At 40.9% G+C, this 72,089-nt stretch overlaps 1 protein-coding gene, 1 non-coding gene and 1 pseudogene across 4 annotated transcripts; 1 reads left to right on the top strand and 2 right to left on the bottom strand.

Annotated features, from left to right (window-relative positions):
* Window positions 1-33,623: 33,623 nt before the first annotated feature.
* Window positions 33,624-33,731, bottom strand: LOC149028735 (small nucleolar RNA R71). Its single transcript, XR_016171312.1, has one exon. It is a non-coding gene; the product is annotated as a small nucleolar RNA R71 (small nucleolar RNA).
* Window positions 33,732-61,007: 27,276 nt separating this feature from the next.
* On the bottom strand, window positions 61,008-62,577 carry LOC149028734 (DNA damage-repair/toleration protein DRT102 pseudogene; annotated as a pseudogene).
* A 1,865-nt stretch (window positions 62,578-64,442) lies between these two features.
* Window positions 64,443-70,818, top strand: LOC149028733 (GDT1-like protein 4). Of its 3 annotated transcripts, none has more exons than XM_089138818.1 (10): window positions 64,443-64,773; window positions 65,008-65,118; window positions 65,242-65,316; window positions 65,471-65,596; window positions 66,058-66,156; window positions 66,361-66,433; window positions 66,622-66,707; window positions 69,904-69,990; window positions 70,159-70,218; window positions 70,427-70,818. In XM_089138818.1, the coding sequence occupies exons 2-10, from the start codon at window positions 65,020-65,022 to the stop codon at window positions 70,613-70,615; spliced, it is 894 nt and encodes a 297-aa protein (XP_088994944.1). In that variant the 5' UTR covers window positions 64,443-64,773; window positions 65,008-65,019; the 3' UTR covers window positions 70,616-70,818. The 3 variants fall into 3 exon arrangements, with proteins under 3 accessions (XP_088994944.1, XP_088994939.1, XP_088994934.1); XM_089138813.1 differs by having other exon boundaries at window positions 65,004-65,118; XM_089138808.1 differs by having other exon boundaries at window positions 64,444-64,904; window positions 65,004-65,118.
* Window positions 70,819-72,089: the final 1,271 nt, after the last annotated feature.

The raw sequence follows: 72,089 nt of genomic DNA, 5'->3' as shown, positions 1-72,089 counted from the left end.
GCTTGCTTGCGGTAGAAGCAAACGGGATTGCTTTGGATCCAACGGGGGTGGCTGCAACGAGAGGGCTTCGAACAAAAGGCCTTGCACTTGCACTTGCACTTGCACTTGCTGGTGGTCGGTTTCCGCCATCTTGTCTAAAGCGGCCGGGCTCCTGAAAACCCGTGATCGACCTACACTCTTAGCACTGAAAGGTAGGAGTGGGGTAGGGTGTAGGTCTCACAAAACGACGGTCATTACGATCCACCAAACCAGAATTCCTTGATTGCCAAGGCTTTTGCACACGAGCACTTTCCTTCTCTGTTTCTTCCAACTTCTTCGAGTTACGCACCACTTGAGCATAGCTCACTATAGGCTGGATTGTGAGGTAAGCTTTAATGGCGGGACGCGATCCTTTGAAGAACTTCTTTTCTTTGGCGAGGTCTTCCTTCAAAGAATGCGGAGCAAAGAAATGAAGCTCCTCGAACTTCTGTTGGTACTCCAACACGGACGAGTTCCTTGAGTCGGGAATCATAAACTCGGCTTCCTTCGCATCCTTCACCGCCTCGGGAAAGTAGTTCATACAAAAAGCCTCTTTGAATAACTCCCAAGTTACAACTCCTGCATGCAAACCTTCCAAAACGGGACGAGTGGAGATCCACCATGCATCGGCTTCTTGTTGCAACTTCGTTCAGCAAACAAAATCTTACGAGCTTCCGAGCATTGCAGATGTCGGAAAGCCTTCTCCAACTCACGAAGCCACTTGTTAGGAAACAAGGGGTCCTTGGTAACTCCGGTGAAAGTGGGTACTTGCATCTTGAGAAAACTCTCCATCGAGGCGAGTATGAGGAGTTCCAGCTAAACCTCCCGCATTCGGGACTGCGGCATGAGGATTCGCATTAGCACCCGCCCGGGTCTCATTATGCGAGTCATGAAACCCACCAACATCTGGTTGAACCGAGCTGCTTGCTGCTTGCATCATATTGCCCATAATATTGGCAATATCTCCGAAACTTCCAACATTCGGGGCACCGGGGATCTCATGAGTACCCGATCAACATTTGGTATCTCACCACCTCCATGAGGTACTTCACCACCTCCCTGAGGTACTTCACCACCTCCATGACCACTTTGGATTCACCACGCCCACTTCTCGGAGTAACCATTCTCGCAAAACCGAGAACATCAAAATACCGAATTTCGAAGATTCAACATAAACCACAAGTCCAAATGATTTGAAAACTTAAATCATGCTCAAATATATCCATATAGTCATCAAACAATATTCCATAAGGCAAAAATCACATTTTCCAAAAATTCAACAGCAAATGAGGTCACTGTGACCATTGGTCGAGTGACCCAGTCGACCAATGAGTCGACCAATGCAGACAGAATGCGAAAATTCGCATTATAAGCCTCATTTTCACATTCCAACCTTATTCTAACTTCTTCCAAAGGTGAGAGAGCTCTAGGGAAAATCTCCAAGAGTTCCCACAAGTGTTCTTGAGGTGATTTAGTGCTTCAACAACAACACCACAACACACCATCTTCACAAACAAGGTAAACCTCTTAATCTTCCTTCCATTTTCATCTTCTCATGCTTGCATTTCAATAAAACCATGTTTTACTTGTATCCAATGCTAGAAATCATGCTTAGGAATGCTTAGAAACATATTCCTTAGGTTTTAAACACAATGCCATGCATAGACAACAAGTTTTAACACATTGGTGCTCATGTCGCAAAGTTTTATACCGAAATCGATATCTTTAGAAAAATTTCGTTTTCTCTCAAACCGCTTGGAATTTTCACACGAGATCAAATGCTACATGCTCAAGATGACATTGTAGATAGGTCCATACAATTTGATTTAACCAATTTCAACTTTTCAAAAAATCCAATTTTGACCTAAATTGCAAAATCCCAAATTTCCTTCTTGCTGAATTTTTCGCTTTAATCCAAGTTTTCGATCGATTTTCATCAAACAAACTTCATAGACATGAAATTCCAAGTATTGCGCACATGCTAGTATGTTCAAATCAAATTTCCCCCAAATTTGAAATTTTCCGAAAAATTACGAAAATACCCCTTTTGGCTCAAATCTTAAAATAGCACTAATTGGAATTGTCTCTTGTCTCTTTCACAGATACACTATGCAAAGGGGAGGGCGAGGACAAGGTAGAGGTCGTGGTCGCATCATAGGTGCTCTTAGGGGCAGAGGTCAGGTTCCTTTCGAGCCTAGACAGGAGGTTAGGAGACCAGACATGTTTGACACACCTCAGGCCGAGTTCCTGTATGAGACCTACTTCAGCTCTTTGCAATATCGAGATGGGACGTCTACTTCACTTACGCCAGCTCGGAGCCTTTAGGATTCGGCAGAGGTTCGACACTTTGCAGTGGACTCATCTCTTCACCGAGGATCTACCGGTATACCGGAACTAGTGAGGTTGTTTTTCAGCAACCTAACTTACACGAGAGGAGGCTCGAGGCCAAGGACATCCACTTAGACTTGTCCTCGGGGAGCGGGGTCTTCCGGACTCGGATTCGCTTCTCTACCCGGACACCGGCTGAGATCTTGCGGGTTCCTTACTATCCACGGCGGTGTGTGTGGATACTGCAGGAGCGGATCCGGACAGACCATCCGATGCCGTACGAGCTTCGCGAGATATGCTCTACGCTATGGGATAGCCGTCGATGCTTCACACCGTGGACTAGCGGACGGATGACGGGTTCTGCACGGATTATCGGTCGCATAGTCGGCCGAAACATCATGCCGAAAGCCGGACATCACCATCGGGTCACGGTGATGGAGGCCTTAGTCATCTACCGCATCTACATGGGCTTCGAGATCGATCTCTCCTACATCATTCAGCAGGTCATGCTTTGGACTTAGTTCTGCGGCCTAGCATGCGGAACCTTTGCTATGGGAGGCTACCGACTTTGATCTTCGGGCATTTCGGGGTGAGTTTCGAGGATACACCGGTGGACACTAGATCACGGGGATACCCCATTGGGACTCGGACCATTCGTCGGATGAGACTACAGCGGTCGAGAGAGATCTCCTGGTCCGGAGGGTGAGGATGATGATGAATCGGAGGATGAGGATCGGGGATCGAGAGGATGGAGGAGAGGATATCGGTCCCGATAATGATGATCAGGCCGGAGATGATGCGAGATATGCGCGAGGCTGAGCATGTGCATCACGAGTTTCCTTCATCACACTTCGAGGTGGGTGGCCCTTCACATGCGGTTCCGGAGACTTCGGATCTTGGAGCACGAGATGAGATCGATGACTTCCATGCTAGAGAGGATGGAGGTCGGACAGGGAGCAGATGTACGAGAGGATGGAGTCACGACGGGATAGGATAGAGCATCGGGTGACTCGGCTAGCGGAGGAGTTCGGAGCATACGAGAGATCGGAGCGGATCACCTAGATAGACTGTACCTTAGGATTTCCATTTATGCATTTCAGATGTAATCGTTGTAAAAACCTTTGAAATTAATGTAGTTCATTTTGTTCCTCTTTAATTATTGTATGTTATGCAACTTTCTTTTCCTTGCATTAGTGACATTTGTTCAAGTATAATTATGGTATGTTATTCGAAATGTTCTGTTATACCTCAAAGGTCAAGTTTCTAACTCGGTGTTCTATTATTCACTTCTAAGAGTAGAAGAGTCATTTCGGATCAATGACTCGGGAATGTTCAGTTGTTGTCTTTTGTAGTTAGGATCTCCTCGAACCTTGGGCTCCGATACCAATCATCACGCCCTCCCATCCGGTACCCTATCTGGCATACCCGAGAGTGTGATCCACAGCCCGAAGATCAGGTATCGAGTGATCAACCTCCCACATAAACAATAACATAATCATGAACAATCAAAACAAGAGTGCGGAAGATAAATCATAGATCCAATAAAGAAAGAATGAATCATAAATGAATCGGAATAATAGATATAATCGAGTATCAAACGAGATAAGTAAAGTGAGGCAAAAATCCCACTTTACAACCAGCGGAAAAGTAGCTCTAAAGAATAAACTAGACAAAATCTAATCCCGGTAGCAAGTACATTGGGTAACTAAATTGTTCCCCACTTTATAGACAACATCCTTGTAAGTGTAAATCTCATAAATGGCACAAGGACGCTTCCACTCAATGGTCGGACTAAGCATCGTACGGAGCATAACCACTCGTGGGATCTTCGAGTAATTGTGGTAACCGCAATCACCTTCCTGGAGATATGCTTCTTCGCCTTGCGCTTCTTCATAGGGACCGTCATAGTACTCGGTACACTGCAGGATAGTCTAACAACATTGTACAATAAAGGAATGAGTTTCAAAGAAACTCGGTAAAGCGATTAAAAATCCATAATAACATAAATGGCGGGATTCCGAACAAACATAAATGCAATATGATATGAGACAAACAATGAATGAATGAATCTAACTCTATGTATGCTGGTCTCTATTGGCGGACATGCTTTAAGTCATAGCACCGTACTTCTTTAGGAAAGTCCACTCACATCCTCAACCATTTAAGATATCTTGGATTCTCTCACGGATCATTTCACCGGTCTTGAGCAGCCGATTGGTAATGGGTCCTTCATCCCTCGGGACAAACCTTGGCAGGGGGTTAAGTCAACACACTCTCTCACAACCATTTGGTATAAGTCTTGGCGCATGTCGGGGTAAAACCTAGCCAAATGCAAGTCTTCTACTTAGTTACATCAAGTCGGATTCAGATACGTCCATTCCTCGTCCCCGACGATCCTTTCCGGTATCCTTCACACTAGAGTCGGCGTATCCTATGGCACCGACCAACTCGGACTACGGACTCATCAACCCTATTGGTTATCCACATATGGTAAACGGGAAGCTCTCACGTCCTCTCACGGGTTGGTTACCGGTCTTAAGCGCCCGTGAGCCCAAGTCTAACCATATGCAACCCTACCAATAAATGGCCCCCACAATGTGATTCCTGTCCTCTCACGGGTTGGTTACCGGTCTTGAGCGCCCATGAATCCCCATTGCTACCACGGGTCGTTCGGTCTCAATACCCCTCCGATTAGGGTCTGACATAACAGGACATCCTAGCCAAACTCTACTAGACAAATCCTAGATATGTCATCCAACAGTTTAGGAAGGTGTCCAGAGGGCATCTCCGGAAACATCCCATAATATTCCCGTAGTAGTCCAAGGACAGAAGTGTCAAAAGGACACCTCTCCTTTCCAAACCATACTTAAGCATACACATGCATCAATTCATATCATCACATATATGGTAACTTCATATGTGGAAAGAAATCAATAATTACAATCACTTGTATAACATTGGTAAGTAAATCATACATGAATCAATTTAATATGAATAAGTAATGCTACTGTAATCAAAGTTATGCAACAGTAGTATATCATTGTAAGAATCTAATTTAGGAATCATATCTATGATATTCAAATATAGAAACTAGATTCATGCTATCTATGTAATTAAGGAAATAACCATCCTTACCTTTTATAACTCGCAAAGGAATCCTAAGAAATCAAGTAAGATCTTGGCAAACTTGAGAAGAAGGTCCTAAACAAGTATATACAACATATTAGGAAAGATCCCTAACAGAAAAGATACCAAAACATCCAACATAGACCAATTCTGGAGTTGCTGTACTCATTGGTCGAGTGGATTGGTCGAGTGGTCCAGTCGACCAATCAGTCGACCAATGCAGACGATAACCCTAAAAAAAACAGAGTTTTAAGATATGAAATCCGAATTTGGTGGTTCAAAAGGGTACTAATCAAGGGGTAGACTACATCAGTAGTATTCTAACATATAGGGGACCTCAAAACACTAATCCAATCAAGATATCAAGATCCAAATTAGGAAACAAAAAGTTACCATAATTAAATCAATCATGGATCTTGATGAATTTGAAATAGAAAACAAAGACAAGAACAATAGGAGGATGGATCATTGCTTTCGGTAATGGTATCATGAAAACATACATAGATCTTCATGGAATAAGGCTTAGAAGCATAAATCTAAATAAGGAAATAAAACCTACCATATATGTAACTACCATGCATCATAAAGAACACATAGTATGGTAGAAGAGAACAACTAGAAATCTATAGATTATGGATCATGGAAAGAAAACACAGTAATTAACTACTAACATGATCAACAAAGAAGATCCAAAGAGATCAGAATTCAGATTAGAAGTTTAATCAAAGATTAGATCATGGTTTGATCATGATTCCTTCAAAAGCTTGCAATGATCATGGTTAAGATCATTGTTCTAGCCTCAAATCCTTAGGATGATCATGAGAACATGTTCGAGAGATGTTTGCAACAGAGAATGCAGCATCTCTTCTACTGTCTCAACTCAAAAAGGAAAGAAAAACAAAGATGGAGGAGAAGAAGAGAGAGTAGACATACCTTTTGATGCAAAAAGAAGAGTTTCGACGAAGATCCGTCAAGAAAACACCAAGGATGCAAGAGAGATGACTTGCGAGAGGTCTTTGGTTCTGTTCCGGAGGGTTTGGAGGCAGCAAATACGAAGTGGACTCGAGATTGGACTTAAATAGAGCAAGAACAACCTAATTGCCAAAGACAGCACTCATTGGTCGAGTGGATTGGTCGATCGGCCCGATCGACCAATCGATCGACCAATGCTTCGACAAAGAAGACCAAAACAGGGAATTGAAGGTCCAGATCAAATCCAATCCTAAAGGGGTTTTGCACACAAGTCAAGTGACTTACCTAATAGGTAGAAATGCCTTCAAACCAAGATAGAGAGCACTCCAAGTCCATCAACTAATCAGATCTTCATCAGGATTCAGTTTCCATAAATAGAACCTCATCATCAACTTTCATGGATTCAAAGCCAGACACCAAGTCCTCTACTGGGATGGTCCAAAGCTGACTTCTTACTTTACTTCGGGTCATCGGACCTACAAATAACAAGGTTTCCGGGTCAAGGTTAGGGCTGGGTTTTACACCTTTGCCGTAGAAAGATGAAGAATTCTTCAAGTCTTTGAAAGAGATCACCAAAGAATGCAAGGGAATGGGTTAGATTAGGGTTCTAACTCGTTCCAGAGGCTTAGGAGGCAGATGAGGTGGAGTATTCCCGAGATTAGACTTAAATAGAAGTGACAGGATTCGAATTTCAAAAACATAATCAATTGGTCGATTGATTGGTCGATTGGTCCAATAGACCAATGAGTCGACCAATCAAGACAGCAACTTCAAAACAGGGAATTGAAGGCTCAGATCAAGTCCAAACATCAAGGGGTTTTGCACACCTCTAGAGTGACATACCTAGGAGTTAGAAATGCCTTTGAATCAATACAGAGACCACTCCAAGACCATAAACTAATCCAATCTTCATCCGGGTGCAGTTTCCACCATTGGAACACTAGCATCAACACTCATGGATTCCAATCCAGCCATCAAGTCTTCAACAGAAATGGCCCAAAGATGACTTCTTGCCTTACTTCGGGTCACTGGACCTACAATAAACAGAGTTTCCGGATTAGGGTCAGGGCTGGGTTTCACAATGAGGATCTGGTTATACCCCGAATATGCATCCATGAAACTTAACGTTTCGTATCTAGCGGTGGCATCTATTAAAAGATCTATCCGGGGCAACGGATAACAATCTTTTGGGTAAGCCTTGCTGAGATCTGTGTAATATGTGCACATTCTCCATTTTCCGTTCGCCTTCTTGACCATTACCACATTGGCCAACCAGATTGGGCATTCGATGGGTTCAATGAACCCTGAATTTTTCAACTTTTCGACTTCGCCCCTGATGGCCTCATGCTTTTCTATCGAGAAATTTCTCCTCTTCTGAATAACTGGTTTTACCTTTGGATCTATCCATAGTTTGTGCTTTGCTACCAGCCGATCGATTCCTAGCATATCCTCCGCAGACCATGCGAACACATCACTATTTTCCCGAAGGAATAACTTCAGTTCTGCTTTGAATTCCTTCAACTGCTTGGATCCGATATGTTTAGTTCTTCTTTCATTGTCAGGATCTAGCTGGATTCATTCCAACCTTTCCACTGGCTCGGGTCTTTGCATTTTTGTCTCATCCCGATTGTCTCGTATCTCTATTGGCAACGCCGTGGCCTTCCTCGGGCCTTCCTTATCTTTCAGATATGCCACGTAGCACTGTCGGGATAGTCTTTGGTCGGAGGAAACCTGACCGATTCCCATATTAGTTGGGAATTTTATCTTCAAGTGCTATGTCGAAACTACAACACCTAACTTTGATAAAGATGGCCTGCCGAGAATGACTTTGTAAGCCGGAAGTTCCCGAACCACCAGGAAGTTTACCCAAATTGTAGCTTCTTTGGGGAAGCTTCCAACTAATAAATCTAGTTGTACCGATCCTTTGACTATAGCTGACGCGACAAAGCCGTAAAGATGCGTAGATGACGGCTCCATTAGATCTTCCTCGACTTTGATCTTTTGATAAGCCTCATAAGATAAAAGGTCTGCAGCAAACCCTGTGTCAACCAAAACTCTATGCACCTCTCAGCGTGCAATTTCTACCTTGATAATTATGGCGTCATCATGAGGTATACTTACGTCTCTCTCATCTTCTTCACCGAAGGTGATCCAACCCTCACCATTCGATCTTTTCCGCTTCTGCATTTCTCCAGTTCCAATAAATTTGGATTTGGCTTTCAACTTTTGGGGTGACTCAGGTTCGGGTCCTCCGAATATTGTCAAAAGGGGTGATCAGGTAGCATCGATCACTTCTTTGCCCTTCTTAGACTTAGGACCTTCGGTTGGACACTCCCGACTTACCGAACGCTCCCTTTTGTCACCAGTTCCTCGTGGTTCTGTCCGTCTCCCCTAAACGAAGCCGGATAGGTGACCTTGTGATATCAATCTCTCGATATCGGCCTTTAAATGCCTGTAGTCATTGGTATAGTGTCCGTAATCCTTATGGAAATGACAGTACTTCTCCATATTTCTCTCCCCAGGCTTTGTTGGAAGCTTCGGTGGCCATTTTAGGATATTTTGCCCCTTGATGATATTTAAGATGTCTGCCCGAGGAGTATTCAAGGGTGTATACTTGCTTTGATCGGAAGACCTCTGTCGCCACGCCGCCCGGGGCCTTCCAACTCGATCCCGAACATGCTGCTTGGGCTTTTGCTTTTTCTAGGGAGCCTTTTGTTCTTTTGCAGGGGCCTTCGTGTCTCCTTGACACGCGTCCAAGATCTCTGTTACTTCTGCCTGCTTCTGACACCTTTGCACCAGTTCAGCATAGGTGGTAGGCATATCCTGAAGTAACAACTCCAAGAGTCTGCGATTGGTGAGTCCAATGAACAAAGCAGTTTTAGCTATCTGTTCATCCAGATTCTCAATCTCTATCGTGACCCTGTTGAATCTTTTCAGGTATTCTTGAATCGATTCGCTTTTCCCTTATCTAACAGTAAACAAGGTTTCCTCGGTCTTCTTGATCTGAATTCCGCTTTGGAATCTACTGATGAATTTACGTGCTAGCTCCTCAAAGTCCACAATCCTTCTCGAAGGAAGGTTTGAGAACCACTTCTGCGCTGCTCCGGTCAGAGATTAACTGAATACCCTGCAAAGAATTTCATCTGAATTACCAGCCACTGCCATAGTCTGCTGGTAATAACTGATATGAGCGATAGGATCTCCCGAACCGTCGAACGAAGAAAAGTTGGTAATCGAAAATTGTGAGGAAATTGATATACGGCTATAGCTTCGGCGAACGGGGTTTTTCTGATGACCGAATATATATCGTCATTTATTCTTCCTCTAGTCAATTGTACGAGCCTCTGATTAATATTGGCTAGTTCTGGCCAATATGCATTGAACGGTCACCGGTGACGCGGGCGTTGTCCCCAACCGCACGCCTGGGGGTTGGTGAGTGAGTTCGCACTCCCGCTTCCAACCTTGTCGTGGAATGCGTTGTGCTTCCTTGCGGTCGTTCGAATCGCTTGTCTCTTCTAGGGAGTTCCCCAGTTCTTCTTGGTTCTCTGCCTTGTCTCCGGGCATCTTCTTGGAAATTATGACCAACATTCTGGTCCTCTAGAAGCCTTCTTTCCCTTCGTGGGGAATGCCCTTGTGAAAGAGAGGTAAATACCTCCTTGCCTTCTCTTACACGCCTTCCCGCTTCGCGCTGATTAGGAGCCTGCGGCACCACCACTTGCTTGACCAACTTCCGAAGCGTTTGATTCATCTCTAGAAATTGGAGCTTTAATTGATCTAATTGCTGTTGGAGTAGATCAGGAGGATGCAATTGGTCATTGCCTCCTAGTCCACCATCTTCTCGTACTTCACGAGGTCGACTTCCTTCAAGAATATCATTTGGATTGTTCCCTCCTGGAAGTTGAGTGTCAACATCTCGCTGAGCCGCCGCAGCCACTGCTGCTGCTGCCGATGATCTGGTAACCATGACTTTCTGAAGCGCTTCCCACAGACGACACCAAATGATGCGTCCAAAATCTGCTCAGCCCTTAGATCACAGCTGAATGACCTGCAAAAACAATTGTCAGATGTGACCCGACCGCGGGGGTCAGGAGTCCACCTTCGAAGGATAAGTCAGTTGATGAACTAATCATAAAAGGCTTTTCTTGAGTACAGAGCAAAAGTATGAATACGAATATAAGGAATATGATTCAGATACCTCTCTTGTACGTAGGTCATGTCTTATATAGGGTTTGCCTTTGAATCTACTTCGTTGGATTCACTTGAACCTTCTTCAGGTGGCTGTCCGATCTTAACGATTAGATCCGTTGATTATAGATCCGTTTGTTGGTGGGATAATGAATAACTGCACGATCATAGCGTGGCAGTTATATGAGTAAGCACGATTGTTTGCTCCCGTAAGTGCCGTTAACCGTCTACTTGACGATTCGTCCACTTCGATTATTACGGAATCAGGCATGCTTGTTGACTGAGTCAGGTTTCTTCCTCAGCAAGCTATCTTTAAACCCGGCCCGCTCAGATGCTAGTCGGTCCATTTCTTCCCAACCGGAGTCATGGGTCGAACCAAGGGCGGACCCGGTTCGATAATTATTTGTCCCGTATCAGATGGAAATAACAGTTTCGTTTCCTTACGGCCCTCATAGGTACATAGTCCTTCCAATCGTCATTCTCTATCCTCTTGGTAATATACTCAACGCTTCCATTTTGGGTTCGTGGCATGCATAGAACACAACATTTTTCCTTGAATGCACATGATGAACAATGGGCACTGATAAATTTCTATATAACGGATGAACGGCAAGTAAAATATAAGAAACAATACATAAGAAATAATGAATCAGTGAAGACTGAAGAAGAAGAAGTGAACCTGTGAATCAAAATCTTCAAGAATCCCATCATTGTTGTGCTTTATGTAGAGCTGTATCTCTGGCGATCCATTCAAGAAACCCTCATCTCTGGTGGTGTATGGGTAGGGAATAAAAGAGATTTTTTTAAGCAAAAGCAAAGGAAAGGAATGACATCTGAATAAAAATCATGCCTCAACAATAAATTCTTAATAAAAAAGAAAAAGATCATATTTTACCATTTTTTTTACTAAAATTGTATAGCCTTTTCAAAAAGTGTATGATATTATAATATTTCTTTTTCCAAATTTCTTTTTTAATTTATGATTAAAAAACAAAATTCTATTTTTTTTCTTTATAAAGACGAATTATCACAAAAAAAAAAAATTAAAAATAATGTTTGGAATGATTTTCGTCATCTATTTTTCTAAGTTGTGATTTATAATATTTTTGATATCCATTGGAAATTTCCTTTTCTGATTCGAAAAAACTTTTAAAATGGGAAAGTTCATAATGATTTTATTCAACTTCTTTTCCTAAGTTGTGATTTATAATTTCTATAACACCCGTTGGTTTCCTTTTCAAATTGAATTTTAAAAATTTTATAAAATCAAAATATCATTTATGATGTTTACAAAGAGGAAAGCTTAGACGGACTTTCTTTTTTTGCTTTCCTAATTCTTAATTTATGATTTGTAGTGTATTTGAAATTCATTGGAAAAATTCTCTTTTTTAGAAGAAAAAAATTCTCTTCTGATTCGAAAAAACTTTTAAAATGGAAAAGTTTTGAATAATTTTATTCAATTTCTTTTCCTAAGTTGTGATTTATAATTTCTATAAAATTCGTTGGTTTCCTTTTCAGATTGGATTTTACAAAGTTTATAAAATCAAAATATCATTTATGATATTTACAAAGAGGAAAGTTTAGACGGACTTTTTTTTTTGGCTTTCCTAATTCCTAATTTATGATTTCTAGTTTATATGAGATTCATTGAAAAAATTCTCTTTTTTAGAAGAAAAAAAAATTCCATTTTGATTCGAAAAAACTTTTAAAATGGGAAAATTTGGAATGATTTTATTCAACTTATTTTCCTAAGTTGTGATATATAATTTCTATAAAATTCTTTGGTTTCATTTACAAATTTTATAAAATTAAAATATCATTTATGATGTTTACAAAGAGGAAAGCTTAGACGGACTTTCTTTTTTTTTTTGTTTTCCTAATTCCTAATTTATGATTTGTAGTTTATTTGAAATTCATTGGAAAAATTCTCTTTTTTAGAAAATTTTTTCTTTTTTTATTCGAAAAAACTTTTAAAATGGAAAAGTTTGGAATGATTTTATTCAACTTCTTTTCCTATGTTATGATTTATAATTTCTATAAAAGTCGTTGGTTTCCATTTTAGATTGGATTTTAAAAATTTTATAAAATCAAAATATCATTTATGATGTTTACAAAGAGGAAAGCTTAGACAGACTTTCTTTCTTTTTTTCTTCCTAATTCCTAATTTATGATTTGTAGTTTATTTGAAATTCATTGAAAAAATGCATATTTTTAGAAATTTTTTTTTTTTTATGATTCAAAAAAACTTTTTTTTTTTATGATTCATCTAGCATCTGGAGTTTCAGTTGATCCAGTTGATGCTGGAGTGAATCTAGAGGATTATTACCTCCTTGACCGCCATCTACTTCGAGCGGTCGACTTCCCTAAGGAATTTCTGGATTGTTTACTCCAGGAATTTGGACGCTAGCATCTTGCTGTGCAGCAACTGCTGCGGCTGCCGCTGATCTAGTCACCATAGCTTTCTAAAACGTTTCCCACAAACGGCGCCAAATGATGCGTCCAAAATCTGCTCAGCCCTTAGATCTCCTGAGAATGACCTGCAAAACAAAGCGTCAGATGTGGCCCGACCGCTGGGGTCGGGAGTCCACCTCCGAAGGCTAAGTCAGTTGATGAACTTAATCACAAATGACTCTGCTAGAACACAGAGCTAAGGAATGAATAACTGGAATACGATTCAGATAGTAAGCATCTGAGTGTTCACGTTCAAGTGTGTGTATCTAGATCCCCTTCCCTTGTGGGGAGGCGATGTTTATATAGAATGTACCTTCGAATCTCCTTTGTTGGATGTATATGAGCCTTCTTCGGATAGCCGTTGGATGTCAACAGATAGATCCGTTGAGTGATAGACTTCTACTAGTTTGGACTAGTAGAGGACTCCTAGGATAATCCGATCGTTATCTGATGATTATCCTTCTGAAAGTGATAAGTGACAGCCGCCCATTTTGAATGCCGTCATTAAGTTAATTAACCTCCTCCATAAGTATTGGATTAGGGTGTGCCTATAGCTGATTTAGTGTTCTTCCTCAACAAGCTACCTCCTGAACCCAGCTCGTTTGGAAACGAGTCGATTCCCTTCGTCTCAACTGGAGTCGAAGGTCGAACCATGAATGAACCAAGTTCGATCATATTTTCTCCGTATCACGAGCCCCCCAGACCAAGCGTTCAGTCGATCCCGAGGGCTTGGTTTTTAACTGGGTTTGTCGTCAAGCAATAGTCTTGCATAATCCTTTAAACGTCATTTCGCATTTAATGCGGTAGTGTCGCTTTTTCCTCGAGCTTTGTGAGGGTGCCACTATACATCCTCCTACCGCAGAAAACTATCGTGGCTCACGCAATCAAAACGACGGTTTAACACCTGTTTTGGATTCGTGAGTTCAAATTTTCGAACCGTCTTCAAATCTCGATCATTGATGCCGAATGAACCTCGATCGTTCATGTCCTCGAACATCCGTGCAGGTGCTTAAAAGCTGTTCGTTGTCTTCTTAGGTTTCATTATTCTTGTCTGGAATTTTGAAACCTCGTCGTCTTCTTCGCACCTTTACGATTCTTTCGTTCTCGAGCTCTCTGCCTCAGTGAATCAGTAAGTTTACTGATCTTTTTGCAAAGTTTACTTTCTGTCTCCAGGTTTCTTTTTCTCTAGAAACTGTCGTTAGACCCTTTAGTAATGGAAGATAATAGGGTTTCCCCTGCGCCAAGCACTGGTAAAAGTGATAATGGCAATGAGGCCTTTGTTTCTCTCCCCTTTGAGCAGTCGGATAGTGACAACAAAACCCTAACTGCTCTTTGGCGTGACTTCGCAGATGTTAGCCAACAAAGAGTAGAAGAAAGAACCGAGACTTCTTCTGTGCATCCTAAGTCTAGACATTCCATGACTCCTAGGGCAACTGCCGAGTCTTCTGGGCGGTCAAAAGAATCCACCAAATTCACCGGTGGACCTGATTCTGTAGCTTCCTCCTATAATGAGGAAAATCTTCCTTTAGTTGTCCAGGGTTTTGGCTTTCCTTCTTCGTATCATCTTAGGGATCCCAAACCAGATGAGAGAGTTGATTCGACCCTTCTGGGTGAATTTTCCCTGTATATAGATGCACTGGAAAGCAGGGTTCGCTTTCCTTTCTTCAATCCCTTATTTGTAGCTGTTCTAAATCATTGGGACATCTGTCCTAGAATGTTTCTTCCCAATAGCTGGCATCTCATCGTCGGCTTCTTGGGATTATGTTTTGAACTTGGCATCACGCCTTCTCTTCCTCTTTTCGTACATTTTCACATTCTTTCTATCTCCCATCCTCCTGGTTGGGTTGTGCTTTCCAAGCGCAACAGAGTGGAAATTGACTGGAGGGGCAGCATTCTTGCCAAAGGAACTTGCCCTTCTAATCACAAAGGGTGGCGCAAGCGATATTTCTTCTGTCAAGCGCCTCAATCTGACCTTAACTTCCCGATCGTCTGGAAGCAGTATACTTCATACTCTGAGGGTAACCGGGTCCTTCCTTTATCCCAAGGAGACAGAGTGGCTGTCGAGAAGATCAAGTCAATTCCATGGTATCAAGAGATACATGGATATGATATGGAATACAACTCCATCCTTCAATATTGTGGGTTGGATCGAATTGAGCTCTCTATCCGCCATGCTTCATTTCCTTGAAAATATTGAGAATTCTTTTAACTCTGAATCTTGTCTTTCTTTGTAGTGCCTCCAAGAATGGATCCTGAGAATCTTCGGGTAAAAGCTGCCAAGGCTGTTGTGACTGCTGAACGGCAGTCCCCTCGAGCCTTGACTGCAGAACAAGTATCTTCTGCACCACCACCCCCAGTGTAAAACCCAGCCCTAACCTTGACCCTGAAACCTTGTTATTTGTAGGTCCGATGACCCGAAGTAAAGTAAGAAGTCAGCTTTGGGCCATCCCAGTAGAGGACTTGGTGTCTGGCTTTGAATCCATGAAAGTTGATGATGAGGTTCTATTTATGGAAACTGAATCCTGATGAAGATCTAATTAGTTGATGGACTTGGAGTGCTCTCTATCTTGGTTTGAAGGCATTTCTACCTATTAGGTAAGTCACTTGACTTGTGTGCAAAACCCCTTTAGGATTGGATTTGATCTGGACCTTCAATTCCCTGTTTTGGTCTTCTTTGTCAACATTGGTCGATGATTGGTCGATGGACCAATCGACCAATCCACTCGACCAATGAGTGCTGTCTTTGGCAATTAGGTTGTTCTTGCTCTATTTAAGTCCAATCTCGAGTCCACTTCGTATTTGCTGCCTCCAAACCCTCTGGAACGAACCAAAGACCTCTGCAAGTCATCTCTCTTGCATCCTTGGTGTTTTCTTGACGGATCTTCGTCGAAACTCTTCTTTTTGCATCAAAAGGTATGTCTACTCTCTCTTCTTCTCCTCCATCTTTGTTTTTCTTTCCTTTTTGAGTTGAGACAGTAGAAGAGATGCTGCATTCTCTGTTGCAAACATCTCTGAACATGTTCTCATGATCATCCTAAGGATTTGAGGCTAGAACAATGATCTTAACCATGATCATTGCAAGCTTTTGAAGGAATCATGATCAAACCATGATTTAATCTCTGTTAAACTTCTAATCTGAATTCTGATCTCTTTGGATCTTCTATGTTGATCATGTTAGTAGTTAATTACTGTGTTTTCTTTCCATGATCCATAATCTATAGATTTCTAGTTGTTCTCTTCTACCATACTATGTGTTCTTCATGATGCATGATAGTTACATATATGGTAGGTTTTATTTCCTTATTTAGATTTATGCTTCTAAGCCTTATTCCATGAAGACCTATCTATGTTTTCATGTTTTCATTACCGAAAGCAATGATCCATCCTCCTATTGTTCTTATCTTTGTTTTCTATTTCAAATTCATCAAGATCCATGGTTGAGTTAATTATGGTAACTTTTTGTTTCCTAATTTGGATCTTGATATCTTGATTTGATTGGTGTTTTGAGGTCCCCTATTTGTTAGAATACTACTGATGTAGTCTACCCCTTGATTAGTACCCTTTTGAACCACCAAATTCGGATTTCATATTTTAAAACTCTGATTTTATAGGCTATCGTCTGCATTGGTCGATTGATTGGTCGTTGGACCACTCGACCAATCCACTCGACCAATGAGTACAGCAACTCCAGATTTGGTCTGTTTCGGATGTTTTGATATCTTTTCAGTTAGGGATCTTTCCTAATATGTTGCATATACTTGTTTAGGACCTTCTTCTCAAGGTTGCCAAGATCTTACTTGATTTCTTAGGATTTCTTGCGAGTTATAAAAGGTAAGGATGGTTATTTCCTTAATTACATAGATAGCATGAATCTAGTTTCTATATTTGAATATCATTGAGTTGTTTCCTAAATTAGATTCTTACAATGATATACTACTGTTGCATAACTTTAATTACAGTAGCATTACTTATTCATATTGAATTGACTCATGTATGATTTACTTATCAATTATATACAAGTGATTGTAATTATTGATTTCTTTCCATATATGAAGTTACCATATATGTGATGATATGAATTGATGCATGTGTATGCTTAAGTATGGTTTGGAAAGGAGAGGTGTCCTTTTGACACTTCTGTCCTTGGACTACTACGGGAATATTATGGGATGTTTCCGGAGATGCCCTCTGGACACCTTCCTAAACTGTTGGATGACATATCTAGGATTGTCTAGTAGTGTTTGGCTAGGATGTCCTGTTATGTCAGACCCTAATCGGAGGGGTATTGAGACCGAATGACCCATGGTAGCAATGGGGATTCATGGGCGCTCAAGACCGGTAACCAACCCGTGAGAGGACAGGAATCACATTGTGGGGGCCATTTATTGGTAGGGTTGCATATGGTTAGACTTGGGCTCACGGGCGCTTAAGACCGGTAACCAACCCGTGAGAGGACGTGAGAGCTTCCCGTTTACCATATGTGGATGATCAATAGGGTTGATGAGTCCGTAGTCCGAGTTGGTCGGTGCCATAGGATACGCTCGACTCTAGTGTGAAGGATACCGGAAAGGATCGTCGGGGACGAGGAATGGAAGTATCTCGGATCTCGACTTGATGTAACCAAGTAGAAGACTTGCATTTGGCTAGGTTTTACCCCGACATGCGCCAGTACTTATACCAAATGGTTGTGAGAGAGTGTGTTGACTTACCCCCTGCCATGGTTTATCCTGAGGGATGAAGGACCCATTACCAAACGGCTGCTCAAGACCGGTGAAATGATCCGTGAGAGAATCCAAGATATCTTAAATGGTTGAGGATGTGAGTGGACTTTCCTAAAGAAGTACGGTGCTATGACTTAAAGCATGTCCGCCAATAGAGACCAGCATACATAGAGTTAGATTCATTCATTCATTGTTTGTCTCATATCATATTGCATTTATGAGTGTTCGGAATCCTGCCATTTATGTTATTATGGATTTTAATCGCTTTACCGAGTTTCTTTGAAACTCATTCCTTTATTGTACAATGTTGTTAGACTATCCCTGCCAGTGCGAGTGTTATGACGGTCCCTATGAAGAAGCGCAAGGCGAAGAGGCATATCTCCAGGAAGGTGATTGCGGTTACCACAATTACTCTGAAGATCCCGCGAGTGGTTATGCTCCGTACGATGCTTAGTCCGACCATTGAGTGGAAGCGTCCTTGTGCCATTTATGAGATTTACACTTACAAGGATGTTGTCTATAAAGTGGAGAACAATTTAGTTACCCAATGTACTTGTTACTGGGATTAGGTTTTGTCTAGTTTATTCTTTTAGAGCTACTTTTCCGCTGGTTGTAAAGTGGGATTTTTGCCTCGCTTTACTTATCTGTTTGATACTCTGATTATATCTATTATTCTGATTCATTTATGATTCATTCTTCTTTATTGGATCTATGATTTATCTTCCGCACTCTTGTTATGATTGTTCATGATTATGTTATTGTTTATGTGGGAGGTTGATCACTCGATACCTGATCTTCGGGCTGTGGATCACACTCTCGGGTATGCCAGATAGGGTACCGGCTGGGAGGGCGTGACACCCAGACCCTTCATAAAAAGGTATCAGGAATCTGAAGCCAGTAGCTGACGTTTCGGGGAAAGGGAAAAAACCAATTGTGGAAGAGATAGAACTCCCCTCTCCCACTCGATCCAAAAGGAAGCATGACTCAGCCGATGCTTCCGTCTCAAAGAAATCCAAAAAGAATAAGGACTCTGAGGAGATCTTCATGCCTCAATGGACACTGACACAAACAGATTGGGCAACTTAGGACCCCGAGAAAGCTGTTGAATGGAGCTCTCTTGGTCTTTTGCCTGCCGATCGTCAGGCCTTTGAAGCTCTAGAGGATGATGCTCTTGTTAGTCACTCCACAAGGTATTAATTTTCTTGATCCTTTTCCAATCACCCTGTAATCTTCTCTGATATTTTCTGATAATCTCCCTGTCTTCTTAGGAATGCGGTGTTGAGCTTTTATCAACACATGGAGGCCTTGAGCAGAGTTGGTCGTAACGGCTCCTTGCTGCAGACCTGCGAAGAGAATTTGGCAAAGGCCAATTCCGAAGTCAATCGGCTGAAGAAGGCAGCCGAAGAGCTGAAGGAGAAGCACAAGGAGGAGCTGAATTCCCTAAGGAAGGAACTTGACTCGTCCAAAGTTTGTGCCCGTGACGCTGAACGTGAGGCCAAGAAGCATAAACAGGAGGCTATTGCCTTTGGCGAGAGCCTTGAGCTTAAGTCCTTAGACAATGAGCGCCTATCGAAAATGGCAGTTCCCAACGAACCCGAACATATCAAGCCATATCTTCGGAAGAAATGCATCCGGAAGTATCTGAACAGTGTCCCCTTCACCAAATTAATGGGCCGCTTCAACCTTCAAGCTTATCAAGCGGGGCAAAATGATGTCTGGGAAAAAATCCTTGGATCCAAACCTTCTTTCGATACAACTCCCTTTCGAGAGGTGTGCCACAAAGAGATCTTCGGGAAGCTTAATTTGGCCTTCCCGGATTGGGCTTTGGAAGAGGAGGATCCAATTCCAGCGGACCCAAATATTGAGGATTATCTTGCTGATTCACCGCCTCTTCCCGAAGAACCTTCACAGCCTGCCTCGAAAAAAGATCCTGATAGAGACTCCTCGGTTGATAATGCCGTTGATAATGCAGAAGCAACATAGGAAAACAAATCTCTTATGTATATATTTATATCTTTTGTAAGGGTTGGCCCCCCACATTATTGATGAAATAGAAATCAATCTTTTTTCTCGAACTCTTCCAATGATTGTCTTAATGCTTCTTTGTCTCATATACCAAAATACCGTCTTTAGTTCAAGATGTAAATGATATAAGTTAATCTTGCAGAGTAACTTGTACTTTAACTGGAGATACCGTTCGGGATGTCACAGAGACGCGCTCGGGAGAAAAGTGTTCATTTTCTCTGAACATTTATTCCCAACCGTTCCTCCACTCATTGCGAAGTTCAAACGTTTTCCTGTATTCGTATGCCAATCACTTCTCCCAAGGAGTTTAATACTTCATGTGGTGCGACGGTTGATAGTATGCTCGTATCATGTGAATATTGTTCCACGTGGAAACTTTGATCAGCCTTCGAATTTTGAATTTGAAGCGCCGTTATCCCCTGACCGTTGATCCTTCGTTTTGAGGAGTTTGAAGTGTCTCTTCAATCCTGTCCTTGATTACCTTGGGGTTTCAACCATCGCATTGCACCTTGAGGCTATTTAAGCCTCTCAAAGGTACTTCACCCTCATCTTGCCATCTGCAAATATTTCTGTCTGATAGATTTGCAAAACAACATTTTATCTTCCTTATACTTTTGTCCTTACACCATCTTCGATCAGAAGTTGAAAAAGTAAGTCTTTTGTCACGAATCTTCATCTCTTCTTCTCCCTGAGTAAACCCCACAATAATCATACTTTGGGTTTACTTATTAAGGAAGTTCTGAACAGTTCATGCTTAACAGAGACCTAGGGTTTCCCCTTTTTCTGTATGTTGTAGGATCTTCGTACTGACACTACTTTTTTGTATTTGCAGTGCCTCCCAGAATTGATTTGAGCTTTATTAGGGCAAATTCCTGTAAGAAAACTGTCCCAGTACCGACGAAGGTTGCTTCCTGTGAGGCGATTGCATCTGGTGAATCTTCTAAACGTAAGGAGATTGCTATTGGTGAATCATCAGATCAGATTCCCACAGTTTCTGCTGATGTTTCTCCCTCGCTCCCTTTGCCTGAAGAAACCGTTTAGTCTTCCAAGGAGGATGTGGCTCCCTCCGTCGGTGGTTGTACTGTTGATGCCCCTGCTGGAGAAATTGCTCGGGATTCCCTGATGAAGACCCTTCCGACATCTGAGGCAACTATGTTGGCATCTGATGAAGGTGCGGTCCCAGCAGGCGTTACTTCTATTTCCAACTCTAATGCTTGTTTGGCATCCTCCTCCTCTACTTTTCTAGAGCCGGAGGATTTTGCCACTAGGAAGCGCCCTAGGTTGGCAGATGATGTAGCTCATCCTTCTTTTTCTTCGAGGCAATCTGTCTTGGTGCCAAGCGAGTTTGACAAGGCACTTGGTGCACTGCTGTTCAAATGCCTGCCAAGAGCATAGCCCTTTCCACCATTCCAGATAGTGACTTTATGAAGTCTCTGGTGATGTAAGTTTTTCTTCATTTCCTTTTTGTTTTGAAGATTTTTCTTTTGCTCATGACTAACTCGGAAGTTGTTGTAGGAGTCTTACTGGTAACTTCCACAACCAAGTGGAAGCAACCTCTAGACTCAGTAGACTGGGTGATGAGGTTTCCAGGCTTTGGGAGGACTCCAAAGCCAAAGACACAGAAATTGCTCGTCTTGGAAACTTAGCTTGGGAGGTTGCAAAGGAGAAGAATTCTATGACCGACCGTCTCCATTTGGATTTGGATCATGCCAGGGAGAAGATCCGGAGGCTGGAACGAGGAGCAGGGAAGTCAGGGGCGAAAGGATCTGAAGCGTTACCCTAAAGGCAAGCTGCTATTCCCTTGCCCGAATCCCTTCCAACTGATGTTCGCAGAGCTTGCATCTTCAAGTATTTGCACAGTAAGCCTTTTTTTGACATGCTGAACGGTTATAACTTGCAGGCCTACCGGGATGGCGAAAACGAAGTATGGGAATCAATATTAAGGAGAGATCCTTATTTCAACACGACTCCCTACAACGCCAGTTGTCATCCTGAAGTGTTTGCAAAGCTGGGTCTTCCCCTTCCTGACTGGTCCAAGGATACGAACGACCATCTACCTCCAGATCCGGATATCATGCATTATCTCGATGATTCCCCTCCTTATGCTCCTCTCCAAGGATTCAGTTATGAAGAGCTTGCTGTGAATACAGGTTTGATCAACGATCAGGCCTCTTCTGGTCAAGTTGGATAAAGGGTATGGAATTGCAGAGGATTTTGACAACATGCTTTTTCCCGACTCTGTTCTTCTTCTTCTTGAATCTGTGTTGCTTCCTGACTCTGTATTACTTCTGGAAAAGCTCTTTCGATCTTGTTTAATTTCTTGATGATGTCTTTCTCTTTTGACCGAGTGAAGATTGTACCCCTACACTTGTTTATATATATGCTGGTTGTAAAGGTTGGCCTCTTCTGGTCGTTTACAGAAATAAAGAATTGAACTTCATCTTTGAACTTTGCTAGTCACTTGAGTCATTGTTGCAGTAGGTCTTATAATGCCTTTACTTAGAGATTTCTGGAGAAATTCAATAATTCTGAGAAGGAAGTCACTCGGGTTTTAAACCGATGCCTTGTAGAAGGACCCACACGGTTTTTAAACCGATGCCTTTACTTAAAGATTTCCGGAGAAATTCAATAAGTCTGAGAAGGAACTCACTCGGGTTTTAAATCGATGCCTTGTAGAAGGACCCACCCGGTTTTTAAACCGATGCCTTTACTTAAAGATTTCCGGAGAAATTCAATAAGTCTGAGAAAGAACTCACTCGGGTTTTAAACCGATGCCTTGTAGAAGGACCCACACGGTTTTTAAATCGATGCCTTTTGATTTATCGCTAGATCTGCTCCTCGAATGTGTTGTATGATGCCCCCAATCAAAAGACAGTATGTTGAAAAACTGAAAATTGTATTGATTGAGTTTAAAATTTGTTACATCGTGAACGAAAATGATAATCTTCAGGGATAATATTTCTTCAGATGCTTGGCATTCCACGAACGATCCAACTCTTTCTGGGTTGTCAAGTTCTTCAGCTTGTAAGCTCCCGAACTGACTGGTTTGATAATCATATATGGTCCTTCCCATGAAGGGTCCAATTTCTTCTGATGGCGTGGATTTGAAGCTAAGGTATTTCTCAATACCATCTCTCCTACTGAGTACCAACGGTTTTTACTCGGGAATTATAATGTGACGCCATTCTCCTTTGATAATGTTGAGTTCATGCTATTGCTTTTGTACGAACCTCATCCAACAAATCAAGGCTATCAAGTAATCCTTGTTCATTTGCTTTTTCTTCGAATTCTCTGTCCTGTAATGTTCTAGCCATTACTTCCACAGGTGCTAAAGCCTCAGATCCGTATGCCAGCTTAAAAGGAGATTCTCTTGTAGGTGTCCGAACCTTAGTTCGGTAGGCCCACAGGACATTCTGCAATTCTTCGACCCACAAGGCTTTATCAGATTCGAGTCTTCTCTTTATTCCCTCAAGTAGTGTCCGGTTCGTAACCTCTACCTGACCATTGCTTTGGGGATATGCCACTGATGACATACGATGCTCGATCAAATAAGATGCACAAAATTGTTCAAACTAAGGACAGTCGAATTGGGTGCCATGATCGGTCATGATTATTTTTGGCATCCCGAACCGATATATAATCGACTCGAGTACGAACTTCTCCACCTTTTTTGAAGTAATGGTTGCCAGGGCGCTAGCCTCAACCCACTTGGTGAAGTAGTCTATTGCTACTATGAGATATTCTCTTCCACCCGACGCCTTGGTGAATTTGCCCATAATATCAATTCCCCACATCGCAAAAGGGATGGGATCTAGAATCGAAATCGAAGTCATGGTTTCAGCTGGGCGTTTAGAAACCGTGGCATGGATTTGACAATTGCTACATCGGCGAACGTACTCCATAGAACCCAATTGGAGTTTAGGCCAGTATAAACCAAGCCTCAAAATTTTGTGTGCCAAGGCTCGACCACCCATGTGAGCACCACAAATTCCTTCATGTACTTCAGCCAAGGCTGACTCTGATCCTTCAGGACCCAAACATCTCAGGAGGGGTCCAGAGTAAGATCTTCTGTACAGCCTCCTATTTTGCATAATAAATCGTGCCGATCGTAGTTTGATTAATCTCGCCTCTTTCGGATCCTCTGGTAATTTATCATCTCTTAGATATTCAATTATGGGATCCATCTAGCAACGCTCCGCTTCAAGATAGGAAATTTCTTTTTCGTGATAAGTTGGGAATGTTATCTCTTCGATGTAGACCGAAGGGTCTAAATTCTTTTCTTTGGCATTGGCTAATCGGGATAGCTCATCTGCCATTGTATTTTCTTTTCTCGGGATCTGACAAACTTTCAGATTCCTAAACTCTTTCTACAATACTTGCACAATTTCTTGATATTTCTGTAACCGGGGCTCCTTAACACCATATTCCCCCTGTACTTGGTTGACAATAAGCTGAGAGTCACTATAAATACTTACGTCTGCTATTGCCAAAGCTTTTGACAATCTAAGTCCAGCTATTAGGGCTTCGTACTCTGCTTCATTATTACTTGCTTCGAATGCAAATCTTAGTGCATACCGAATAATTAATTCTGCTGGGCTTTTCAGGAGAATTTCAGCTCCTGTCCCATCTTTGTTACTTGATCCATCCACATATACCTCCCAGACAGTCGGGATAGTGGGCTCGATAACTTCTTCTATGGGTGCAGTAGTCTCTACTACAAAGTCGGCTAGTGCTTGAGCTTTGATTGCCGTTCGAGGCTTAAAGCTTACTTGGAACTCATTGAGTTCAACCGACCATGCCACCATTCATCCGGATAAATCAGGTTTACGAAGAACTTTACTAAGAGGAAAAGTAGTAAATACCTCGATGGAATGAGCTTGAAAATATGGCCGTAGTTTTCTAGCTGCTATCATAAGAGCTAGAGCCTGCTTCTCAATCTGAGAATATCGAGTTTCCGCGTCCAGTAATACGTGACTGACATAATATATTGGCCATTGCTTCTTATCCTTTTCCCGAACAAGAACTGCACTTACTGTTGAAGGTGATGCTGCTAAATATATCTGCAAAATTCCCCCTTCTCGGGTCGAGATAATAGTGGTGGTCTTCCTAGTGTCTCCTTCGAGTTCCTCGAAAGCTTTCGACACTCTTCAGTCCATTTTGCCTCCTTGCTTCCCCTTAAGTCTTTGAGAGCTTTGAAAAAAGGTAGACACTTTTTCTCCGATTGTGAGATGAAACGGTTCAAAGCGGCTACTCTCCCTGTTAAGCATTGTACATCTCGAACAGTTTTGGGGGCCTCCATGTCAATTAAGGCCTGTATTTTGGCTAGATTAGCCTCAATACCCCTTTGTGATACCATGAAGCCCAAAAATTTGCCTGACGAGACTCCGAAGGCACACTTCTCCGGATTCAGCTTCATTTGGTATTTTCGTAGTACTGAAAATACCTCTGTTAAATCTTTAATATGTCTCGCTCTTGCAATGCTTTTTACCAGCATATCGTCAACATAAGCTTTGACATTTTTCCCGATCAAATCCTTGAATATTTTGTTGATAGCTCTTTGGTAAGTAGCCCCTGCATTCTTCAGGCCAAAAGGCATGACTTTATAATAAAAACTTTCACGATCAGTCATGAAAGCCGTAAACTTTTCGTCCTCCTTATTCATGAGGATTTGATTATACCCTGAGTAATCATCCATGAAACTCAAGGTTTCATATCCTGTAGTTGCATCTATCAGCAGATCAATCCTAGGCAACGGATAACAATCTTTAGGGCAAGCCTTGTTGAGGTCTGTGTAATCTGTACACATTCTCCACTTCCCGTTTGCCTTTTTGACCATCACGACGTTGGCCAGCCAAACGGGGCATTCAATTGGTTCGATGAAACCAGAACTCTTCAGCTTCTCTACCTCGCCTCGAACGGCTTCATATTTTTCCACGGAGAAATTTCTCCTTCGTTGGATAACTGGTTTCACCTTGGGATATAGCCAAAGTTTGTGTTCTGCAACTTGCCTATCGATTCCCGGCATATCATCTGCAGACCATGCGAACACGTCACTATTTTGCTGAAGTAAAGACTTCAACTCCCCTTTGAATTCTTCCAGCTGCTCAGATCCAATATAAGTAACTCTTTTTTCATCACCGGGATACAACTGGATTCGCTCCAATTTTTCTACTGGCTCGAGCCTTTGCATTTCTGCTTCATCCCAATCATCTCGTACTTCAATCGGCAAAGCCGTTGTCTTTCTCGGCCCTTCCTTATCTTTTAGATATGCAACATAACATTGCCGAGAAATTCTCTGGTCAGATGAAACTTGACCGACTCCTATATCAGTCGGGAATTTTACTTTAAGGTGCTTCATTGAAACGATAGCTCCTAACTTCGACAACGACGGTCTCCCAAGAATCACATTGTAAGCAGGGAGATCCCGGACTACCAAGAAATTTACCCGAATAGTAGATTCCTTTGGGAAGCTTCTAATTGATAGGTCCAACTGGATCGACCCCTTTTCAACTGCAGATGATCCTGCAAAGCCATATAGATGTGTGGATGATGGCTCCATCAAGTCTTCACCCACCTTAAGTTTTTGATAAGCTACATAAGATAAAAGATCTGCAGCAGATCCGGTGTCAACTAACACCCTGTGTACTTTGCGGCGTGCGATCTCTACCTTGAAGACTATGGCATCATCATTAGGTAGACAAACGCCTCTCTCATCTTCTTCTCCAAAGGTCATCGAACCCTCACCATTTGGTCTTTTACGCTTCTGCGTCTCTCCGGTTTCAACAAATTTTGACTTTGCTTTCAGCCTCCAGAGTGATTCAGGCTCGGGACCACCGAAGATTGTAAGGATCGGTGATTGAGTAGCATCAATTACCTCCTTACCCTTCTTAGATTTAGGAGCCTCCTTCGGTTGGTTTGGGCTAACCGAACGGTCCCTTTTTACCGCTGAATCGCGTGGTTCCTCTCGCCTTCTACTGACGAAGCTGGACAAATGTCCTTGGGCTATCAATCTCTCGATATCTGCCTTTAAATGTCTACAATCATTGGTATAATGACCGTAATCTTTATGAAAACGGCAATATTTTTTCTCAATCCTGCTCCCCTGGTTTTGAAGGAATCTTCGGAGGCCACTTCAAGATATTCCGCCTCTTGATAATGTTCAGAATATCGACCCGAGGAGTATTTAATGGAGTATACTCACTTTTGTCGGGAGATCTCTGCCGCCATGCCTAATAAGGCTTTCCAACTTGATCATGAATGTTCTGCTTGGGCTTCTGCTTGTTCTCAGGAGCCTTTTGTTATTTTGCAGAGACTTTATTGTCTCCCTGGCGTGCTTCCAAGATTTCCGTGACTTCCGCTTGCTTTTGGCATCTCTGTACCAACTCAGCATAAGTTGTGGGCATGTCTTGAAGTAATAACTCCAAGTGTCTTTGATTAGTGAGTCCAGTGAACAAGGCAGTTTTAGCTACTTGCTCATCTAGATTCTCTATCTCCATTGTAACTCTGTTGAACCTTTTCAGATATTCCCGAATTGATTCATTCTTCCCTTGTCTAATAGTAAACAAGGTTTCTTCAGTCTTCTTGATCTGAATTCCACTCTGGAAACGCCCTATGAATTTGCGTGCCAACTCATCGAAATTCACGATCCTCCCTGATGGAAGGTTCGAAAACCATTTCTGTGCCGCTCCAATTAAAGATGAACCAAAGACCCTGCAGAGAATTTCATCAGAATTACCTGCAACTGCCATGGTTTGTTGATAATAACCGATGTGGGCCGTAGGATCTCTGGAGCCGTCGAATGTAGAAAAAGTTGGCAGACAGAAGTTGTGAGAAAACTGGTATTCGGCAATGGGCTCGGCAAACAGAGTTTTTCGAATAACTTAATAGTTATCATCAGTTATCCTACCTTTCACCAATTGCCCAAGCTTCTGATTGATATTAGCCAGTTCCTGACCAATGTGTGTTGATCGATCTTCAACAACACGATCACGACCCCGAACAACGTAATCATTATCTCGAACAGCGCGATCATCTCGAACAGCTCGATCACATGAATAGCTCGATCATCACGAACAGCTCGATCATCCCGAACAGCATGATCATCACGAACAACTCGATCATCACGAACAGCTCGTCTCATAGTTGGTGAGTGAGTTCTCACTCCGGTAACCAACCTTGTATTTGAATCTGTAGTACTCCCTTGTGGTTCGTCGAACCGATCATCATGTCTAGGGAGATTTTCAGTTCTCCTAAGTATTCGGTCTTCTTCACGGAAGTTTTGACCAACATTTTGTTCGTCGATTATTCTCCGCTGCGATGCACGCCTTCCCGTATCACGACGATCAGGCTCTGGTGGTATCACCACCTGTCTGGTCAGTGCATGGAGTTCCTGACTTACGTCCAACATCTGGAGTTTTAGTTGATCCAGTTGATACTAGAGTGTCTCTAGAGGATTATTACCTCCTTGACCGCCATCTACCTCGAGTGGCCGACTACTTCCCTGGGGAATATATGGATTGTTTACTCCAGGAATTTGGATATCAGCATCCCGTTGTGCAGCAGTGGCTGCTGCTGCTGCCGCTAATCTAGTCACCATAGCTTTCTGAAATGATTCCCACAGACGGCGCCGAATGATGCGTCCAAAATCTGCTTAGCCCTTAGATCTCCTGAGAATGACCTGCAAAACAAAGCGTCAGATGTGGCCCGACCGCTGGGGTCGGGAGTCCACCTCCGAAGGCTAAGTCAGTTGATGAACTTAATCACAAACGGCTCTGCTAGAACACAGAGCTAAGGAATGAATAACTGGAATACGATTTAGATAGTAAGCATCTGAGTGTTCACGTTCAAGTGTGTGTATCTAGATCCCCTTCCCTTGTGGGGAGGCGATGTTTATATAGAATGTACCTTCGAATCTCCTTCGTTGGATGTATATGAGCCTTCTTCGGATAGCCGTTGGATGTCAACAGATAGATCCATTGAGTGATAGACTTCTACTAGTTTGGACTAGTAGAGGACTCCTAGGATAATCCGATCGTTATCTGATGATTATCCTTCTGAAAGTGAAAAGTGACAACTGCCCAATTCTCACTGCCGTCATTAGGTTAATTAACCTCCTCCATAAGTATTGGATTAGGGTGTGCCTGTAGCTGATTTAGTGTTCTTCCTCAGCAAGCTACTTCCTGAACCCGGCTCGTTCGGAAACGAGTCGATTCCCTTCGTCTCGATTGGAGTCGAAGGTCGAACTATGAATGAACCAAGTTCGATCATATTTTCTCCGTATCACATCTTTATTTTTCTTATGAACTTTGTGATAATGAGTAGCTAGTTCCTTTTCTTTGGGATGTAGATGAACCATGCTTATTTCATTAATTTGATTGTTCTATCTCTTCTAGTTGATTGTGTTTGAGTTTGGCCAAAGATGTTCTATAGCTCAGCGAACTAAGCATGCCAAGCTTCCGCGAAGGACGATAGTGTCACATCCTCCAAGCCGGTACCCAATCTGGCATACCCGAGAGTGTGATCCACAGCCCGAAGATCAAGTATCGAGTAATCAACCTCCCACATAAACAATAACATAATCATGAACAATAATAATCGATGTGCGAAAGATAAACCATAGATCCAAATAAGGAAAGAATGAATCATATATAAATCAGAGTACTAAATATAATCAGTGTCTAAATCAGATAAGTAAAGTGAGGCGAAATCCCACTCTACAACCAGCGGAAATGTAGTTCTAAAAGAGAAGAAACAGGATAGAATCTAATCCCAATAGCAGGTACAAAAGGTAACTAAATTGTTCTCAATCTTATAGACAATATCCCTATAAGTATAAATCTCATAAATGGCACAAGGGCGCTTCCACTCTATGGTCGGACTAAGCATCGTACGGAGCATAACCACTCGCGGGATCTTCAGTGTAATTGTCGTAACCGCAATCACTTTCCTGGAGATATGCCTCTTCTCCTTGCGCTTCTTCATACGAGCAGTCATGATACTCAGAACCTGTAGAATAGTCTAACAAACATTGTACAAAAAGGAATGAGTTTCAAAGAAACTCAGTAAGGCAGTTAAATCCATAATAACATAAATGGCAGGATTACAAAACAAACATATATGCAATGTGGTATGAGACAAACAATGAATGTATGAATCTAACTCTATGTATGCTGGTCTCTAATGGCAGACATGCTTTAAGTCATAGAACCGTACTTCTTTAGGAAAGTCTCATTCACTCATCATCAGTTGGTAATGGGTCCTTCATCCCTCAGGATATTCCATGGCTGGGGTATAGGTCACCACTCTCTCACATCACCATTGGTCTAAGTACCGGCGCATGTCAGGGTTAAGCCTAGCCAAATGCAAGTCTTCTACTTAGTTACATCAAGTCAGATCCAGATATGTCCATTCCTCGCCCCTGGCGATCCTTTCCGGTATCCTTCACACTAGAGTCCTCATAGTCCCTGACTACGGACTTATCAACCCTATTAGTCATCCACATATGGTAAACGGGAAGCTCTCACGTCCTCTCACGGGTTGGTTACCGGTCTTGAGCGCCCGTGAGCCCAAGTCTATCCATATGCAACCCTACCGATAAATGGCCCCCACAATGTGATTCCTGTCCTCTCACAGGTTGGTTACCGGTCTTGAGCGCCCATAATCCCCATTGCTACCACGGGTCATTCGGTCTCAATACCCCTCCGATTAGGGTCTGACATAATGGGACATCCTAGCCAAACACTACTAGACAGTCCTAAATATGTCATCCAACAGTTTAGGAAGGTGTCCAGAGGGCATCTCCGGAAACATCCCATAATATTCCCGTAGTAGTCCTAGGACAGAAGTGTCAAAAGGACACCTCTCCTTTCCAAACCATACTTAAGCATACACAAGCATCAGTTCATAACATCACATATATGGTAACTTCATATATGGAAAGAAATCAATAATTACAATCAACTTGTATATAACTGGTAAGTAAATCATACATGAGTCAATTTAATATAAACAAGTAATGCTACTGATATCAAGACAGTACCACAGTAGTATAACATTATAAGAATCTAATTAAAGAAATTAATTAACAAGATTCAAATATAGAAACTAAGATATGCAATTTATGTTGTTAAAGAAGTAACCATCCTTACCTTTTATAACTTGCAAAGAAATCCTAAGATATCAAGTAAGATCTTGACAAACTTGAGAAGAAGGTCCTAAACAAGTGTATACAACATATTAGGAAAGATCCCTATGAGAAAAGATATCAAAACATCCAAAAACAGACCAAATCTGGAGTTGTTTGTACTCATTGGTCGATTGGATTGGTCTACTGTCCCAGTCGACCAATCAGTAGACCAATGGAGACCGTGGCCTACAAAATCAGAGTTTTAAGAATAAAGAACCGAATTTGGTGGTTCAAAAGGGTACTAAACAAGGGGTAAACTACATTGGTAGTATCCTAACATATAGAGGACCTCAAAACACTAATCGAATCAAGTTTTCAAGTTACAAATTAGGAAACAAAAAGTTACCATAATTAGATCAATCATGGTTCTAGAAGAATTCAAGATAGAAATCATAGACAAGAACAATAGGAGAATGAATCATTGATTCTGATAAAGATATCATGGAAGGCATACTTAGATCTTCAAGAAAATAGACCTAAGAGCATAAATCTAAATAAGGAAACAAAATCTACCATAGATGTAACTGTCATGATTCTTGAAGAAAGCATGGTATGGTAGAAGAGAAACAACTAGAGATTGATAGATCATGGATCATGTAAAGAAAACACAGCGATTGACTACTAACATGATCAATATAGTAGATCTAAGAAGATCAAAATTTAAATCAAAAGATGAACAAAGACAAGATCATGATTTGATCATGATTCCTTCAAAAGCTTGCAATGATCATGGTTAAGATCATCGCATTAGCCATTAATCCTTAGGAAGATCATGAGAGACAAGTTCAGAGATGTTTGCAACAGAGAATGCAGCATCTCCTCTACTGTCTCAACTCAAAAAAGGAAAGAAAACAAGGATAAAGAAGAAGAAGAGAGTGTAAACATACCTTTTTGTGTAAGAACAAGAGTTTTGACGAAGATCCGTCAAGATAAACACCAAGGACGCAAGGGAGATGACTTGCAGAGGTCTTTGGTTCGTTCCAAAGAGTTTGGAGGCAGAAAATACGAAGTAAACTCGAGATTGGACTTAAATAGAGCAAGCAAGACCTAATTACCAAAGACAGAACCCATTGGTCGAGTGGATTGGTCGACTGGTCCAGTCGACCAATCAGTTCAGCAACTTCTAAACAGGGAATTGAAGGCCCAGATCAAATCCAACCCTAAAGGGGTTTTGCACACATACCAAGTGACTTACCTAATAGGTAGAAATGCCTTCAAACCATGATAGAGAGCACACCAAGTCCATCAACTAATCCGATCTTCATCAAGATTCAGTTTCCATAAATAGAACCTCATCATCAACACTCATGGATTCAAAGCCAGACACCAAGTCCTCCACTAGGATGGCCCAAAGCTGACTTCTTACTTTACTTCGGGTCACTGGACCTACAAATAACAAAGTTTCCGGGTCAAGGTTAGGGCTGGGTTTCACAGATAGTCTTGCGAAGATAGGGCATATCTAGGAAGACCATCCCTAATTTACTTTGAAGTGTAGAGTTACATCGGTTAGGGAAAAGCATTGGGGATTCGAAATCCCAAAGATCTTCACATATTCATAGTTTAAGTTTTTGCATTAATTAATAGATTTAGTTTAAATTTAGTTGTGTTAAATTCAATCTTAGTAACTTAGCCTTTTAGTTCCCCATAGTTTGACCCCATACTTTCTGCTTGCTAGATTAGTATAGGATTTTTTTTTATTGGTTTGCGATACGATCAAATATTGGCGCCGTTGCCGGGGAACCGAAGCACGGTTGCTAGGATTGATTTTTTTCGATTAGGCATAAATTTTAGAGTAATTTTAGAGTTTTTAATTTCTATTTTTTTTATTATTTAACTAATCTCTTTTTCTTTTGTTTTGTAGGTAACTGCAAGAATAGCGATTCGATAATTAGTTTATGTTGTTATCTTATATTTCTTAGATATAATTGTATTTAGGACCTTTCAATTGTAATATTTGCATTAGATTGGGTTGTTTAGGTTAATTTTAAAAAAATCTCCATCCCTCAGATCTCACATGTGTAACTTTTGTTCGAAAGACCACATGGATTGCGCTTCAAGTACGTCCTAAACTCTCCCTTTTGCTATAGTTATTTTCTTTTAATTTTACTTATTTAGCTTATTCTTTTTTTCTTCTTCTGTGTGTATGCATGGTCGTCAATCCCTAAACCCTGAGTTGACTCCACTTGACTTAGAGTTAGAAGAGACTTTGGCCAACCTTAGTAGGCAAAGAACCATGGCAAACTATGAGCCTCCAATGAGGCCCTTGAGTGAGCATTTCATTCCTACGATATATACTCCGGTTTCTTGTATTAAGTTGCCTGACATAGAGGCGGCTCAATATGAGATCAAATCTGGTGTGATTCAAATGCTACCATCTTTTTATGGACTTGCCAATGAAGAGCCTTATAAGCACTTAGATGAGTTTTCAGAGGTGTCCTCCACGGTAAAATTCAAAACCTCTCAGTTGATGCTTTAAGGTTACTTCTTTTCCCATTCTCCCTTAAAGATAAAGCTTAGCATTGGCTTTATTTTTTGGACAATGTTAAAATTTCCACTTGGGTAGAAATGCAACAGGAGTTCCTTAAAAGGTTCTTCCCCATTGGCCGTCCAATAGAATTAGGAGAGCGATAACGAGTTTCTCCCAACAAGAAGGAGAACAATTTCATGAGGCTTGGGAAAGACTAAAAGAATTTACTTAGAAAGTGCCCCCACCATGCTATTCCTAAATGGCAATTGGTTCAATGCTTTTATGATGGCCTTAGAGACCGACATAGGCAAATGGTGATTCTTCTTGTGGTGGGACTTTCATGTACAAGATTGAGAATGAGGCATGGGAACTTTTTGAGACCCTTAGTGAAAACTCCCAACACCATGCTTCAGCAGCTAGGACTGAGATTCCATCCATTGGGCAACCAAAGAGGAGCGGTCTCTATGAGATCAATCCTACCATTAAGACGAGCACTAAGGTTGACTTGCTATCAAAGAAATTAGACCATCTCTTGTCATTAGGACAACAAACCCCATCTCCACTTCCTACAAGTTTCTCTCCACCTAATCAGATTGAAGTATGTGTTTTATGTTCTAGCCTATCCCATCATGTCACTGATTATTGTTTGGCTACACAATACCCTGAGTTTGTTAAGGAGCATGCACATTTGGCCCAAGGAGTCTCTAAATTGGGCAATGATCCATATTCCAATACCTAAAACCCAGGATGGCAAAACCACCCCAATTTTTCATGGCGAAACTCAATGCCCAATCCCTCTAATCAAATACCTTATAGGCCACCTCCATTTAATATGCACCAAAATGCCTATAGGAATGAGCAACCATCATATCCACAACCCTCACATAATTCATCATTTGAGGATAAGGTATTAAAAGCACTTAGTGGATTAGAGCAAAACACTCAATTGTTGCATTCCCATTCTCAGTCCATTAACAAATTGGAAACCCAACTTGGTCAACTAGCTGATGCCATAAGTAGGAGGGGGTTGATCAGTTACCTAGTCAACCAATAGGTAACCCTAATCATCAAATTGGGTCTAGGAAAGAACAAGTCCAAGCAGTCTCTATTGTGACACGTAGTGGGAAGGAATATTATGCACTTTTGCCTACTCCCAAGCCATTGCCCATTGATCTTGAGAGTCGAGAGGAGGTTGATTTGACCCATGAGACTGGCGATGATGCACACAAGCCTAGTAAAGAAACACCACCTGTGAGTATTCCCCATCAATTTCCTTGTAAGGGGTTGCACATTCCGATTGTAGAGGGTCCTACTCCTAAATCTTACACTCCCAAAGCCCCCTTCCCTAAAGCTCTTGAGTCCTCAATTCCATATTCTAGAAAGAATGTTAAGATGCAAGAGATGATTGATTTATTCCAACAAGTTCGTATTAATCTCCCACGATTAGATGCTATCAAGCAAGTCCCAGCTTATGCTAAGTTTCTAAAAGATTTGTGCACCCAAAGGCGTAAGTTGAAGACTCAAACACCTAAAACTGTGCGCCTAACTGAACAAGTCAGCTTGGTAATTTCCAACCAACTGCCCCCTAAACTTAAAGATCCAGGTACACCCTTAATTTCATGTGTCATTGGAGATTTATCCATAAGTAAAGCATTGCTTGATTTGGGAGCCAGTGTTAATATTTTACCCGGTTCAGTTTATGATAGGTTTGGTCTAGGAGATTTGAAATCCACTGATGTGATTCTACTATTGGTAGACCGCTCAATCAAGCGACCCCATGGGCTACTTGAAAATGTTTTGGTAAAGATTGAGGATATATATTTTCCTACTGATTTTTTGATCCTAGATATGGAAAATACAACTACCAATAAGTTACCACCAGTCATTCTTGGACAGCCCTTTTTAGTCACTGCGAATGCTTGCATCAATTGTAGATCGGGTGTCATGGACATATCATTTGGCAATAAGAAACTTAGAGTCAACATCTTCAATGCATCCTTAAGCTCAAATATGGATGAAGAGTGCTTTGCGATTAACTTTATTGATGAGGTAGTGGCTGATTATACTCCAAACATGTTTATTGATGATCCCCTGCAATATTACTTGCCATTTGGTGATCTAACCTAAATATTGAGGAATTCAACACATTGTTGGACTCTTCCACTTCTTTGGAGCAGTCACCATTCACATTTAGATTTGAGCCTCCACCTCCATTGGCTGCATCTCACTGAGTCTAGCTGAAGATTCTAAACTTAGCGCTTTATGGGAGGCAACCCATTTGTTTAGATGTTATTTCTTGTTCTTTTTCTTCTCTTTTCTTGTTTGTTGTTAGGTTTTACTGTTGCATGCTCTATCATGATTTCAAACATCGGGTACACTCTTTCCTCTATTTGCTTCTATCATGTTTTTTTTATATATCTTGCATGCACTGAGGTCATTGCATAATTTAAGTGTGGGGGGTGTCAACTCAAGTAAGACTTGTTGATAGTTGGTAGAGCATTGTCACAAAGATAAAAAGTGCCCAATTTTTTCTGGCTTTGGTAAGATAAATGTATTAATTCCTTGCTTAGATACAAAATGAGAGTTTAAGTGTTTTAGAAATCCCATCTAATGTAATGAACACCATCTTGAGAGAATATTAATGGGTTTTACATTTTGAGACTGAGGTTGAATCGGAAAATAGGAACTCCAGGTAGTCCAAAAGGTTTCACCATCTAGTTATCTTGTATTGCCTTGTACTTATGGTGACAAGTTGAGACCGATTTTAGACTATTTAAATGTGAAGTGAATTGAAGTAAAATGTGGGGAAAAAAATTCTGAAGTTTAAAGGTTAGACCTCCTTCTTAGTAACCGGGTCTCGGTGTCACCAACATCATGCCTCGTGTCAAACAGTTGGGGTGTCTTTGGTCCAGTCTTGGCCTATAGCCTAGTTGGCTTGAGTAAGTAAGTTCGAGGTGTATTCTACACCTAGTCCCTTAAGGCCATCTGGCTTGAGAGCGGCTGACCCAACACTCGTTACATAGGCCATGTAGAAAGCTTAAAAGGCAAGACATTGCACGGACTAGAACTGTGAGCATTAAAGAAAGAAGTGAAGTAATGTGCTTATAAAGGTGAAATGTCTAAGAAGGTCAATATTGCTTAGATCTTGAGTTCTTGGTATTATTTGGTACCTAGTTTAGCCTTATCTGAGGGTGAACTGGTAGACTGAAGATAAGAGGAGACTTCTCGATTTAATTGTTTGCCTAGAGCTAGACTCAAGAGAGGGTGTAAAGAGCTTATGTGTGGGGGTGCCTATATTGCCTTTAATCTTTAGTGGAGTGTCTTTATCTTGGAATCTATCTTTCTACTCTTACAACTGCCAGAATAATTAGAAGAGCACTTAAGAATTTTGTGTGTATATTCTCTGCAAACACTCACGAGACACAACTCGTCCAATAGGGTAACCTAGGAGGCTTGTTGCACATGCTAAGTGCAACCGTGATTCCTACGAAAGTGAGTTAGGTTTTTCTTTCTTTATTTTATGCATTACTTTTATTTTTTTTGTTTTGCTCGAGGACTAGCAAACACTCAAGTGTGGGGGTATTTGATAAGCATGCATTTACCATTATTTATTTGATTTAATTCCCCATACTTATTTAATTAAAGAGAGCTAATTGAGTATTTTTGTGTATTTTTCAGGAATAAGGTGATTTTGGATATTAGAGATAATATGGAGTAAAGTTGGCAAATATATTAGATATTTGTGGATTTTAAATCATGGCATTCAATCTTGCTGCCCAAGAAATCATGAAAAGTGAGATCTTAGCCAAATTGGAAACAGGTGGAGGTCTAAGGAACAAAATTGGTAATAAATTTGAAAATCAGGTAAACAGACCTACCTTCAGTATTTTGGGCATATCTCTCTCGTATGAGCTTAGATTGTGGTGATTCAAGATGGTATGGAACTATATGAAAATATCTACAACTTTCGAGTTTTGAGGTTTTCCAAAATCCGAAAAAATAAAGGTCAAATCGACGGGTAAAGAGAGGGGATTCATTGTGTGCAGGAGACACAAAAGAGAAGCCAGCCACAGAGAAGAAAGGAAGACGGCAAATGCGGCTCTCATCTCTTTCATTGCTGAAGAAGAAGACCACATCTCTCTCTCTCTCTCCCTATGTTTCATCTTTATTTTTCTTATGAACTTTGTGATAATGAGTAGCTAGTTCCTTTTCTTTGGGATGTAGATGAACCATGCTTATTTCATTAATTTGATTGTTCTATCTCTTCTAGTTGGTTGTGTTTGAGTTTGGCCAAAGATGTTCTATAGCTCAGCAAACTAAGCGTGCCAAGCTTCCGCGAAGGACGATAGTCTTGCGAAGATAGGGCATATCTAGGAAGACCATCCCTAATTTACTTTGAAGTGTAGAGTTATATCGATTAGGGAAAAGCATTGGAGATTTGAAATCCCAAAGATCTTCACATATTCATAGTTTAAGTTTTTGCGTTAATTAATAGATTTAGTTTAAATTTAGTTGTATTAAATTCAATCTTAGTAACTTAGCCTTTTAGTTCCCCATAGTTCGACCCCGTACTTTCTGCATTCCACATATTGGACTCCATTCCATAACCCTATGGTCATCCACATATTGTTGGGGCGGAAAGTTCTCATGACTCCTCGAGACCCGGTCCATTCCTTGGACGTCCATGAGCTTGACATATGCAACCCTACCATTTATATGACCAACAGTGGACCATCGTCACATCACTGTCATCACGAGTCATTTGGCTTCAGTTCCCCTACCGAAAGGGTAGTAGCATGTGGGGTACCTAGCCATGCAACTGTGGACTCTACCTAGGTATGTCATCCAGTAGTTATGATAGAGCTAAAGACATCATCAAGCATGTGTCCCATACCACAACCCTCTGATATCCTAAGCTAGGATATCCCAATGGAACATCCCTTCCATCAGAACCACAAACCATCAACCATTATCATATCATATTCATAATCAACAAAGTATAAGTAAAGATAGTACAAACAGCAAGCATATAATAAGATCAGCATGCTAAACAAGGTCACAGCAGCATATGAAATGAAAGAACAGTAATAATTGTAACAACCCCCATATTTCTAACCCGAGATCCGTATTTCAGGTCCGAGAACCCGAAGGTCTAGTCGGATGAATTTGTGGAGTGTCCAGATTGAAGTCCATGATCCATACCCTGAACCCATGGATCTAGATCCTTTATCTGAAGAGCCTGCCCTGCTTGGTATTTGGAATTCTGGAAGTCAAGTGTTGTTCGGAGATGTCCGGAATGAAGGTAAGATCTCCCCCATCTCTTCTTTAGGACTAGGTTGGCCTTGGGTATCAACCCCCTAGCAAAAGCACCCTTGTATGGAAAATTACATGGGGGCGGTTGCTAGTGGTGGTCGATTAAACCAAGCAACCGCCTGGAGCGACCGCCCAATCTGTTTTCGGGAATTTTACCCTATTTTGCCCCCTGACTTCTATAAAAGGCAACCCTCGTCTAAGTAACGAATATTTTATTCGTGGTTGCTAAATTTGGAGGTTAGACGGCTGCGGGGAAGTTCCAAAAGAGACTCTGGAGTGCTGGCAGTGACTTGGAGATCAGTCCTTTCCTTCTCTGACTCTCTGGCGTGAGGTAATGAATTAATCCTTTGTTCTTTACTCTCTTTGTCCGTTAAATTAGTGTTAACCCACCCCCTCGTCTTTGTGGTTACCCCCTTGGATCATTTTGACTCTCTTTTCTATCTACTTAAGATGAATTAACCGTAAACGAAACCCTGATTTCGTGAGAAGGTTAATCCAGTCAAGGGGAGAGTTCCGGGTAATCTATTGATGGTAATGGTTAGTTTTCCCTCACCCTTTTGGCTTAGGGAGTATTAGATTCGAGACTTAGGTCAAGGTTACTCGAAATCCGGATTGAAAACGAGTAATCAGAGGCCTGAGTTTCGGATTGAAACTCACTGTTTTGGGGCGGTCACTAGTGGCGGTCGCTCAACCTAAGCGACCAGCCCAAGCGACCGGCTGGTAAACAAAGACCAAATGCTTTTTGGTTCTAATTCAAATTGATTCATTTAACTTATATGTTACTGTAACCCTGTGTATAGGTAATCATTGTTTGAAAGAAAAGTCATATAATAATTATCGGATTTCATTTTATGGACAATCTTATTTATATGCAGGTAAGGACAATTCATCATATCTCTTGAATAGACTTATAATATGTTAATTTAGTGTATATTTGAAATCATATTTCTTTATATATGCTGTTGTTTATATGTCTTATATAGAAATCATATTACTTTACTGCTGTTTGGCTTACTTATATACATATTGTGTTGATTATGAATGTTATGTATTGATGGTAGTTGGTATATGGTTCTGATGGATGAGGTATCTATTTTGGGATATCTTAGCTAGGGATATCAGAAGGCTGTGGAATGGGACACATGCCTGCTGATGTCTCCAGCACTGTCTTTACTATTTGATGGCATTATTTAGGTAGAGTCTAGATTTGCATGGTTAGGTACCCCACATGCTACTACCCTTTCGGTAGGGGGATTGAAACCAAGTGACCCATGATGATAGTGATGTGACATTGTGGTCCACTGTTAGTCATATAAATGGTAGGGTTGCATATGTTAGGGTAGGGCTCATGGATGTCCAAGGATCGGACCGTGTGTCGTGAGGAATCATGAGAGCATCCACCCCAATAATATGTGGATGACCATAGGGTTAAGGAGTGGAGTCCAACAGCGGTAGCCAGTCCGTGAGGATTCTCTCTCCTAGGTTGCGAAGGATACTGAACCGAGTTGGTTGGTGCCATAGGGGATGTATCTGGACTTCATGTAGACATGTAACCAGTATGACCTTGCATTGGATTAGAAACCCAGACATGCGCCAGTACTCATTACCAATGGTCGTGGTAAGAGAGTGTTGACTTAACCCCCAGCCATGGAATTGAGAGCCAGGTGTGGACTTTCCCTTTTTCCCAGGATCCCTACAGAGGTAGCCAGTCCTTGCCGGATCAGAGTGATGAGACTTACCCAGAGGAGGGCTGGTGTATAACTTAAAGCATGTCAACTATTAGAGACCTGCATAGTTAGAAATCATAGTATCATTCATATTTTGCATTCATTCATATTATTTATGTATCTTGGCATTGTTGGATAATTGATGGGATTGTGATTGTTTCTTACTGAGTTCTCTAGAACTCACGTCTTTATTTTGTATCGTTTATTAGCCTGCACAGAAGAAGGAATTATACAGGAGGATGGACTGGTTTTGTCACGCCCTCCCAGCCGGTACCCTATCTGGCATACCCGAGAGTGTGATCCACAGCCCGAAGATCAGGTATCGAGTGATCAACCTCCCACATAAACAATAACATAATCATGAACAATCATAATAAAAGTGCGGAAGATAAACCATAGATCCAATAAAGAAAGAATGAATCATAAATGAATCAGAATAATAGATATAATCAGAGGGTCAAACAGATAAGTAAAGTGAGGCAAATATCCCACTCTACAACCAGCGGAAAAGTAGCTCTAAAAGAATAAACTAGACAAAATCTAATCCCAATAGCAAGTACAATGGGTAACTAAATTGTTCTCCACTTTATAGACACACATCCTTATAAGTGTAAATCTCATAAATGGCACAAGGACGCTTCCACTCAATGGTCAGACTAAGCATCGTACGGAGCATAACCACTCGCGGGATCTTCAGAGTAATTGTGGTAACCGCAATCACCTTCCTGGAGATATGCCTCTTCGCCTTGCGCTTCTTTATAGGGACAGTCATAGTACTCAGTACCTGCAGGATAGTCTAACAAACATTGTACAATAAAGGAATGAGTTTCAAAGAAACTCAGTAAGGCAGTTAAAATCCATAATAACATAAATGGCAGGATTCCAGAACAATCATAAATGCAATATGATATGAGACAAGCAATGAATGAATGAATCTAACTCTATGAATGCTGGTCTCTATTGGCAGACATGCTTTAAGTCATAGCACCGTACTTCTTTAGGAAAGTCCACTCACATCCTCAACCATTTAAGATATCTTGGATTCTCTCACGGATCATTTCATCGGTCTTGAGCAGCCGATTGGTAATGGGTCCTTCATCCCTCAGGACAAACCTTGGCAGGGGGTTAAGTCAACACACTCTCTCACAACCATTTGGTATAAGTACTGGCGCATGTGAGGGTAAAACCTAGCCAAATGCAAGTCTTCTACTTAGTTACATCAAGTCAGATCCAGATACTTCCATTCCTCGTCCCTGACGATCCTTTCCGGTATCCTTCACACTAGAGTCCTCATAGTCCCTGACTACGGACTCATCAACCCTATTGGTTATCCACATATGGTAAACGGGAAGCTCTCACGTCCTCTCACGGGTTGGTTACCGGTCTTAAGCGTCCGTGAGCCCAAGTCTAACCATATGCAACCCTACCAATAAATGGCCCCCACAATGTGATTCCTGTCCTCTCACGGGTTGGTTACCGGTCTTGAGCGCCCATGAATCCCCATTGCTACCACGGGTCGTTCGGTCTCAATACCCCCTCCGATTAGGGTCCGACATAACAGGACATCCTAGCCAAACACTACTAGACAATCCTAGATATGTCATCCAACAGTTTAGGAAGGTGTCCAGAGGGCATCTCCGGAAACATCCCATAATATTCCCGTAGTAGTCCAAGGACAGAAGTGTCAAAAGGACACCTCTCCTTTCCAAACCATACTTAAGCATACACATGCATCAATTCATATCATCACATATATGGTAACTTCATATATGGAAAGAAATCAATAATTACAATCACTTGTATAACATTGGTAAGTAAATCATACATGAATCAATTTAATATGAATAAGTAATGCTACTGTAATCAAAGTTATGCAACAGTAGTATATCATTGTAAGAATCTAATTTAGGAATCATATCAATGATATTCAAATATAGAAACTAGATTCATGCTATCTATGTAATTAAGGAAATAACCATCCTTACCTTTTATAACTCGCAAAGGAATCCTAAGAAATCAAGTAAGGTCTTGGCAAACTTGAGAAGAAGGTCCTAAACAAGTATATACAACATATTAGGAAAGATCCCTAACAGAAAAGATACCAAAACATCCAACACGGACCAATTCGGGAGTTGCTTTGTACTCATTGGTCGAGTGGATTGGTCGACTGGTCTAGTCGACCAATGCAGACAGTAGCCTAAAAAAACAGAGTTTTAAGATATGAAATCCGAATTTGGTGGTTCAAAAGGGTACTAATCAAGGGGTAAACTACATCAGTAGTATTCTAACATATAGGGGACCTCAAAACACCAATCAAATCAAGATATCAAGATCCAAATTAGGAAACAAAAAGTTACCATAATTAGATCAACCATGGATCTTGATGAATTCGAAATAGAAATCAAAGACAAGAACAATAGGAGGATGGATCATTGCTTCAGGTAAAGGTTTCATGAAAACATACTTCGATCTTTAAGGAAAAAGGCTTAGAAGCATAAATCTAAATAAGGAAATAAAACCTACCATATATGTAACTACCATGCTTCATGAAGAACACATAGTATGGTAGAAGAGAACAACTAGAAATTGATAGATTATGGATCATGGAAAGAAAACACAGTAATTAACTACTAACATGATCAATATCGAAGATCCAAAGAGATCAGAATTCAAATCAGAAGTTTAACAAGATTAGATCATGGTTTGATCATGATTCCTTCAAAAGCTTGCAATGATCATGGTTAAGATCGTTGTTCTAGCTCAAATCCTTAGGATGATCATGAGAACATGTTCAGAGATGTTTGCAACAGAGAATGCAGCATCTCTTCTACTGTCTCAACTCAAAAAGGAAAGAAAAACAAAGATGGAGGAGAAGAAGAGAGAGTAGACATACCTTTTGATGCAAAAGGAAGAGTTTCGACGAAGATCCGTCAAGAAAACACCAAGGATGCAAGGGAGATGACTTGCAGAGGTCTTTGGTTCGTTCCAGAGAGTTTGGAGGCAGCAAATACGAAGTGGACTCGAGATTGGACTTAAATAGAGCAAGAAAAACCTAATTGCCAAAGACAGCACTCATTGGTCGAGTGGATTGGTCGATCGGCCCGATCGACCAATCAGTCGACCAATGCTGACAGAAGACCAAAACAGGGAATTGAAGGCCCAGATCAAATCCAATCCTAAAGGGCTTTTGCACACAAGTCAAGTGACTTACCTAATAGGTAGAAATGCCTTCAAACCAAGATAGAGAGCACTCCAAGTCCATCAACTAATCCAATCTTCATCAAGATTCAGTTTCCATAAATAGAACTTCATCATCAACTTTCATGGATTCAAAGCCAGACACCAAGTCCTCCACTGGGATGGCCCAAAGCTGACTTCTTACTTTACTTCGGGTCACCGGACCTACAAATAACAAGGTTTCCGGGTCAAGGTTAGGGCTGGGTTTTACATTCCCCCCCTTAAAGAAATTTCGTCCTCGAAATTGAAAGCGTACTCCGTGCTTCCAAAGAGGTAAGGAAACTTCTCCTTCATGTCTTCTTCCTTCTCCCAAGAAGCTTCTTCAGGGGTATGGTTCTTCCACCGAATCTTCACCAAAGGGATGGTGCGATTCCGCAGCTGCTTGTCCTTCCTATCCAAGATTTCGGCCGGTTCTTCATCGTAGGTCAAATCAGCACTAAGTCCTTCAGGTGCTTGCTGCAAAATGTGTTCCGGATTCTCTATGTATTTTCGGAGCATCGAAATATGAAACACATTGTGAACACCAGCAAGAGGCGGAGGTAATGCTAATCGATACGCAACAGGTCCAACCTTTTCCAAAATCTCGAAAGGTCCAATGTAGCGAGGGCTAAGCTTTCCCTTAACATTGAATCTCATCACACCCTTCATTGGTGAAACTTTCAGAAAGATTTTCTCTCCAACTTGAAATTCCAAATCGGTCATTCTCTTATCAGCATAAGATTTCTGTCTTGACTGGGAAGACTTAATCCTTTCTCTTATCATATCTACCATAGCACTCGTAGCTTCAATCAATTCAGGACCTAAGACTTTTCTTTCACCTGTCTCGACCAAAGACAAAGGTGTCCTACAAGTACTGCCATACAAAGCCTTGAATGGAGCCATGCCTATTGTTGCTTGATAACCGTTGTTATAGGCAAACTCAACCAAAGCTAGGTGTTCATCCCAATTACCACCCATATCCACCACACAAGATCCGAGCATGTCTTCCAATGTCCGAATTGTCCGCTCGGATTGTCCATCGACCGTGGATGATGAGCTGTACTCAAGTTCAATTGGGTTCCCAAGGCCTTCTCGCAAACTATTCCAAAACCTTGAGGTGAACCTAGGATCACGATCCGAAACAATACTCAAAGGCACACCATGCAGACGAACCACATTATCCACATAAAGCCTTGCTAGCTTATCCGAGTATGAGTGATCTTCATAGGAATGAAATGGGCTGATTTGGTCAACCTATCAACAATCACCCACACAAAGTGTCATTGCCTTTACTTGTCCGAGGCAAGCTAGTCACAAAGTCCATGGAGATATCCTCCCACTTCCAACTAGGAATAGGAAGAGGCTGAAGTAATCCAGATGGAGGTTGTCGGACGGCTTTCACACGTTGGCAAGTCTCACACTTGGCAACAAAATCATCAACATCCGCCTTTAGACCAATCCACCAAAAATGTTCCTTCAAGTCCTTGTACATCTTGGTGCTTCCCGGGTGTATAGTAAAGACCGACCGGTGTGCTTCCTTCAATATTTCTTTCTTAACTTCTTCATTTGCAGTGCACGCACGCTCTTCCCCTAAACAACAAAGCACCATCCATGGATATACCAAAGTCGGGGTCCGACTCGAGATTCGAAGAAATCTTCTCAACTTTGATCAAAAACTCTTGATCGAACTCGCAGAGCAACAATCTTATCTCTAAGACCAGATCTTGCCGTCATGGCGTAAAGAATAAAATCAGAATTCTCGTGGACGATTTCCAAATCAAAACTCTCAATAGAAGACCACAATGATAAGCTCAAAGCATTCAAATCCAAAGTCTTCTTCTGGTTCTTCCTACTAAGAGCATCAGCAACAACGTTTGCTTTCCCGGGGTGATACCGAATATCACAATCATAATCGGGAGACTAGTTCCAACCATCTCCTTTGTCTCATGTTCAACTCCTTTTGGGTAAAGAAGTATTTCAAACTCTTATGATCCGTGAAAATGGCAATCTTCTCACCGTAAAGGTAGTGTCTCCAAATCTTCAAAGCAAAGACAACGGCGGCAAGTTCTAGATCGTGAGTGGGGTAATTCCGCTCATAATCCTTCAATTGCCGAGAAGCATAGGCTACGACCTTGCCATGTTGCATCAAGTACACAACCCAAACCAATCTTTGACGCATCGGTATAAACTCGTCATACCACCGGAACTATCGGGTATAGTCAAAACCGGGGCACTTGTCAATCTATCTTTCAACTCTTGGAAATTCTTCTCACAAAGCGTCGGACCAAACAAACTTTTCTTCTTTCCTGGTCAACTTAGTCATAGGAGCAGCCAACCGAGAAAAGTTCTCAATAAACCTTCGGTAGTAACCCGCCAATCCAAGAAAACTTCTTATTTCCGTTATCGACTTCGGTCTTTCCCAATCAGCCACAGCTTGGACCTTTTCAGATCGACACGAATACCTTCGGCTGAAACTACATGACCAAGGAATACCACTCTCTTAAGCCGTAAATCACACTTGCTAAACTTAGCGAACAACTTCTTTTCTCGCAACCTTTGCAACGTGAAACTTAGATGACTCGCATGCTCTTCTTCGCTCTTCGAATAGATCAAGATGTCATCAATGAAAACAATCACAAACTTATCAAGCACATCATGAAATACTCGGTTCATGAGGTCCATGAACACCGCAGGAGCATTGGTCAATCCGAAGGGCATGACTCTAAACTCGTAGTGACCATACCGCGTTCGGAAAGCTGTCTTGAAGATATCACTGGACTTCACCTTCAATTGGTGATATCCGGACCTTAAGTCAATCTTTGAGAACACAATCGCACCCTTCAACCGATCGAAGAGATCATCAATTCCCGGGCAGCGGATATCTATTCTTGATAGTCAACTTATTCAACTCACGGTAGTCGATGCACAAGCGCATACTACCGTCTTTCTTCTTGACAAACAAGACCGGAGCTCCCCAAGGTGACACACTAGGCTGTACGAAACCTCTATCAATGAGCTCAATCAACTGATTTTGCAACTCTTTCAACTCAGTAGGAGCCATCCTATACGGAGCTTTAGATACCGGAGCGGCACCAGGGACGAGATCAATAGAAAACTCGACATCCCTGTCTGGAGGCACTCCCGATAGATCATCAGGGAAGACATCAACAAAGTCACAGACAACACTTACTTCATCGACTCTTTTCTCCACTTTACCCTTGCCTTCGATGAAGCATCATCCACTAGGGCATAGACTTGCATCAAGTGCGGACAAGACCTTCTTACAAACCCTTCTCTTTTCACCCCGAAATTCTAAGACCGGACTTCCACAAATATGGAACTGAATCTTCTTTGAGGAACAAAGGAACACAGCTTTGTGGGCTGTCAACCAATCAATTCCCAAAATAACATCGAAATCCTTCATGTCAAGAATTACAAAATTGGCTTCCAAGTTCTTCTCACCAATCAACACAGGACATTTAGATAACCCCTTATCTAGTTTCACAACAGACCAAGAGGTGTACTAATCAATAAACAACTAGACAACTTCTCGTGGATTAGGTTAGTCTTCTTGATGAATGCAGATGACATGAACGAATGAGATGCACCCGTATCAAATAAGACAAATGCAGAAATAGAAGCAACTAACAATGTACCCGTAATCACTTCATGGCTTGGATCCCGCTCAAAGATCGGAAATACTAAAAACTCTACCAGAGGGAGGAGCAGGAGCACTCTTCACCACTGGGCAAAGTGCTGGCAAGGTGCCGCTTCGGACAGCACGAGCAAAATGACCAGCTTGCTTGCAGAGAAGCAAACAGGATTGCCGGATCCAAACGGGGGTGGCTGCAACAGAGGGCTTCGAACAAAAGGCCTTGCACTTGCACTTGCACTTGCACTAGCTGGTGGTCGGTTTCCGCCATACCGTCTAAACCGGCCGGGCTGCTGAAAACCCGTGTTTCGACCTACACTCTTAGCCCGAAAGGTAGGAGTGGGGTAGGGTGTAGGTCTCACAAAACGACGGTCATTACGATCCACCAACCCGGAATTCCTTGATCGCCGTGGCTTCTCGCACACGAGCACTTTCCTTCTCTCGTTTCTTCCAACTTCTTCGAGTTCTCGCACCACTTGAGCATAGCTCACTATAGGCCGGGATCGTGAGGTAAGCTTTAATGGCAGGGGCAGTCCTTTGAAGAACTTCTTTGCTTTCGCGAGGTCATCCTTCAAAGAATCTGGAGCAAAGAAATGAAGCTCCTCGAACTTCCGTTGGTACTCCAACACAGACAGAGATCCCCGAGTAAGAATCATGAACTCAGCTTCCTTCGCATCTTTCACCGCCTCGGGAAAGTAATTCATACAAAAAGCCTCTTTGAACAACTCCCAAGTTACAACTCCCGCATGCAAACCTTCCAAAAACAGCCGAGTGGAGATCCACCATGCATCAGCCTTCTTGTTGCAACTTCGTTCAAAGCAAACAAAATCTTCTCGAGCTTCCGAGCATTGCAGATGTCGGAAAGCCTTCTCCAACTCACGAAGCCACTTGTTAGGAAACAAGGGGTCCTTGGTAACTCCAATGAAAGTGGGTACTTGCATCTTCGTAAAACTCTCCATCAAAGGAGTATGAGGAGTTCCAAAGCTAAACCTCCCGCATTCAGGATCGCGGCATGAGGATTCACATTAGCACCAGCCCGGGTCTCATTATGCAGAGTCATGAAACCCACCAACATCCGGTTGAATTGAGCCGCTTGTCGCCGCATCATATTGCCCATAATATTTGCAATATCTCGAAAACTTCCAACATTCGGGGCACCGTGTATCTCATGAGTACCCCGATCAACATTTGGTATCTCACCACCTCCATGAGGTATTTCACCACCTCCCCGAGGTATTTCACCACCTCCATGACCACCGGATTCACCACGCCCACTTCTCGTAGTAACCATTCGCAAAACCGAGAACATCAAAATACCGAATTTCGAAGTTTCAACATAAACCACAAGTCCAAATGATTTGAAAACTTAAATCATGCTCAAATATATCCAGATAGTCATCAAACAATAATCCATAAGGCAAAATTCACATTTTCCAAAAATTCAACAGCAATTGAGGTCTCTGTGACCATTGGTAGAGTGATTGGTCGATCGACCCGGCCGACCATGGTCGACAATGCAGACATGTAATGCGAAAATTCGCATTATAAGCCTCATTTTCACATTCCAACCTCATTCTAACTTCTTCCAAAGGTGAGAGAGCTCTAGGGAAAGTCTCCAAGAGTTCTCACAAGTGTTCTTGAGGTGATTTAGTGCTTCAACAACAACACCACAACACACAATCTCCACAAACAAGGTAAATCTCTCATTCTTTCTTCCATTTTCATCCTCTCATGCTTGCATTTCAATAAAACCATGCTTTACTTGTATCCAATGCTAGAAATCATGCTTAGGAATGCTTAGAAACATATCCCCTAGGTTTTAAACACAATGCCATGCATAGACAACAAGTTCTAACATGATGGTGTTCATCTCGCAAAGTTTTTATACCGAAATCGATATCTTTAGAAAAATTCCGTTTTCTCTCAAACCGCTTGAAGTTTTCACACGACATCAAATGCTACATGCTCAAGATGACATTGTAGATAGGTCCATACAATTTGATTTAACCAATTTCAACTTTTCAAAAATCCAATTTTGACCTAAATTGCAAAATCCCCAAATTTCCTTCTTGCTGAATTTTTCGCTTTAATCCAAGTTTTCGATCGATTTTCATCAAACAAACTTCATAGACATGAAATTCCAAGTATTGCGCACATGCTAGTATGTTCAAATCAAATTTCCCCCAAATTTGAAATTTTCCGAAAAATTACGAAAATACCCTTTTGGCTCAAATCTTAAGATAGCACTAACTGGAATTGTCTCTTGTCTCTTTCACGGTATACCCACTATGCAGAGAGGAGGGCGAGGACGAGGTAGAGGTCGTGGTCGCATTGTAGGGGCACTTAGGGGCAGAGGTCAGGTTCCTTCAGAGCCTAGACAGGAGGTTAGGAGACCAGACATGTTTGACACACCTCAGGCCGAGTTCCTGTACGAGGCCTACTTCAGTTACTACAATATCGAGATGGGACGTCTACTTCACTTACGCCAGCTCAGAGCCTTTAGGATTCGGCAGAGGTTCGACACATTGCAGTGGACTCATCTCTTCACCGAGGATCTACCGGTATACCCGGAACTAGTGAGGTTGTTCTTCAAGCAACCTTACCTACACAGAGGAGGCTCGAGGCCAAGGACATCCACTTAGACTTGTCCTCGGGAGCAGTGGTCTTCCGGACTCGCATTCGCTTCTCTACCCGGACACCGGCTGAGATCTTGCAGGTTCCTTACTATCCACAAGCAGTGTGTGTGGATACCGTAGGAGCAGATCCGGACAGCCATCCGATGCCGTACGAGCTACGCGAGATATGCTCTACGCTATGGGATAGCCGTCGATGCTTCACTCCGTGGACCAGCGGACGGATGACGGATTCTCGCACGGATTATCGGTCGCATAGTCGGCCGAAACATTATGCCAAAAGCCGGACATCACCATTGGGTCACAAGTGATGGAGGCCTTAGTCATCTACCGCATCTACATGGGCTTCGAGATCGATCTCTCCTACATCATTCAGCAGGTCATGCCGGACTTAGTTCTCGCGGCCTAGCATGCGGAACCTTTGCTATGGGAGGCTACCGACTTTGATCTTCGGGCATTTCGAGGTGAGTTTCGAGGATACACCAAAGTGGACACCGGTTCCAAGTGGATACTCTATTGGGACTCGGACCATTCGTCGATGAGACTACAAAGAAGTCAGAGAGATCTCCCGGTCCGGAGGGTGAGGATGATAATGAATCGAGGATGAGGATCAGTGGTCGAGGATGGAGGAGAGGATATCGGTCCCGATAGTGATGATCAGGCCGGAGATGATGCAGATATGCACGAGGCCGAGCCCGTGCATCACGAGTTTCCTTCATCACACTTCGAGGCAGGTGGCCCTTCACATGCAGCTCCGGAGACTTCGGATCTTGGAGCACAGATGAGATCGATGACTTCCATGCTAGAGAGGATGGAGGTCGGACAGAGCAGATGTACGAGAGGATGGAGTCACGACAGATAGGATAGAGCATCGGGTGACTCAGCTAGCGGAGGAGTTCAGAGCATACAGAGATCGAGAAGATCACCTAGATAGAATGTACCTTAGGATTTCTATTTATGCATTTCAGATGTAATCGTTGTAAAAACCTTTGAAATTAATGAAGTTCATTTTGTTTCCCTTTAGTTATTGTATATTATGCACCTTTCTTTTCCTTGCATTAGTGACATTTGTTCAAGTATAATTATGGTATGTTATTCGGAAATGTTCTGTTATGCCTCAAAGGTCAAGTTTCTAATTCAAGTGTTCTATTATTCACTTCTAAGAGTAGAAGAGTCATTTCAGATCAATGACTCAGAATGTTCAGTTATTGTCTTTTGTAGTTAGGATCTCCTCGAACCTTGGGCTCGATACCAATCATTCACGCCCTCCCAGCCGGTACCCTATCTGGCATACCCGAGAGTGTGATCCACAGCCCGAAGATCAGGTATCGAGTGATCAACCTCCCACATAAACAATAACATAATCATGAACAATCATAATAAAAGTGCGGAAGATAAACCATAGATCCAATAAAGAAAGAATGAATCATAAATGAATCGAATAATAGATATAATCGTAGTGTCAAACAGATAAGTAAAGTGAGGCAAATATCCCACTCTACAACCAGCGGAAAAGTAGCTCTAAAAGAATAAACTAGACAAAATCTAATCCCAATAGCAAGTACAATGGGTAACTAAATTGTTCTCCACTTTATAGACACACATCCTTATAAGTGTAAATCTCATAAATGGCACAAGGACGATTCCACTCAATGGTCAGACTAAGCATCGTACGGAGCATAACCACTCGCGGGATCTTCGGAGTAATTGTGGTAACCGCAATCACCTTCCCGGAGATATGCCTCTTCGCCTTGCGCTTCTTCATAGGGACCGTCATAGTACTCAAGACTGCAGGATAGTCTAACAAACATTGTACAATAAAGGAATGAGTTTCAAAGAAACTCAAGAAGGCGCTTAAAATCCATAATAACATAAATGGCAGGATTCCGGAACAATCATAAATGCAATATGATATGAGACAAGCAATGAATGAATGAATCTAACTCTATGAATGCTGGTCTCTATTGGCGAACATGCTTTAAGTCATAGCACCGTACTTCTTTAGGAAAGTCCACTCACATCCTCAACCATTTAAGATATCTTGGATTCTCTCACGGATCATTTCACCGGTCTTGAGCAGCCGATTGGTAATGGGTCCTTCATCCCTCGAGACAAACCTTGGCAGGGGGTTAAGTCAACACACTCTCTCACAACCATTTGGTATAAGCATCGGCGCATGTGAGGGTAAAACCTAGCCAAATGCAAGTCTTCTACTTAGTTACATCAAGTCAAATCCAGATACTTCCATTCCTCGTCCCTGACGATCCTTTCCGGTATCCTTCACACTAGAGTCCTCATAGTCCCTGACTACGGACTCATCAACCCTATTGGTTATCCACATATGGTAAACGGGAAGCTCTCACGTCCTCTCACGGGTTGGTTACCGGTCTTAAGCGCCCGTGAGCCCAAGTCTAACCATATGCAACCCTACCAATAAATGGCCCCCACAATGTGATTCCTGTCCTCTCACGGGTTGGTTACCCGTCTTGAGCGCCCATGAATCCCCATTGCTACCACGGGTCGTTCGGTCTCAATACCCCTCCGATTAGGGTCGACATAACAGGACATCCTAGCCAAACACTACTAGACAATCCTAGATATGTCATCCAACAGTTTAGGAAGGTGTCCAGAGGGCATCTCCGGAAACATCCCATAATATTCCCGTAGTAGTCCAAGGACAGAAGTGTCAAAAGGACACCTCTCCTTTCCAAACCATACTTAAGCATACACATGCATCAATTCATATCATCACATATATGGTAACTTCATATATGGAAAGAAATCAATAATTACAATCACTTGTATAACATTGGTAAGTAAATCATACATGAATCAATTTAATATGAATAAGTAATGCTACTGTAATCAAAGTTATGCAACAGTAGTATATCATTGTAAGAATCTAATTTAGGAATCATATCAATGATATTCAAATATAGAAACTAGATTCATGCTATCTATGTAATTAAGGAAATAACCATCCTTACCTTTTATAACTCGCAAAGGAATCCTAAGAAATCAAGTAAGGTCTTGGCAAACTTGAGAAGAAGGTCCTAAACAAGTATATACAACATATTAGGAAAGATCCCTAACAGAAAAGATACCAAAACATCCAACACAGACCAATTCTGGAGTTGTTGTACTCATTGGTCGAGTGGATTGGTCGACTGGTCCAGTCGATCGACCAATCGCCGACCAATGCATACAGTAGCCTAAAAAAACAGAGTTTTAAGATATGAAATCCGAATTTGGTGGTTCAAAAGGGTACTAATCAAGGGGTAAACTACATCAGTAGTATTCTAACATATAGGGGACCTCAAAACACCAATCAAATCAAGATATCAAGATCCAAATTAGGAAACAAAAAGTTACCATAATTAGATCAACCATGGATCTTGATGAATTCGAAATAGAAATCAAAGACAAGAACAATAGGAGGATGGATCATTGCTTCAGGTAAAGGTTTCATGAAAACATACTTAGATCTTTAAGGAAAAAGGCTTAGAAGCATAAATCTAAATAAGGAAATAAAACCTACCATATATGTAACTACCATGCTTCATGAAGAACACATAGTATGGTAGAAGAGAACAACTAGAAATTGATAGATTATGGATCATGGAAAGAAAACACAGTAATTAACTACTAACATGATCAATATCGAAGATCCAAAGAGATCGGAATTCAAATCAGAAGTTTAACAAGATTAGATCATGGTTTGATCATGATTCCTTCAAAAGCTTGCAATGATCATGGTTAAGATCATTGTTCTAGCCTCAAATCCTTAGGATGATCATGAGAACATGTTCAGAGATGTTTGCAACAGAGAATGCAGTATCTCTTCTACTGTCTCAACTCAAAAAGGAAAAAAAAACAAAGATGGAGGAGAAGAAGAGAGAGTAGACATACCTTTTGATGCAAAAGGAAGAGTTTCGACGAAGATCCGTCAAGAAAACACCAAGGATGCAAGGGAGATGACTTGCAGAGGTCTTTGGTTCGTTCCAGAGAGTTTGGAGGCAGCAAATACGAAGTGGACTCGAGATTGGACTTAAATAGAGCAAGAAAAACCTAATTGCCAAAGACAGCACTCATTGGTCGAGTGGATTGGTCGACTGGCCCAGTCGACCAATCAGTCGACCAATGCTGACAGCAAGACCAAAACAGGGAATTGAAGGCCCAGATCAAATCCAATCCTAAAGGGCTTTTGCACACAAGTCAAGTGACTTACCTAATAGGTAGAAATGCCTTCAAACCAAGATAGAGAGCACTCCAAGTCCATCAACTAATCCGATCTTCATCAAGATTCAGTTTCCATAAATAGAACTTCATCATCAACTTTCATGGATTCAAAGCCAGACACCAAGTCCTCCACTGGGATGGCCCAAAGATGACTTCTTACTTTACTTCAGGTCACTGGACCTACAAATAACAAGGTTTCCGGGTCAAGGTTAGGGCCGGGTTTTACAGGTTTCCTATGAAGGAACCATTCCGTATGAAGAAGATGTGGCACCGTCAGTGGGAGATGGAAATAGCATGTGCGGGAGCTCCTGCAGCTGCATGGAGTGCACTTATCGCACCTATTGATGATCAAAGACGGAGGGTGGTCAGAAAGTTCGCTCGGCTAATAGAGTTGAATTGGAGAACACCTTACCTTGAGATCCATGAAAAACATTTTTTAGATTTAGAAAAGGAAACTGGGAAGAAATTGATATAATTCTTTTGTTTACTTCCACTGAACCCTTATCCATTTTATTCATTATTTCTTTCCTTTATTATTGTTATTGGAGTATTTGGACTCCTGTAATTCATTTAATTCAGTTATTGAATAGTCTTTGCTCTTGATTATCTTTATTTGTTTTAAATATTGTTGATAGACTAAAACCTTGGATCTTGTGACGGATCGCACCCACAGGTTGTCGGGCGGGTAACCGAGTCCGGCAGGTGGGGTGTGACAATAATAGACACTGGACTAGCATGTTTAAGTCATTTCATAAAGATAGGATTGTATGTCCTTACCTATAATTATGCAGAATCCCTCTAATTTGCAATCCAGAAACTATTATAAGACTTTTATTTTAAACAAAGAATACCTATATACAGGGTTACAATAAGGTATAAGTTGAATGAATCAAACCGGATCAAAACCAAAAGTCATTTGGTCACTGGAAACCAGCTGGTCGCTTGGGCAGATTGCTTTGGTTGAGCGACCGCCACTAGTGACCGCCCAAAAATAGAGAGTTTTCAATTCGAAACTCAGGCTTCTGATCATCCGATTTCAATCCAAATTTTGAATGATCATAGTCCGAATCTCAATCTATCATTCCCATAACCACGGGTGATACTAAACCTAACCAAAGACATCAAATTGGTTATCCAGAATCCTCCCTCTTGATTAAATCAGCCCTTTTCACGAAAACAGGGTTTCGTTTTCGGATCTGATCTCACCAAGATCATTAAAAAGGTAGACAGTGCAATAAAAGGATCAAGAACAACCAAAGGTAAACACTAATATACTTTTATCATAGCAAGTAGGGGTGTCAACGGTGCGGTTTGGAGCGGTTTCGGGCCGGGCCTAACGGTTTCGGGCTGAAAACCCCCCAGCCCAAACCAGCCCATTTAAAAGATAACGGTTTCGGTGCGGTTTCGGTTTGGTGCGGTTTGGGTTCAGGTTGACTAACGGTTTGGAAATGAAACGGTGAAAATGAAATTTGAAACCCTGATGCCTAATTTCACAAAAGCGAAAATGTTAAAGACTGAAAGTCTGAAACTGAAACAACGTTAACGATTAATATTAAGACTTAAGAGTTAAGAGTTATCAATTAAGACTTTTAAATTTTAAAATAATAAAACTAAATGAAATTTGAAAATTAAAAAGTTAACGATTAAGATTAAGACTTAAGAGTTAAAAGTTATCAATTAAGACTTTTAAATTTTAAAATAATAAAACTAAATGAAATTTGAAAATAAAAAAGTTAAAACTTAAGCAGCTCTCAACTACTCAAACTCGAGTCTCAACGTCTCAAACACCGAAATTCATGGATCATTAATTACATTTAAACAATTCCAAACAAAATTTAATTACATTTAATATTTTAATTTTATTTATGTAAAGACTAACGGGCTGACGGGGCCGCACACGGGCTGGGCCGGGCCAGCCCGAAACCGTTCGGGCTGAGGACCCTCAGCCCAATTACGGCCCATTAAGGATCGGTTAGGGCCGGTTCGGGCTATAACAGGCTGGTTCGGTCCGGTTTTAACGGTTTGGGTTGAAAATTGACACCCCTAATAGCAAGTGGTGAAGTATGAGTGAACAGGGAATCACTTACCTCAACCAGATCAACTATGAAGGACAATAGAACCTTCTGGGACTCTAACAACACTTCAGATCTGCTTCTAGCACGTCTCCATAGCCATCTAACCTCCAAAAATAGTAATCTCGAATATAATATTCGTAAAATAGGCGAGGGTTACTATTTAAAGGAGTTTGGGGGCAAAATAGGGCAGAATTCCGCAACCAGGATCAGGCGGTTGCTTAAGGCGGTCGCTTGGTTTAATCAACTGCCACTAGCAACCGCTCCCAAGTATATTACTATACAAGGGTGATTTGCTCAAGGGGTTGATGTCCAAGTACAACCTAACCTTAATGGACACATGGGGGAGGTCTTACCTTCATTCCGAACATCTCCAGACATCACTTGCCTTCCAGAAGTCCAACTACCAAGCAAGGCAGACTCTTCATCAGGAGTATCCAGATCCATGGGTTCAGGGTATGGATCATGGACTTCTATCCGGACACTCCACAGATTTACCTGGCTAGACCTTCGGGTTCTCAGACTTGCAATACGGATCCCGGGTTAGAAATACAGGGGTTGTTACAAGACCTACCTAGCGGAGGTTGGAGTTATATCTTAAAGCATGTCAACCATATAGAGACTTACATAGTTAGATTCTAGCTGCATCCATATATTTGCATGTCATTCTTTACACTTGTGCTTACCTTGATACACTGTCTATATGTATGTGAGATGTGTTTTCCTTACTGAGTTCGTTAGAACTCATTCCTTTCTTTGTATGTTAAATTATATGGTACAAATGGGTATACTGAATCAGGAGAAGTTCCGTATGACTAGAGCAACTCCTGTGAAGATGTTATGGCGGCGTTAGTGGGAGACGGAGATGTATGTCATGAAGCCTCATGCGGATGCTTGGAGTGGGCTTATAACACCCATTGACGGCATAAGGAGACAGATCACCTGAAACTTTGAGAAGTCAGTGGAGGAGAGTTGGATGGCTCCCCTCATTGCTAGATTAGAAGAGAAGACCCTCACCCAAGAGCGAGCTAAAAGAATAAAACTGAACTAGTTTAATTTTGCTGCCGCTGAACTCAACAAATTTTGAAACTTGGTTACTTTATTTCCTTGTTCTTTGATTCATTCCTTGGGAGTACTTGGACTCCTATAATCCTTTTTATTTAATTATTCGAATTTATTCTTGTTTATGATTGTTATTGCTTGCATTTATTATTATTGATGATAAAAATGTGGATCCTCTGACAGATCGCACCTACGAGTTGTCAGGCGGGACCGATACCGGTGGGTGGGGTATGACATCTAACTTTTTAACCCATGGCTTCAGGACCACGAACCCTAAACTCGAGTCGGAAACAACTGTGGGCCATTCGAGTCGAGCCCGAAGGTTCGGAGATGGACCCAATGTTAGTGGATGATCCTAGTGATGACTCGACATCTCTCCTAGAATTTAAGAGGAGAGAGAAGATCAATCACGAAGGTATTAAAAGGCAATTTTGGCACGTCTGAAAACTGATGATGAAGAATCCAAACGACGAGGTAAATATAACAAAACATAGATATTCGAAAGGCCTTTCATTCAAGTCGAGAATCACTAGAATTGGACCTTGGTTGAGGGGTCAACCAAGGGCAGTTCAATCAAACCGGTTGACCGGTCTGGTCGACCGTCCATCCCCATTTTTGGAATCCGGGTTTAGAACCCAATTTGAAGCTTCTATTCACCTTTACACACATTTTCTAGTGCTAAAGTGGGGCTAAAGCTTGGAGAGGAGGAGAAACCAATAAGAATCTCGGATTCCATCTGCAAGAAGATGTGTTGAGACTCGGATCATCGCGGAATCGTTGAGAAAGGTGAGTGTTCTTTAACCTCTTTTCTCTAAACCTAGGTTTATGATGTTTTCTTCATAATAAATGATAGATTTCGGTAGTTGGGGTATAACGAATGCATTGGATGCTTGCATTAGTTCTATTCATGTTTCCCTTTAGTTTGGAAGTTGCTTGTGCGATTCCTTGCGAACGATTTTGCATTTTGCCTATCAGAGACGCCCACAAGCACTCACGAGAGCCAAATTTGGGGCTTTTCGATTGAGACCAAATTGGGATGAATTATTAATACTGTTAGGACCCTATTACTGTTAATTAGAAGTTCTTAAAGTCTCGTTTCAATTCGACTTCGAATCAGAGGTGAAATAAGGTTTTTTGCCTAAATTAGGTTGAGAACAGCGGGTTTGAGGCCATTTAACAGATTGGGTTCGGGAAGCATGATTGTGGACCTCTTTTGAAGCCCAATTGGTTCCCAAATTAATATCTACTATTTCTTTTAAGTAATTAGGACTCTTTTGAGTATAATCACCGATTATTGAGTGTGAAATTTGGGACTTTGGAGAACGAAACCCAAATCGAAAGGTGAGGAATAAAGTAACCATGTCTTGTATGTTTTAATATCGTTATTTCAATTCCATTGATGATATCTTGCTTTATTTTTTATATCTATTATTATATGATTCTGCGAACGAAAGGTAAGAATATGTGAATCATTGACTCCTATCTCCTTCGTTCAAAAGGCGATTTGGGGCGAGTGCAAAAGCTCATCGACAATGGGACCATCCGTATACGCCCCGTAGCCGAGCCATCGAAGGAGTCTAAACAGGAGAAGGTCTCAGGTAAGAATATGTGAATGATTGTTGTTCTTTCTTTTCGAATCTTATATTGGTGATATGAGAATGATATGATAATGAATGAGAATGTATGAAAATGAAAGATATTGGTTAAGATTGATTCTCTTATTCTATTTTACCAAATAGGGTTGTGGGTCCACCCATTACCCCAGTGACCTTATACGGATACATCTAGATTTAGGTACAAAAATGCTAAGTATCTAGAAGTGTTGGGCTAGATATCCCTATGAGTGCTACTACCCTTCGGTAAGGGATTAAAGCCGGTTAACCTGTGATGTCAGTGGCTGGGTCCTGTATGTCAAGCAAGTCCATTGTCATCATAGAATGGTAGGGATGCATATAATAAATAGGGGCTCCTAGGTGCTCAAGACCAGTAACCAACTCATGAGAGGACATGGAGAGCATCATATCCATTATATGAGGATGACTATTGGGTTAAGGAATGTGATCTAACAGATGCCTTCCGTTGAGGACATCATTCATAGGTGGGAAGGTTATCTAACTAAAAGGGCACTGGGCATGAGGGGAGATATCCAAACCATATGTAGTATGTGACTGTATGACTTTGCATTGGGCCAAGAGTTATCCTTCATACACGTCAAATCTCATGCCAAACGGTGATGTGAGATAGTGGTGACTTATACCCCCAATCATGGCTTGATAGGACTTTACCCAACAGCTGCGGAGAACCCAATAGACGTCTCTTGTTGAGGGAGAGTGACTAAGACCACCCAACGTAGATTGATGTTTAACTTAATGTGTGTCTATTATATAGACTTCCTGATAGAGTTAGGGGCACATCATCAAAACCATGCATTTATCATATTTTGTCATTTATTATATTATCGTCTTTCATATGTGATGTGGAAATTGAGAATGAATGCATGATATGATTGTTGAGTTGAGCTCACTGAGTTTTGTGGAACTCATTCATTTATATGTGTATGTTTCCTTAGACTACTCTACAAGTTATGAGGATTCTATTCAAATAGAGGATCCGTCGCCCAGAGATTTCCTTGAGGAGGCGATTGCAGAAGAAGTGAAAGCGCATGAAGCTTTGTGTTGGTGCCAGAACTGCTCCTATGGAGCAGGCTTCTAGTAGAGACCTCGCCGTGCTTAAGGACTCTTTGGTGTCATTTAGGGCACTATTTTACATTTATACCTTGATATTATTTGAGAGAGGCTAGGGTATCTTTTATCAGGATTCTACATTTTTCACTACAAACAATATTCTTTTCTTTTGAACTCTGATGTCTATTTATTTGATCTTAGACATGGATAATTATAATCATAACATTTCATATTCCATTATTTGATATTTATATTTTATTTACTCTTGTCCTTGAATTTATACTATATCATGTATTTGTATGCAATTGTCACTGAACCTTGGTCTTGTAGTGTATCACCCTCACGGGTATTCGGGTATGACCTGATTTGGCTGGGTGCGGTGTGACAATTCTGCTATTCTTCACACTTCTATTTGTGAGTATATGTTATGTGTAGACAACTTGGATTCATTTGATATTATTCTGATTGATCGGCATCAGATTTTGAAATTATCAATATTTAGATTTCACCTCAATTCACTGGTCTAGAGGATGATCTACTTAACTTCTGTTGAGGGAGATTTGTTGTTTATATCAACCAAAAAGTTTGGTCATAAACCTCATTGGTGTGCATTGAAACCGATTCATATGCCTTCATATCTCAAATTGATAATGACAAGTTTGCCATTTTTTCCATCAGTCTCTTCTACATACCAAACCGTCCATTCTCCTGGAATTTTCGAATGTTGAAAACATGTTAAATACATGTAACACGTTAAATTAAAGCTCAAAAAACCCATGGAGAGCTTCCACCAATGCACTATTGCTGTTGGTTTAATGACCCACCACCAATACTGCCATTGCATTGAAAGGGGTCCTAAATTCCTATGCCAGTCCATGGAACTCATTGTACACCTTGTACAGTCTCGATTCACTTTCCAAGTCTCCCACTCTCATAGCTCCATCTCTGTCAGTCTAATTGACCCACCAAGCATGATTTTCACATGGCTAAACACCCTATTCTTAGCCAAACAACAAATGGCACATGTCTCCTGCTTCTCTAGTTCCTCAGTTCCAATCTTTAACATCTCGTTGATGGATTCTTGAAGGAAAGTTTGTATTTCTTCGGGCCATGGGTTTTCACCTGATGCAAGGCAAGGGGATTTAAAGGGGGGGGGGGGTTTCGAGCCATTTGTTGAGGATTTCTATACCAACCTTAGGGGCGGTGTTTATGCCGAAGACAACAAGAACATTGCAGTTGCCGATGGATCGAGCGTTGGTAGCATCACAGGGTGTTAAACATGTGGTGGTATAAATGCTAGGAAATTTGTTGGCAAGCATGGACATGCCGGCTCTGATACCACAAGCGAGGAGGCCACAAGTTTCGACGGTAAGATTGGCATCAGATTTTGCAGCAATGCTGGCACGACGATCAGCGGCGGACCCACTAAGGGGCTGGGGGCCATGGCCCCCCAAGATTTTTAATTTTTTTTTAAAATTCCTAATTTTTTAATTTTTATATTAATTTCTTTCATTTTTCTAGTTTTTTTCTTTTCTCACAAGTGAAATATCACTATTTGCCCCCCAATATTCAGAACAATTTTTATAGGTAAAATAATGGGTATAAATGCTATCCCTAATTAAAACTAACTCTTCAATCCCTATTTATTCTCCCCTTTCTTCTCTCTCACATTTTTTCTTCCTATTTATTCTCTTCTCTTTCTATATAAACGTGGGTTAAAGGAAATTTTTGAAAAAGAAATCTTATTAGATATTCAAAATGTCATTTCTAATTAGAAACTAACTCCTTAATCCCTATTTATTCTCTCATATCTCCTATTTTCTTCCTATTTATTCTCTTCCGTTTCTTTCTTAATATTTATTATTCCCTTTCTATAAGTGTGGATTAAGGAAAATTTGGGAAAAAATCTTCTTCAGAATTAGGTACTCTTTCTCTTTCTCAATTTATTTATTAATATTTTTATTTGATTTTATATTCTTTGTCTTTCTATTTCTTCTGCAATTTTTGTTATTTGATTTTATATTATGAATAAAATGTCTATAGTTAGTAAGGTAACTAACTAGCATTAGTTTGCATCTCTTACCTAAAAAAATTTTAGTTTGCATCTAAGTTTTTAAGGTTGAAATCATGTGATTTTTTTAAAATTTTTTTTACTGATGCTTTAATTTACCTATATCTTGTTGAAAAAAAATATCAATATTAATAATTTACCTATTTTTGTTAAATGTGTGGGTCCCACACAATGTGTGACCAAAAAAATTGGTGCTTCCCCAATCTGAACTTCCATTCTTCGGCCCCTCCTAATATTGAATCTTGGTTCCGCCCCTGGCAATGACCAATTTCTTCATCTATAGAGTAGTATTTATTCAGAAAACCTCTAATAAGAGTATACTTATAATTTTTCAAAGAGGATTTGGGAATCGGGTATTATGAGTAAGGGTGTCAACTATGGACCAAAACCGTTAAACCGTACCGGACCGCGCCGCCTAATACCGGACCATACCGAACCGTTCAAAATTCGGTACGGTACGGACCGAAACCGAATTTGGAAATTCGGTCCGGTCCGGTTCCGGTATCAGCTGTAGAAACCGACAGTACACACCCGAACCGTACCGAATGTGTGAACCGATTCCCGTACCGAAAGTCAAGGTTACATATGGTAATTTGCGATTTTGTTTCTTAGTTTAGTTTGCCCTAGGCTACCTGCGATTCTGCAAAGTGTGAAGAGCGAATGCGATTGCAGCGATTCAGGGTCTTCAATCTTCACTCATCTCTCAATCTCTCATCTCTCGAGTCTCAATGTTTGATTCTTTCATGCTCATCGTCCTCGTCTCACTCTCATGAGTCTCATCCTGAAGAATCAATGAAGATAGAGCAGCAAGATAAGAGCAGAAATCGTCTTCGTCTCACTCTCGTCTTCGTCTTCTTCTCACTCTAGTGCTTTACTTATATGTTCTGAAGATATTTCCGACAAGATCCAGACCTGCAGACCAAACTCCCTTGAGGAAAGCCTTGCTCCATGCGAACGAAAGAGGGAAAGACCGAAAGACGTTAGAGTTAATTTCTTCTTCTACGATTTCCTTATCAGTCTAGACCTAATTTATTGCTTTTAACTTTTTAAAATTCCATTAATCTTCTAGTAGATGCATACAACATACCCCTTTTACCAACTTCTTTCATAATTTGAAAGGTCCATGTATTGGTAGCAGTGAATCTGAATAGAGGAATATGTTGAAACCCAATGATGTTCAGATTGGTTTTCTAGTTTGGGATAGTGTGAATGTTTGAAGGGCTGATGAATAGAAGTGCAGTCAATCCATGTTTTTTATTCTTTGTCAACGTATTCTTTATCAAACAATTCATAGGTTTGAAAGGGTAAAAGAAAATATATATGCACTCATGTGATGCAACCCCACAGATAAGTTTTAGGCGGATGATGGATGCAAACCACTGATTTACGAACAGATTCCCCAGTTCATTTGTAGTTATTTGTGGTCTTGTGGACGGTGGTGAGTGACTCAAGTCAATAACCGTGAGTCTGTATCAAATTACTATGGTCATTCACTCATTTGGTGCGACAGTGCGTGAAAGTGTGAAACCGATTGTATAACGAAACTATACCGAACCACGCTAGAAACCGTATTAAAACCGTTTTTTCATACCAATTTTATACCGAAACCGTACCGGACCGTTTTTGCAAATACCGAAACCGTACCGTACCGTTTAAATTCGGTACGGTACGGTTTTGGTTCTAGGTATTCAAAGTTGGTACCGTACCGAAACTGTACCGAATTACCGAAACCGTACCGATTGACACCCTTAAATTTATGAGGGACCTCATTTTGTAAACTAGTAAACTATAAAATCTTAAAATATAAAAACTAATAATTAATATTTTTTTTTTTTGAACAAAGGCGCTTTTTATGTATGGGGATAGGGATATTACATATGCCGCGGCAGGGAGTTGAACCCATGACCTCTCCACTGAGAAGCGGGTTCCTAACCATCCTACTACTCCTCCATTGGCTAATTAATATTTACAAGTATATCCTCCGCTATTTGATTCTCAACCATTCGATCATATTTTGTTTACATAGCGCGATCAACACCGTCAGCAACAGCCAGCAACTGCTGCTGCAAATAAAAATTCCTGTTCCATCGATTTTGAATAACACAATAAGAGGTGGGGCCTACTCGAAATTTTCTTTTGATTTTTTAATATTTACAGTGGGCCCCACTGCCGACTGTAGGGAGGAACACATTGTTTTTGTTTTCCCTTGATGGAGACGTGATCCCGAATACCCGATTCAATATCCCGCATTTGGATATAGTTGTCGGCGACGCGGAGTCCAGTAGTCAAATCAAAGCCTTACATACAGCCAATCCGCAACTAATAAGGTTGGGTTGGTCCTTCTTCCCCGGTCTTTCAGATCCAACAACGGAAGGGTATCTTTGGTTTTACAAACGTAGTCCTGAAAGGCTGAAACAGTCCTGCATCAAGCATGCAATTTGGGCGGTGGGATCGAAAGCCGAAATTTCGGCTTGACGCAGGATACAAGCTTTTTCGCTGAACTACTCCACGGCTCACCCTCGCATCACCTCCAAGAGTATGCGTATTGAAGACTGGAGCTCACTCCGGAGAAACGGCGAGAGTGTTACTGTGATTGCACTCTCTCTATCTGCATCTCTTCCTCTCTGTAAATACCCAAGCTTCGAATGAACCAACTGTTAGATGTCTTGGAGGAATTTGCCTTCATTCGTGGGATCGATCTCATTTTTCGAGTTTCTGACTGATCTTTGATTGCAGTGATAGATCTAGTGGTTTTAGGTTTTGAATCAGTTTCCAATTTCTTTTTTCCCATTTATTTTCTCTTCTTCCCATTCGATATCTGTTTGCTCATTGGCTTTGTTTTTGAATTTAATCCAGTTAGATTCGAGTAATTATGGATTTGTGGAGGGGCCCTAGAACTGGTTTCTCTGGCTACGTTCTTCTTTTTCTCGTTTCTACTGTTGTGCTGGCATTTTCACCTGTTTCTGCTCAGGTTCATTTTTCCCCTTATAGAAAGTTTCAAAATTTGGTTGCGTTTGAAGTGTTGGATTCGTTTCCTTTTGAGGCCGAAAGCTATGGCTTCATTTGATTTATTTAGTTCCTCTGAAAATTTCAGGAATTTGAGTCCAAGGTAGGAACTCTTACGGGCCTCTTCAATGGATCTAGTAAAGCCCTGAGCCGCCGTAGCAAAGTGAGTTGACTTTCTCCTCTATGCTGCATGTAAAGTTAATAAGATTCTGCTGTTCCTTCCCTTAGTTACTGATTTTTTTTTTTTAATTCTCTCAATTATTTTGTTTCATCTTTGTCCCTCTTTTGACTGTTCAGTATAAATTTGTTCGAAACAGATTTATCTAGGCCACCAGACTGGGACTGATCCAGATTTACTTGGGCTTAATGGAATCTCGGAATCTTCTGATCTTGGGATCGTCGATGCTTTCTTTGCGAGTTTGTCAATGATCATCGTCAGCGAGGTTAGCTCCTTGATTATTGTATTAATTTCTGGAAAGTTTCATTTTGGCGCCTGGAAGATTGTCAAATCTCACTTCTTGTCTGCACATTAAGTATTAAATGGATTGATCGCGGTCTTGGCAAACCATCATATTAGTTCGCTTATATTGGCATGGTTATGTTCGGATATCAAGAAACAGATAAAGAAAAGATTATCAATTCACTCAAGAAATAAATATAAAGGAAAGGAAAATATAATAAGACAAAAACAATGCAATTAAGTGACCTGTTAGGACCAGATCATAGGTCTGCAGTTTCAGGTTTCAATCCCTGAGGTGGTATTACTTTTGCTAATTCTGGGAAATATCCACTTAGTCCCCATTGGACTAGAGGGAGTAGCTACATATCAATTATGTTGCATCTGTATAAATGCTATTAAAAAAAATCTAACCAACATGTTGTTTAACAATGCTGATGTTGCTAGATTGGAGATGAGACATTTATAATAGCGGCACTAATGGCAATGCGACATCCCAAGTCAATTGTTCTATCAGGTGCTCTCAGTGCGTTATATGTGATGACAGTAAGCTAGCTGATCTTTCCATAGGAAATTGGTGTGATTTCCTTACATTCTTACCTTTCTTTTTCCCTTCTTGCACGAGAATCCACTTCCACGGTTTTGTTTCTTTTGGGCGGTCATTGTGCTAGGTCCCTTCTGTTATCTAGTTATGGCTACATATATGTTCCCGCTACTTTATTTCCTCATTAAATTGGCTTGAACTTCTAGGTGCTTTCTACTGGGCTTGGGAGGATTGTGCCTAATCTAATCTCAAGGAAGCATACCAACAGTGCGGCAACAGGTACTTGTTTTTTAATGCAACTATAGAGACTCTGTTTATACTGTTTATACTCTGTTTATCTGGTTCTGTTGGTTAGACAGAGAATAGTTGACAACTTGATTGAAGAATTCAAGGAAGTTAACCCTTTTATTTATATGCAGTTGTATATGCATGGACCGAAGCTAATCCTTTTCCCCCCTTTTATTCAGTTCTATATGCATTTTTTGGGCTACGGCTTCTTTACATTGCATGGAGATCTGATTCAAAGTCATCACAGAAGAAGGAAATTGAAGAAGTACGTCTTTCTTCTTACATTGATGTCATATTGTTATCAATAATTTGCAGTAGCTAACAGAAAGCATTGGATTCTTACCCCCTCTCTCAAAGCACACTGATTAGATTCATCACCAAGGTATGGTTCTTGTCTTAGGAATAAGTTTAGGGTTTGACTCCATGCTTGTTGGGCCTTTTAGCCTTTGGGTTGTCTAAGTAATATGCCACTCTTATTTTGCCTAAACTATGGGTAATTAGATTGCGTAAGAAAAGTTGCTATTTCTGTTTTATGTTTAAAAGTAACCAGTTTGGATGATTTGAACCAGTGGTTCAATCCGCTTCTTTTGGAATATTATCTTCTTTTGGAGAAAAGTTCTTTTTTAAGTTGCAAATTGACTCTGTTTTGAACCTCTTTCAGTGTCTTAGTCACATGGTTACCTAATAGGGTAAAAGGATTGGGTAAGGACTTATCTTGTTAGTATTCAAGTCTATTTCTGAATATTTTATACTGTACTAGGGGGCCAGGGGCAAGTATTAGAAACTAATTGATGATTAAGAAATTACATTTTTGAGCATAGCTCCCCCTTTGAGTTTCTAATTGTCCTAGATCCCTGCAATAGATTTCCTTCATGCAGCCCCAAGGCTGTCATATTCAAAATCTGGAAGTTTTCTTTGGTTGCTGAATATTCTTTATTGATAATCAAGGACTACTTCGCAGTCATTCAACTTGCTGTTCTTCACCAGATTGGAAGTTGAACATCACCACCCCCTCCCTTAATGCTTCTCATGATATGCTAGATTTCATAAACTTTAGCATCCCCTTTCCTCAATTTTCATTTTCTGCGTACTCCAGCTCATTTGGCACCTCTACAGTCTAATTCAACCACTGAAACCCTTCCATATTTTGATTATACAATCCTCTCTAGGCTCTTGACCCTTCGATCCAAACCTGGTCTACGTTTCAACAACAGAAACTTTAAACTTCTGAATCTACCACTAACCTGCTAATTCCATAAAATCCTAAGTACTTTTAATACAGCTATCCAAATCCAACCATATTCGGATGTCATACTCCCCTTTGCACATATAGGACAAATGATCCCAATACCACTTCTTTTTGCTACGATTTCCTTTTTTCTATTTCAAATCATTTCATGTCTTTCGCCAAATATTCGATGTAGTCATTATATTACTCGATTAATTGGCAGGTTCGATTTTTTATATGATTGATAATGTTTCCTTTTTTCAAGGAATATTGAAAAGATTTCTTCCATTTTATCCAAAGGCACCAATCTATTATGTCGTAAGAACTTCCAACTATGAATAAAAAACAGACTGGAGCACTTAGATCTCGACAGAACCAACTATCGAAACCACTCTGATTTTGTTGCAATCTGGCTAGTTGAAATCTAAATTTCATTGTTTTACTTTTTTCAGAACCAAAAACCTTAGTTTTCCCTGATGCACAGATCCCCAAACCTTCATTGATAGACTCTCCATCAATCACTTATTGGTCACAACCGTTACCATTAAACCATAACTTCACCCTAACCCTTGCCATCAAGTGGACCCCATACTCTATTCTGATCTACTAAAACTTGGCTGGTTCATACAAGATCCCGGTTTATTGGCCCCTAGTTGATCACTTTCAATATGGGGCTATATCCCCCTACGTGTAAGTTCTACTCTAAGTAATGAGCACTTCTGATTTTATTTGTTGTGTCATTCAAGTCATTGAGGCCACATTTGGTTTCAAAACGTGGTTTGTATAATTTTTATGTGTGGCAGCTTATCTATTTGGTCATATATTTTGTGGTTCATTGAATTAATTGATTTTGTAATTTACCTGATGAATATGGTATTCCTGCATCTCCCTCCCTGCAACTCAAGAGGAAAAAAAAAGAAAAGAAAAAAAGGGGGGGGGGGGGATGAAGAAGAAGAATGAACAAATTCTGCACTGTGTAACTGTTTAATTGAACATATTTTGTAATTTGTCTTGCTTTTAATATCCCCAGCATTGCATGCTTGATGATGCTACCATGAAACCCTTTGGTTCTAAAATAGCTCTATCTTCTTTTCCTTTGGTAATTCTGCTTGTGCTCAAGGGATAGATTGCATGCAACTTATTGCTTTTCATTGGGATATTTGGGATTTAATTATTTATTTTTGGAAACTAATGCATCATTTGTGGTGATTTAGATAGCATGTTCATATGAATAACTAGCTATTCTCATTAGATTAGTTAAAGAATAATTTACAGGTTTCACTGGTTGGCAGATCAGGTGGGGGTTCCTTGCTGCCTGGTAGGCAGACCAGGTGATATAGGTATCATGCTCATAGAAAACTTCAATGGAGAATATTCTAGAAAGTTTTCTCTTGGATGTATTTAACTCCTCTCTAGTAAGCATCATATTAGTTGGTAGTTTTTGTTTTAAAGTTCCTAGCTTGTTAGATTTTTAGGGATTCTATTGGAGAGCTATTATTTTTGTTACTTTTTTTTTTTCTGAGTGGCACAGTCCTTTTAGGTTTCTATTTTTAGTCGTTGAGTCATTAGTTTAACCAATGTACTGCTGACATGGAAGAGACGGCTCAGAGATATTTTCTCTCTTTGGTTCAGTGAATCTGGACAGGTAGCAGCAGTGAAGCTGGAACACCTCCTAGTGGTGATTCCTAGAGCCTGATGGTGACGGTTCCATTCATGCAGGCCAGGTGGTGCAGCCTTGGTCTTGCCTTTTTCATTTTAAGTATTAGAGAATTCTGTTCTTAATACTGGTCGTCTACTTGTCTCTGTATGTGATCCTACTGCAATTGATCTCTTGCTGGCTCTACTAGTTCATGAGATTGATTCTACATTAGGTGGTATACCGAATTTGATATGTGGATCTTTTAGAAAATTCTAGTATTGATTTTTTTTATATGAGATCCTTTTGCTGTTGATCTCCTTCTGGCTTTTACTGGTTTGAGATCAAGTGTACATCATATCGTCCATCTAATTTACTAGTGGCATATTGAGAAAACCATTGATCTAAGAGTCAGAATGATCAAATCATTTGTCCACATGGCAAAACTAGTTATTTGTGTGGGAAAATATTCCAGATGTCTTGATAGGAAGCTTTTTCCCCTTTTAAATAGGTATAAAATGTAAATTGGTACAAACAGTGTGTTTTTTATTTGAAACTATTCATTTGTTTGATTTTCCTGTCTCTTTATTTATACAGGTAGAGGAGAAACTTGAGGGAGGAGGGCAGGGGAAAACAACTCTCCGCCGTTTCTTTTCAAGATTTTGTACGCCAATCTTTTTGGAGGTATTGCTTGCTTACTGGGATACAAAAACTACATGGATACATTAATGACTCGCTTGCCACTTTCTATTCACTCGGATATTTGTCCTACACCCTGCACCCGAGAATATGTATTGCTTGCGAGAGTATGCTCATATTAATGTTGTTCCTTTTTATCAACTTCTTTTGCAGTCTTTTATTCTGACATTTCTAGCAGAGTGGGGTGACCGTAGCCAGATAGCAACAATAGCTGTAAGCTGTTTTCACACTCTTCAATGACTAATGCTATTTCTTATAACGATGAATGTATTCATACGTTAATTTATACACAAATGCTGATATAAATTTATACACAAAACAATGGGACCCAAGATCTGAGTGAATTTAGCTGCAGAGATGCAAAGAAGCTGTATCTGGTTTTCATTGTGAGCTAATTAATTAAATTCATATGCTGCTGCAGCTGGCCACCCACAAAAATGCTGCTGGAGTTGCTGTAGGAGCCTCAATAGGGCACACGATCTGCACATCAATTGCAGTGGTTGGGGGAAGTATGCTTGCATCCAGGATCTCACAACGCACGGTTGCTGCTCTTGGAGGGTTGCTGTTTCTTGGCTTTTCTGTATCTTCATACTTCTATCCTCCACTATAGCTATTATTTGTAGGATAAACTCGATTCGTTTGTTGGCACGGCTGAACACTGATTGGTTTGACTCCGTACTCGGGGTTTATTCATTTGTATATTAGCAACACTGAGAGAAAAAGAAAATTTCTTATATGGTGATTGTGTGAAATATCAGGAACACCCTTGTCTATTTCCAAACAATTTCTCCCTAATAAGGGCCTCTTTGGTTACTTGAGTTTGGAGAATTCAAAAATCTAGGAATCTCAAATTTATAGATTTAAAATCTATGGAGTCATAGTTCATACAATTAATTGTTTGGTTAGCCTGAATATTTGGAATGAAATCTGTAGATTCATCTTGAAAAAACATCTATAAATCATGGTTCAAATGTTTAGCCTTTTTATAGTAGGGATAAAATCTCTGGATTTTACTTTGTATCCATAATCTACGAATTCATTTTTTTAGTGTAAAAAGATGAATCTCTAGATTTTATAAATGTAAGGATTCACACAACCAAATAGGTATAAATCTCTGATTTGTGGATCCAAAGATTTGAAATCTCTGGATTCATGTAACCAAAAGAAAATAATTTCACTCGTTTTTTCCCAAATCTGACTGGAAATTGGAAGATGAAAATAAATCAGGAATTGGGCAACTCTCTCCGACTCTTTCACCGGTTCTTTCCTTTGAAAACATCCATGAAACGAGGGATTCATCCAAGCACCAATTTTGTGGATCCTTACCGCTACCTTGACTCGAAAGGAGCTTATGCAAGATTCATTTCTTCAGCCACTTTTGGTTGCGAGAAAGCTGAGCAAATAATAGTTAGATCTAGAAAGAGACAAGTGGTTTTTCCTGTTTATATGTTTTTCTTCTGTTTTATGGGCCATAGTTGTTGTCTGGAGAATCCAGTCACCGCCATCAAAACAGTCTGGAAGCATACTGATCTGAGGGGATTTTGAAAATTAAAGGGTTAGACTGTGAGACAGAAGAACACTTGGGGTTTCTAGATTGTAATCCTTCCCTTTTAATCTATTTCATACACGGCCTGTAGGTAATATTCCATATAATTTTCAATTCCATAATTGATGGGAAAGACCTTTACCAAGATTCGTTTTCCTAAATATAGAATATCTGCAGCGGAAGTAAACTAGATCCACGTCCTCGTTCCTCCACCAAAGCTCCACCGGTGTGATTCCACAATCATTAGGAAAGGGAACAAGTTCCACAACCCAAATGCCATGTGGAAAGGATGGTCAGGAGATCTAAAGCAAGGAACTCCTTTCCTGCGTTTCTAGGAGAGAGGGAGAGAGAAGGAGAGAGAGAGAGAGATGGGAGCCGCCTCTTTTCTTTTGGAAAACTCACGCACGAATGAATCACACACTTTCTCGTACTCTCCAGTAATGTGGTGGTTACAAATATATAATATATATATGCACCACCCTAAAAGTGATTTTCCAGATTTGCCCTTGGGCATTTAATTTATTAATATAATTAATAA

This window comes from Hakea prostrata, chromosome 1 (genome assembly GCF_041222555.1).
Source record: "Hakea prostrata isolate BN-2017 chromosome 1, UWA_Hpros_2, whole genome shotgun sequence".
NCBI lineage: Eukaryota > Viridiplantae > Streptophyta > Magnoliopsida > Proteales > Proteaceae > Hakea > Hakea prostrata.
The sequence above is the reverse complement of the archived record's forward strand: the minus strand, read 5'-3'. Positions and strand labels throughout refer to the sequence as shown.

What these genes read in the sequence shown, in the direction of transcription:
- LOC149028733 (XM_089138818.1), top strand. Translation starts at nt 65,020, where the DNA reads ATGGATTTGTGGAGGGGCCCTAGAACTGGTTTCTCTGGCTACGTTCTT. An exon ending in TTTCACCTGTTTCTGCTCAG is followed by an intron (nt 65,119 to 65,241) that starts GTTCATTTTTCC and finishes TGAAAATTTCAG; the next exon opens with GAATTTGAGTCCAAGGTAGG. An exon ending in GCCAGATAGCAACAATAGCT is followed by an intron (nt 70,219 to 70,426) that starts GTAAGCTGTTTT and finishes ATGCTGCTGCAG; the next exon opens with CTGGCCACCCACAAAAATGC.